Source organism: Ostrea edulis, chromosome 7 (genome assembly GCF_947568905.1).
Source record: "Ostrea edulis chromosome 7, xbOstEdul1.1, whole genome shotgun sequence".
NCBI classification, from domain to species: Eukaryota; Metazoa; Mollusca; class Bivalvia; order Ostreida; family Ostreidae; genus Ostrea; species Ostrea edulis.
Window position 1 is genome coordinate 35250434 of NC_079170.1, and position 66677 is coordinate 35317110.

The following is a 66677-nucleotide window of genomic DNA, read 5'->3' on the forward strand; positions in this document are numbered from 1 at the left end:
TTTCGTAAGTTGTAAGAACTTGTGTTCAAACCTTTTGTATATTATATATGCAATAAAATATGTTCAAACCAACCTTTTTGCTTGACAAACATCAAACTTAGTACACTGGTACATTTCAGGAGAAGATGACCCATATTGATTTTGAGGTCAAAAGTCAATTGTTGAACTGGACATAGTAATATATTGTCTCCTATATTTTAAGAATTATTTGCTTGATTGACACCAAACTTGGTACACTGGTACAGCATAAGGATGATTTTCCTTTCTTTGTCGAAGTGGCCCGAGTAACTACATTTTCGCGCTGATTATCAATGTTTAGGTTTTTCATTAGATCCACCTATGAGATCTCGCGATAACAAGCATGGCGGAGCAGACGAAGAGTTTTACATGCTGTACATTATATTTAACGAAAAACACCTTTATTAGACATGCCCGAGCACAAAGTTGGTACTCCTTTTGGTGTAAACAACATTTGGGACTAATACACAGAGTTTATTATCGGTTATTCATAAAATTATTTTGCACCATTACGGAGATCCTATGGAATTGTAGCCCTATCCCAAAAACGTCAGAATAAAAAAAAATTGGATAGGGCTACATTATTACAGCTACATGGGGGGGCATATGTGTTTTACAAACATCTCTTGTTTCAATTTTTATTCAATTAAGCTTTAGGTATCTGGGACATCTGATTATAATCAAATGTCAATATTTCATAGCAATATATGGTAAATTCAGCTCTCTGTGTGTCATCGTCTTGATAAGGAGTAACCACCTCACTGATTTCTATTGTAGATGGTTTAGAGGGAGATTTAACTGGTACAATTGATGAAGGAAACACAGATCTCTATGTAACAAAGCCAGATAATATAGCCATTACAACTGAAAAAGGTTTGTATTTAAGGAGGGTGGATGGCATTTATTTGGTGCTTCCTTCCTAGTGATGCCAATCTCTGTATCACATGACGAATTGACAAAATTGATAATTAGAATTCTTTATCTTATAATCATAAGTTACTCATAATTTGATATTGGTTGTAACACACAGTTTGATTGGTTACTCATGATTTGATATTGGTTGTAACCCAGAGTTTGATTGGTTACTCATGATTTGATATTGGTTGTAACACACAGTTTGACTAGTTATACTCATAATTATGTCTCTCCTTCCCAGAAGGGGAACATTTGTTTTAGTATGAATTCTTCTTCTCATACAAAGTTTGTCAGGGTCATAACTTTTTTCTCTTTTGACCTAGGCCTTTGATATTTGGTATGTGTGTATACCATGATAAAACAGTGTGTTGTATGCCATTTTGATAACCTTTGACCCTTTTATGTAAAGACCAAGTAATAGAATTTTTGGGGCATTTTCTTTGTCCGAACCATAATTTTTTGTCTTGGCATCTAGGCCTTTAATATTTGGTATGTTGATATACCATGATAATTAAGACAGTATGTCGCATGTCATTTTGATGGCCTTTGACTTTGACCTTTTATGTAAAGGTCAAATAATAGATTGTTTAGGACATGTTTTTGTTGCTCAGACCATAACTATTTTGTCTTCTGACATAGGCGTGTATATAATATGGATTTATAGTGTATTGCCTTATGTAAATACTTTATCATTTTAATAATATTATTTAATTATTAGAGGATGCTTACTTTTTCTAGGCACCTGATCGCACCTCTGATGTATCTATGGGTTCGTGTTTGCTCAACTCTCTATTTTGTATTCCTTATAGGAGTTCTTCACCTTTCATGAGAGAGAGAGAGAGAGAGAGAGAGAGAGAGAGAGAGGTGGGGGGGGAGGGGGGCTTTAAAGACTGCATAAGGAAGTGCACTTTTTGGCCTCTAGATATTTTTCTTAGTCGTAATTTGAAATGAATCTTTCTGACAACAGAATTTTGGGATTATTAATTGCCATATTTTCCACCTTTATTAAGCTTAAGACAGCATGTAACCTTCTCCAGTGTTTTAATTTGGCTTTCTACAGTAAAGGATAACTCCTCCATCTTTGCTTTCTAAACAGCCAATGCATTTAAAATCCGTCTATCTAGTAAGGGAACAACACCTACAATGAATAGACAATGTTAATAAATGTAAAATTATTCAAACCTGACTTTATTTTATAAGGTTGATAAATGAACTCTGTGTCTCCTATTTAAATATGTGTAAAATGTAGAAAACCTGGCAGGATTGTGTGTAATATTTTCACCGTGAAATTATGATGAATCCATCATCATAAGACTTTGAACTCTTTCATTAACAGACAAAATGAAGTTTGTCATATGACAAGTAAGCAATATTTGATGATGTTGACTGATGGGGCTGGGAACTGTACTAGGGAGGACCAGATTAACACCCCATCACTCTTATTTTTCTTACTCATCAATATCTGGTATTATTTTGCTGTGTAATAAAACAGGTCAGCTGAGAAAACACACGTCTCTATTTTCATGCTTTTTCTTTTCTTAAGATACACTGTGTAATATGATATGGAAAACATTTTGGTAAAATGATATACCTCATAACTCCTGATCATATATCTTTTTTTTTTCTCTCCGTAAACATCAGATAATAATACATTACCCTAAAAATAATGCCATTGTCCATAGTGCTTGATAGATGCGTGATTTGTAAATAAAACACGCGAAGGTGATATGAGATAGCTCTCAGTGCTATCTAAATTATTATGTGTATTACAGGTGACATAAAATTAAAGGTTCAGGCTGATGTCGATGCTTCATTTGACCTCAGAGGGTCAGAAGTACGATTTGACAGTTCACTCTCATTTAATGATCTCAAGTTTTCTGACGATGACCCCAGATTTTTGAAAGGTATGTTTTTGTCAATTTATAAATCTGAACTTTTATATGGTTTGAATATTGTGATATTACTTTAATTTGTTGATGTATAGCAGGAATTAACAGGCTATTTCATAGTGCTATGACTGATGTGATTGGAGAAGAGAATTGATATCTAAACAGACTGTGATAAGTTCTTCGAATTTGTTTTATTTTTCTGAATTTAGGTAATCTTGGTGAGTCAACTGGTAGCGTCGCTGCAGTTACTGAAGATGGCAGCATTTCTGTAGAGGCACACGACTGGTTAAAATCACTTAACCTTGATAATAAATTGTAGGAGGTTTTACAATATGTGTTTGAGTTGTTCATACGTTTCCATAGTGATTCTAATTATCAAATCAGCCCCCAGAGTGCAAAATTAAATTAGACCTTCTTTGTAAATCTGCCAGTGGAAATGACGGTCAATACAAATTACTTTCCAGTAATCTTTTATAAGTCCACCTTTCCAAACTTTGATTATCTCACTCTGAAGACGATTTAAAAAAAAAAAAAAAAAGAAGACACTGACATTGTGAACCAGGTTTCTTTTCTATCTGTGATGTATATATGTCGAATTTACCTAGCTTCGCTTTATATTTGCCGAAAGAAAAGAATACCCATTGAAATTGAATATGTGAATTTTCCCCCATAATGTTAAAAATACCAACAGGCATGTCTATATGTCTTCGATGCTAAAGGTCATGTGATTTGCTTTTTTTTCTTTTCTTTTTTTTTCGTATTGACTAGATGAAGATCCGGGCATTAGTTAGCGCGGAAAATTGGAGCTGGTGAATTTTAGGGATGTATATACATGGAAGTTTAAACTGATCATCTGAACAACATCTGAAGTTGAGACTGGAACACCCATACGTTGTAAAAGTTTAAATTCTTTCTGAAAATTGTATTCTGTAAGTGTTGGATTGTTTTAGAATTTCTTTGAATTCATCGGAAGAATTTGAGTATTTTTTATAAGGTAATAGCATGGAACATTCTAATTGCTTGTTTAAAAAATATATCATTGTAGATTATTTTTATGATCCGCGCCCGTGCTTTTTTCTTACGAGTTCACAACCGAAGTAAGTCTGAAAAGTGTAATTTCACAGGATTTGTAATATATTCATGTATAGACCACTCGGGAAATTGCTCTTTATACGGGAATCGTAGAATTTATTCCTTTAGTAGTTCGTAGATAAGATTTTCTTTTGTGTGAATTGTCTGTGAGATCGGATTGGACATGTAACTGACGCTAATATCATTGGGCACTCTAGTGATGAAATAAGTGCAGATAATGCATTGCCAATCAGAATCGTTCTTATCAAACATTACTAAAAGACGGTATATCATCATGCCAAAAATGCCTCACGATCAAAGATGAGTTACAACCAATAGTAATGATATTCCATAGCGAGATTCTTTATTGCAATACATGTCAACGCCCTTCACCATGTTCAATAAACGCTTTTCACATTTACAATTCTTAAATTGCAATAAATCGTGTTTGGATTTCACGGAATAGAGTTGTGAAACTTCTCTGCACCACATTGCAGTTAATATATGTACATGTAACACAATTGGATGTAAATTAAATAAAAGTAACTGAGATAGATACATCGAAAATATATCTCGTAGACGTTAATAGGTTCTGTGCCCATGTAAATTAAATTGCCATATTGCTTTGGCATATTTTAATGTCAGCATGCTTGTTGTTAAGGCATGGCATTTGCATACTTGATTCAGATAAAATCCGGCCGTATCGAACTAAGCCGGGTATACCCGGCGACACGCTAAGTGACCCGGCTACAGTGCAACCTTTCTGTCGATAAACATTGGGCATAGAAAAGGTCAACACTTTTACAAATCATGCTTATTTCACCAGTGTACCTGAATTAAAAACATTTTGTAGAATAAGTCACTCTCGATACCAATGACGCAGTCTTGAAGCCGCCTGCGCCTTTCAAATTTTTACGACTCGCCCGGCGGAATGCGTGAGTATTTCCGGCTCACAATCAAGTGTGTTGCCGGTCATCGCAACTTTACCCGAGCCACGATGTGCCATATCATTATAATCAAGTTTGCTAATGGTATTTCACTGTTCAATTTGAAAATTGATCTCTGCTTTTGTACATAACCTTAGCTAACAATTTTCGACTGGATTCGTTCACTTCCGGCAAACCCAAACACGTTCGAATCAGGTGAACTATGGTTTTACTGTTGTCACGTGAACTCAGCCATGAGAAACTCCTTTCTTAAAAAAATATGTTATGAATTTAAAAGTCTAAAAATATGGGTTTGTTCATTTTAGTGGCAGTGGGGATACAATAGGAGATCAAAGTTTTATATGGGAATATACAGGAAATTAATTTAAATAATTCTTTCAAGAGTAGCAGGACCGCACTATATCAGATCCAATTCAAATGTTCCCAAGTCGTGTGGATTCAATATTTTTTTACATAGTTGGGGGCTTATTGTTTTGTCTGTCTGTCTGTCCGAAACTAACCTTGCTCATAACTCTTGAATGGTGAGTGATGGGACTTTCATATCAAATTTAAGCATTCCTTGGGACAAGACATATTCTTAGGTACCAAATTTTTTAGCCTTGTTTACCTTGTCGTTGTAGTTTGACCATCTTTTAAAATATTACCTATTCAATATCTCCTGAAGAGCTTTCATATTTTGTATATAAATTTCTTGTGGAAGACCTTTCATTTCATGATTTGTGACCCTGACCTTCTCCATAACAGCAAGGTCATGTTAGTACTTATGATATTTGGGCATCCTCATGTGTGAATTCATGTTCACTTATATCGCAACCCTTTGGAGCAATGTTGGGGCCACAATCTGGAACCAAGATTTTTCATGGGAATCTTTTTAAAATCACAGCAGTTGAACAACGGCAGGGGGCCAAGGTGACTCGGGTGAGCGATGTGGCTCATATAGGTCTCATTGTTTTTCATATGTGAGTTTTCATTACGAATCTTTGATTAAGATGAAGTAAACTGACAACGTGCGTGGGAAAAACACTGACTGCATGTCATTCAACAGTTAATACATCATTAATGATTCGAAAGTCCCCACAAAAATTATTTCGAAATAAATAAAAGACAAGAGGAAGTGAGTGCAGACATTGGTCATTACGACAAGAAAAACATTGGTATACTTTATTTTAGTGATGTAAAATGAATCTCCGATGAAAATATTAACACGTGCACTATTTATCAATTTATTTACTGTTTGGTAGCGCTGTAATAACGCACGATTACATAACAACTGCAACGTAGAAGTTTTGGTACGAAATCTGCTGACTACTTATTATTATAATTATTAAGCATTATACGTAAATTACAAAATGACAGGTTGAGGTTTACAAGTGAATGAAAGGCAGATTGATGATTAATAGGTATCAGGACTAATTGAATAGTTCTAATCTTAGGCGGAAGTAAACAGAAGACCAGGAAGTCGCGGTAACATATTCCTCACCGGTGTAAATGATGCTTATTTAAGATGAAAGTATTTTATAGTTTCATTTTAATGGTTTTATAATGAGATTCATAATTATGCATACATAATGATAGTGGTATTCATTATTGTTTTCGATGATAAATTTCAAAACGTCACTGAGAATTTCACAAACAATTTTTTATATTTTTTTTTTATAACTTTTAAGTTGAACAATAAAGAAACAGATTCTATATTTTCGGAAATAATTCGATAATAATCAAATAATTTTTATAACTACAATATATTCCTTATACATGTATACATACGGTTGATTAAATGTCGAACTATATATACAGTGTAAGCACTACCCCTTCACAACTCCACACCCCCTATCGCATATCCATTAAATCATATCAAATTATATCAATTTCTGTAAACCACTTTATTTTGTTTAATTTATTAAATGCTTTGAAAAAAGAAAAATAATGCAAATATGGAAAGAAAAAAATTCTAACTCTTACACACTGTGAAATACTTCCTGAATTTTATATCCACGTAGTCCTTGAAAAATCGACGTTCAAACATCACGTTTTGTATAAATTAATTACCGTATAGCATAAAGTTAAAGTTCATTTTATGTTACCATTTTATTATAATAAAGACATATTTCGAGGAAATTTTACGGCGTGGTTTATTTATCATACCGACAAAACTTTGGTCTGGTTTCCAACTACCTAATACGGCATGTATAGATTTAAGTCAGCGCCTCCAAACTGCACGTGGGTTTACTGTGTTCTCCCGTGTTTTTTATGTGTTAGGGACAAGATCAAAAGTTCAATGTCTGACAAAAAAATAAATTCACGTAGTTTTTACCAAGACCCCCACCCACCCACCGATCCACCCCCTTTAAAGGGACTGGTTCACGATTTTTGAAGAAAATATTTTGCATTTTTGATGTTAAACATAAAGAATATTACTCATTTAATGTTGACAACCAAACTTTTGACCTTCTGAATGCAAGAATAAAAGCAATATTTTAGCCTTAAATCTGTGTTATGTAAACAAAGACTCAAGTCTTTTATGTATACACACAAACCAGTGAAATATAAAGCATTTCAATTTTGCATATTCACAAATTTTAACTTATAGATAACACTTTCTACCCAAAGAATGCTTGAAATGTGAAAGATATTATAAACTTCGATCTATATTCATTTCTGTTTAAAATTTCGTAAACAAAATCATACCGCAATCTTTGTTTACGAAACAAATAACAAACTCTCTAAAAAAAACTCTCTGAAATGAGATTCTGTGATAATGTAAAACCTTAATTTTTATGTGAAATCTTTTTAACACATTAGACTGTAGGTTTTGATCATTAAAAGTGAAAAACAAAATTTTGGGGGAAATCGTGAATCAGTCCCTTTTAAACTAAATATGATGAATGTTGAAAATAATCGATTAACAATTAAAAACATGCGAGTATAAATAACACTCTGTATACCTTTTCTACTGTTTATTCACAAATGAACGTGTGCATTCAATCTAGTTAAAATCAGATGTCTCTAATCGTTACACCTTCGGAAGAGAAGATCTGATTTTAATTAGATTGAGTGTACATTAAAACTATTAAAGTAATCGATGTCAGATGACAATTTGAAACTTTCAGGAGTTTTTACCCCCCCCCCCACCCCTTACTATTAGAATTTAGATTTTTATTCGATATCGATCTTTTGATATCGTCCCTTATTCCCATCCACTAAAGTGTTTGATATGGTGATACGGTATTTGACATGGATCACGTACATTTCACTACGTTTTATATATAAATAACTTCAGTTCATTTGCATATTTGTTGTATGTGGAAAGAATAAAATTTTATGGTGGATTTTGGCCGTATTAAAAACACCCATTATATCTGTATTTAATGATGATTTTGAGTTCCCTAATATTTTTTCACATTAAACCACACAATATTTAGAAATGGGCAAATGACATTTCCAATTTTTGGTGTTAATTTGCGTATTGGTTTAATGTTAATTAAAGAGCAACCCAACTTCGTTCATTAATCATTCTGTCATTGCGAGCACGTGCCCGAAATCAAAGGAAATAGATGAGGTCTTAACCAAGCATCTCGGATGAAGCTTTTCCCTGATTCGCCTTAACACAAGAAAATATAATAATTTCAGAGGATGTTGTTTTTATTGTGAGAAGTGACATAAATACTTTTTAAACTAATTAATTTATTCAAATTATTTACAGATTCCTGAACATTGTAAACAATTTTTTTCGACGTAAACAAATGTACAGGTATAGTGCTATATATACAGGCGGATCCAGCGGGAGGGATGACTGCGGCGAGATGACAATGGGTAAAGTAAGCACGTGACATTTCATATACCACCAGTGCTTTAATTTTATGGCCGTGAAACATGCAAGAGCTGGGGGGTAATAATGTTGTGGCGGATCAATAATTAGGTGGTGGTGGGGTTAAATCCCCATTACGTACGGAAAAAGTATAAATTTGGGTTGCACCCCCTCTTTGAAAATTTTCTGGATCAGCGACTGTACAAAGCGATTTATTTATTTTAAAAAATTATCTCAGTTTTTAACCAACGCATTAGGTATCGTGAGAAAGGCATTATTTCATCTAGCAAATTGCAAATACTGTATACGTGATGATGTAATGAGCGTGTGATATTACTAGGAAAATAACATGTGGTTATATTTTTCATCGCTACATGCATGTACTCAATTTTGCTTTAGAAAGAAAAGAGTGCACAATCTTGTCATGTAATTTGAAAGTTAAAAATATTTCATAAAAGCGAAAATCAGATATACGAAAGCCCTGACTGAGCTGAATTTTATTTTTCGCGGTATAATGGAATTTTTTTGCGAATACAACTTTCGCGGTATATAACACGTAACTTTTGCAAATAATCGCGTAATCTTCGCGTTATATAACGCAAAATATATACGTTTTTTAAAAAGCGTAGATTTTGCTTATAAACACGAAAAGTTGGCATATACCCCATTTTATGGATTAAATGCCCTTAATATTAAAAAAAATAGCATGAAATAATTTGTTCATTACAATGAAGTAAAATAATGATAAACTTGTCCAGCTGTACTTTGTAATTTTGATATGGATATCGTTTCATATAACAAGAGCATCTTATTGACCATTGATTCCGTTTTACTTTATTTTGGAACATATTTTGTGTAATTGATTGTCATAAAGGAGAGGTCTCTCTAGACAATAAAATATGTTCAAATGAAACCAAAAGCATTTCAAATGACAAAGTTTAAAGACAGTAAAGTTACAAAGGTTTCTGTGAGATCCAAAAGAATGACAACAAAGGGACACAATCCTTAAAAGTGTTCATTCATCTTATTATCGGAAGAAAATGACTTATGTCAATAAGTGCTTTCTAGAGGCATTCTAATGCTGTTTTTTTTTTTTTTCTCAATGTTGTCAAATGAATAAAAAAAACAACATGTAGATTAAATATTACTTACTCAATAACACGGGCAATTGCATCGCTTGGGGTCGAATTTACTATATAAGGAGTACTCTTTATATAGTAAATTCGACCCCAAGCGATGCAATTGCCTGTGCTCAATAACATAATATACATGTAAATTCAGAGATTTAGTGGTTGATAATCCAATAGTTCTTTAAAATTCTGTGACATTTTATCAAAGGCTTGATTTCAATGGACGACATTTATTCCCCGTATTAAAAGCTGCTGTTAACTTAGCAACACTGGTATTAATCAATTAGAAATATAAATTCTCCTTGGCATTCAATAAAACTTTAACAGCATATTTGCCAAACATTTTGAAATATGCGTGTGTAAAATGTAGGCGTGTTAGCTTGTGTATGTAGTTCACTTACAAATACATAAACGTCAGTCTTCGTTCATTTCACTAATCACGGGTTCCTATTTTACTGTACATAAATATAGCTACCTATGATAATTCTTGTTATAATGCAAAAAATTCGCGATATTCGCGAAAGTTATGCATTATAACGCGAAAGTTACAGTGTTTATTCGCGAAAGTTTAACGCTAATTCGCAAACTTTTCGCGTTATAACGCGAAAGTTACGCTTTAATTCGCGAAAATTTGCACAAGAACTTGACCATAAGAAACTCCTTTCTTCTGAAAATTATACATGTGTTTCAAATTTCGAAAGATTTCAAATATGAATTTTGATATTTCAAGGGATCCGCTCCTGGCTGGAATTCAAATTTTCATGAGCCACAATTGTAATATTTTGACGACACTTCTATGACAGCAATGCTTAGGGACTGCTTTGTGAGTCCTCTGTTTACAAATCAGCTACCTATGCATCATGTATACGCATAAACAATCTTAGTATTATTGCTCTGTAAACACAAAATATGCATTGACGCACAGGCACTCGACGTTTTGAATATCTATATAAAAAAATTGTTTTCATATAACCAAAAACAATTGTTTATAGGAGGGCATTTTTTAAATTACAGATATTTAAAACGTCGAGTGTCAGTGCATTGACACTACTATGAAGACAAGTTTTCGTCTGGGGTTAGAAAGTGACATTAACCTTAGTGAATGGTTTTGTAATCGTATGTTATTACAGCGCTTAAATTGATGAACAATGCACGTGTTAATATTTTCATCACATATTCATTTTACACACCGTTCTGCGTACGGCTAAAAACACATGTACGTGTACACGTATAGCAGTGTTTTTTCTTGTCGCAATGACCAACATCTACACCCACTTCTTGTCATTTGTTAATTTCGAAATATTTTTGTGGGGACTTTCGAATCATTAATGATGTATAAACTGTTGAATGACATGCGGTCAGTGTTTTTCCCACGCACGTTGTCAATTTACCTTGTCACAATCAAAGATTCGTAATGAAAACTCACTTCACGAATATGTCCTACTGCAGACCGATCAATGTAGAAATCGGGCAATCAAGAGGGAAAAAACATTGAAAGAATTTATTAGAATTCTTTTATGCATTTGTGAACTAATTTAACATACAACTTGTAAATAAGAGCATATGAAAGGTCGCAATGCGTGTCATGGTATTAATTTGTTCTGACTGTCAGTTAGCAGATTTATACGAAAGATCCACGCTAAAGGGGCATTATCTGTTATTTTGTGAGCAAACGAACTTTGGCGGAAGTTTGGCCATATACCCCGCCAAGAATAGAATGGCTTCGATAGAGCTATATAGAATTGTAAAAGAAACATTATTTTTTAAAAATGTATATTTTAAATTCATCTTTTAGTTTTAGCATTTTCGGAAATACAAGTGTGAGTTCTTTTTCATCCATTGAAACGCCAGTTATCATGCTACTATCAACTCAAACTCTATCTAGATGAGGCCTCGACGGTGAGTTTCGGTATATGACCTCATATTTCCGGCTTGTCCTAGATTTTTCTCTGAAGTTGGACATAATTTGATTCACTTAGAGAATAAGGGCAAAATCTATACTAAAAGAAAAACATCAAGACTTAAAAAAAAAAAAAAAAAAGTGTACCACAGGTATTACATGTATAATCGAAGTCTTGATTTCATCAAATGATCACGTACGTGACAAGAAATTCCTAAGATAATCATAGTACACTAATAATGCAGACTACAGACGGTCGGAGCTCCAGAAGCTGATCTAGATCCCCCCCCCCCCCCCCCCATTTGTTGAAGTTTAATTTTACCAAAAATAATTAATTTTTACGTAGTGTGGCGAAAAATAATTGTCCTAGAACGAAATGTGATATCAAACGATATTACGGATATATCTTGTTACAAAGTTCAGTTGTTATTTGGGCTACAGCCAATGAGGTTTCAGAATAAAGTAAACGTGTTCGATTATAGAAGGGTTGTGATTGAGTGGTCACCTTCTAGCAAATCGATTTTTTTTTTATTTTTTTTTTTTTTTTTACAAAATCTATGAAAATGTTTGACAAATTTTAGAAAGGTGCCGCCACTCAATTTTTGCTTACTCCGCAACATTTCCGCGCGCAGATACACAGGTATCCATAGGGTTTTCAAAATGTTGCTTTTTATCTTCCGTGGCGGCGGTTGAGGTTTATATTGTTTTAATTGTACAATTTGTTATGAATATGCAATGTGGTATCAATGCTGCTTTGTTTGCATACTTATTTTGGAGAAATTAACCTAGCATCAACCAGCACGGTGCGCCATAATGCATTTTATATTTTTATTATAATTGTTACATAGAGGCATAAAGTGTAGTGTAGTGTGGGCAGGTAATTATATGTCATCTTAGGGTCTTCACACCTCCTCCCTTCTTGGGGGGGGGGGGGGGGGGGGGGGGGGGGGGGGAGGCGGAGAAGGTACAAACTTTGATCACAACCCCTCCTTTGACGGTCCTTTATGTACATGATGAGCTGCAAGATCATTATTGACGGCCCTTTAACTATGTCCGCATTGCGCTGCAAGATCATTGAAGGTCCTTTGTGTACATGATGTGGAACAATAGAAGATAATTATTATTTCTTTTCTGATATCAATTAAGTACAGAGATGCTAGACAACAATATATTTAGAATTGACAAACTTCACATTGTGAACAATATTGTGGGGCGATACTTCTCTCAGTAAAAGTAAGGCAGGAAAATAAGTATTCACATACATGTCAAACAGAGTGGTCAATTTGATCTTTGATCTGAACATTTACATCAATCTACGTGTGCCTTAAGTAGATGTAGAATTATAGCTAGACGCCATCGTCTGATATTGACTATATCCATATATACTCGCAGTGACGAAACCAGAAAAAGGAGGGGGAGGGGGGGGGGGGTGCGATCCAAGTTTATACCTTTTCCGTCCAAAGGGAGTTGTTTAAGACCCCAAAATGGCAAAAATAAACATTTTTGTTAAAAATATAAAACCATTGGGGGAGGTAGGTACTTCCGTCCCTCTTTCCAAGATCCGCCACTGTCTCATATTCAAATATGACCACAAATGCTGCAAATATGTAATGATTTGCCAGTGATGTATAAATCACAAATATATATATATATACACACACACACACACAGCCTAGCTTCACTCTTCTCCAGTGATACGGGAAGTGTCCACAGACTCTACTTGAATGCACTGGGTCTGTAAGAATAGAATAAATTATTCAGTTTTGAATTATCTTTTTTATCTTTGAAACTAATGCAAAGTGATGATATATTTCTATTGTGTCTAACATTATTAATATTCATTCATTAATATCTGTGGCTTTTAATGACAGTTAATGACTTGTAAGTTGCATTGGGTCTATGATGAGTAATAATTACTGCAGGTTTTGGTGTTTTGTGACATGTCAAATGCACAGAAAGCGCACATGCGTCAGGAAAAAATATTTGTTACATCCAAGAGAAAAGCGTTTTGAATAGCCTTAATTGTAAGACTAGCTTGTCAGATAGGGTGAAGATACACGAATTCTTTGTCGATTATTTGTAAACAGCTTATTCTAGCAAAGGACAATATATGATAAACAACTTCTCTGTTCCCAGAAAGGATTCTGACGATTCAGGGCAAAATTCACTTTATTTCAATGATGAGTGTGTAAATAGACTACTAAAATGTTTTTCAATTGAATATTATTATTGAATTATGACACTTTTTAGTTTATGAACACGGTCATAGATTTACATGTTAATGTATATTGCTGATTCGTTTTTGTTTTTTAATATCTGATATTATTATTATACTTTGTCCTCCACAGTAATAAGTATTTTTTGTACTTTCAAATATTGCATAATAAATTGAATTTATATCATTTTAAAAGGTATACTGAAAATTTGTTCCTGATAAATCCTCAGTTTTAGGTAACCCGAGTCACTTAGGCGACCTATGGCTGTTGGTCCGTGCCCGCCATGCGTTAACAATAGAACATTTTTAACTTGATAATCATACCTTTCTGATTTTCTTCAAATTCGCTATGAAGCAACTTTGGGACAAAGGGGACATAAATTGTAAATTTCAAGATTCTTGATCTCCGGGAGCCTTACGGCCAGGGCTGTCAAAATTGTCCAACTTAAAAAAAAGAATTCTTTACAACCTCTCAGAAAAAGTAAAATCAATCATGTAGATCAGATAGGCCTCATTTCCCGGGGTAGACGTTCTGACTCTTTAGTCGAGGCTAGATTTTGGCATATAGTATTTATGTGTAAAAAAGATTGAATAACATCTTCTTTAATGCTATGATAAATGATACTAAATTGAAATAAATGGATACATATGTATTTGGAAGAAGCAAATAGGCCTTTACATAAATCGTCAATTTCATGATTCTATGGGTAAAGGTTCTGGTACCAGGCCGGGGCCAAAATGGTAATAGTAATCAAAGGTGTATGTTAACAATTGAACATTTGTAGCTTCTTCTTGATAACTACCCTACTAATCCCTTTCATTAGTATGAAGCATCTTTGGGACAAGGGGAACATCAATTGTAATATTCAAGACTCCTACACCCCCGAGACCTTGGGAGTGGGGCAAAATCTGCCATAATTTGTCTAGTATATTTGTAATAAAAACCTAAAGGCATAGTCATGTAGATCAGGAAGGCCTCTACCAAAATTGTAATTTTCCTGATTCCCGGGGGAGAGGTCCTGAGTCCAGGGGATCTACGTTTTTCCTGTGTATAATGTATATACACGCGTAATGTGTGTATGAAACGGTATTCTATATCATAAATTAAAATATAAATGAAGTCCCACGGTAATTTGATTTAAAAGAACTGAAATAAATCTTATTTAACCCAGATAGAACGCATCGCATTTTTGCCCCAAGTACAATATAACATGTAGAAAATAAATTCTATACGCTTTAGGGTGAAACTAGGTGAACGTATCTCATCGTGGTTCCTTTTGTAGCCATCGGAGCCTTGACAATGCATCGTTGATGTCCTAAAAAGATTATAATCTGACCTATAAGGTGTCAGTGACTTTCATTATGCATTTACTCGTGTGTCTGGAACATCCAACATGTTGCAGAATAGATGCTTGAGATGGAATTTGAGATTAGACTGTGCTTTAGAAAATTTTAAAGTAGGACAGCCATAGTTCTGTTACATGTAGGTTTACCCCCCCCCCCCCCCCCCCCCAAGAAAATAAAAATGCTGTATGAAAATCTTTCACACAACTATAAAACATGTACTTTTTGGGGTTTTGTTGTTGTTTTTTGTTCTTTTCGTCCGGTATCTTGCTTGACATGTTTGCATCTTTGTACACCCGGTGTTGTTGGTTTACACCTTATAATCAAGTGCAATTTGGTGTAATGCAGTATATTCAATATGGACGTTGAACAGTAACAACAGCTAAGGAGGTCTTTTGTGGAGAGAGTCTCTTGTTTTTGTTGTTTGTTCACGATTGTTGAAATTGTTATCGTCTGATATACATTATACAACCATGATATAGATTTTGTTGAATTGTTTTTTGTTTTGTTTTTAATTTTTTTTTTACTATTTACCTTTCCAAATGCATAGAAAAGAGTGAAGATCATGCTTCTTATTTAGTATTTGTCAAAGATGAATCAATGCTAAAAGCAACCAGGATTTGGAGCTCGGTATAAATGATTTGATGATGTCTTAAATTAAATTAAAGATACCTTGAATTCTGTATTAGGAATTAATGCACATATCATTTCTTTTAAAAAGATCGAGAATTCAGTTAAAGGGATCATAAATTCAATTGTGGATATGTTGAATTGAGAATATCTCTAATTAGGTATAGTGCTTTCTCTCTCAAAGAATTGTCGCGCAAGAGAGAAATAATTCAACTATTGCGCGCAAGTTCTCCAGACTCCATTTTAAACGTTCCATGACAAAAATGAAGAAAATATGTGGAGACATAGCGTCTATCATCTAATTTGTATGACATAATCCACCTTTAAAAATAGATTAACATTGAGGACAGACGGCTGGCTTTATCAAAGCTACTTTCACGTGCCTTGGTGTAAAAAGTTAGGATAGAGCACACGACAGAAATTAAAACTAAAAAACAATACCCACTCCCCACCCCACCCCCAAATAAGGGTGGGGGTGGGGGTGGGAGAAGAAGAAAAAACCTCAACAAAATTTAAAACCCCGGTGTGAAGGTCTAATGACTTTGAGAGAGATCAATGTTGGGTAAATGTATTCTATGCTTCATATACACATCATTTGATTACAAAAAATCATTACTTTGGTGAAAAGACATTTGAAGATTTATTTCATACGGGTACATAAACACACGTGTCTAATCTGACTGTAGAACTGGACTGATTGTGCTGTTAAAGTGAAATAACACCACATATGTTTGTAAGAAATAAGAATATCAAAATGGAAACCTGTGTACAATGGATAAATAAAGCCTATAATTATGGAACCACACAAGCAGAACCGTATAATTCCAGATCTGCACGGGGCTTTAACATTTATTCGAACAATCTCCAACGCACTACATGTATATATTTAAAAGAATTTCGAAAATGCGCAAATTTTTTAAATCGCGGTTTATATTAAATGTAAAAATAAGCGTTGAAATTCCACTAAAGAGCAACAGCTGTTGGTCACGCTAATGTGTTGCTACAGAAATTGCTGCGTTGAATTTAATATTCCACAGTTCTTACTTGTACTCTTAAAGCAACCGCATCTTCATCGCGCTCGACATTAGACAAAAACACATTATAAAAGGCGGTGTCTGCTCGGCGTTCCCCGTCACTGAACACAGGAGATAATACATGTATAAAGATCCACACATTTGTGACTTGTTTTACTGTCGATTTTGAATTCGATACTGAATAGGAATCTTTAAAATTTTATGCATGAAAACAAAATGTATTTGCAAACACTTTCAATGAATAAAAAAGATTTACAATCCTGTGGTTTTAAAAAAGAAACCCACAATGTATGTACTTTTAGATGATTATTTTGATTTCACCAACCTTACAATGCACATCTGTATACTAATTGCAGACTAATAAGTAACCCCCCCCCCCCCAACCCCCCCGAATTACAAACATGATGATATACTGTGCAGATGGCCCATTTCTAGGAACATTGAAATCTTCAAAAATACCATTTATTCATTCATTCTTTCAACATAACATACATGTAGACCTAGCCAGTGTTGGGGATTCGCGTACATAACATACGTGTAGAACTAGCCAGTGTCGGGGATTCGCGTACATAACATACGTGTAGAACTAGCCAGTGTCGGGGATTCGCGTACATAACATACGTGTAGAACTAGCCAGTGTCGGGGATGCGTGTACATAACATACGTGTAGAACTAGCCAGTGTTGAGGATGCACGTACATAACATACGTGTAGAACTAGCCAGTGTTGAGGATGCACGTACATAACATACGTGTAGAACTAGCCAGTGTCGGGGATGCACGTACATAACATACGTGTAGAACTAGCCAGTGTTGGGGATGCACGTACATAACATACGTGTAGAACTAGCCAGTGTCGGGGATGCGCGTACATAACATACGTGTAGAACTAGCCAGTGTCGGGGATGCGTGTACATAACATACGTGTAGAACTAGCCAGTGTTGAGGATGCACGTACATAACATACAAGTAGACCTAGCCAGTGTTGGGGTGTAATGGTGCTTGTCCTGTTGAATTCTCTACTTTTGTGTCAGATTAATCACATTTTCAGTCAGCCATTTCAAGTCAAATATATAGTAATTTTCACACACTATCCTAGATACATCCAGGTGCTCGTTTTGCAGGTGCCCGTTTTATATAACTTGTACGAATTTTTGGCGAATTAATACCAAGTGTTACGGGAATTATATGATAGTGTTTAATAAAAGAAATTAAAGTGAAAATCTCACTTGTAGTACTATAGTTTTGACAATATTGGAGAGGAGTTTGAATCTCAATAAATATAAGCGGTTTTTTTAATCATGGATAAATGGGATAAAACCTTGTATATCTACCGTTACCGTCCACTGTATTCATGAGCAAAAGGGAATCATGGTATAAATAGCACGTAATTCATGTACTTTACTAGTGAGTAACTCTCTCTCTCTCTCTCTCTCTCTCTCTCTCCGGTCCGTAGGGCGCGGTTTTGTTCTGACTCAGTGTAAGAATTTGGTATACATGTACCAGATTTAAGCTAACTTTTTCCATTGTACTCTGGAAATGCAATCTGCATACGAGTGAAGATAGATGATTTCCTAAAATTAACGTGAATACAAAGGAATACAGCGATGATTGATAAATATTAGTTCTGAGGTAACTGAGAACTTGTTGCCCCCTGTCTCTCAACACGATGGTATGTATTATCTATAGAAATTATTCATCACATATAAAAGGGGTCTCTGTTTTAAAGATCTGACTGATTGTTTATGATGTCAGACATGATAGAAATATCAGTACACGAAAAGATATATTTAATTATTTTATCAGTTACACACAAATTTTAGCCAAACTTACGAGTAAGTCCTTATTTAGGACAACAATATAAATTTTGATCAACTAATATGGAAGAAATGGCCACTTCTTTGAACATGTTCAAAACAAGAAGAGTGGTATTGTGGCGAACAAGAAGAGGCATAAAGTAAGACGCCATATACATGTTAGTACAAGCAGTGTGGTGCGATCTTTGATAAATACTTCACGGTCGTAGCACAGGGTCTCGTAACGAATTTTGTTTGTCTAATCAAAAGTTGATATCATATATTCTATATTTACACAAGGGGGAATCCGGAATCCCAAAAATCGCTATCTTAAATATCCATTCGTCTCCGTTTCATATTTTACGGGTTACATTTTACAATCGATTGAGGAAGGATCGTGCACTGTATTTTGTAAAAAATATCTAATATCTCTTTGCACCCGCAATATATATGAAGAAGCGATGTAATTTCTATCGTTTTTTAACAACAGGAACTTCACCTCAATCATCCGAATTGGAAGGTGTGTCCTCTGATTGGTCAATTCAATTTACTCTTGAATTTGTACAGCGTGTGCAAGAGTAGTGTTAACAGATTGAATTTGACAATTTCATGATGTTCGTGCCGTTGGTGATTTTTAGTGTATATATCATAATTGCACGTACACTTAATTACAATTATCAAAGTATAACCGAGATATTAGTAGAAATACATGATTGCATACATAATTTAGCGATATGACAATCTCTGATCTACATGCAATGATATAAGTTTAGATCTGATTACATACTGATGTGTAGAAAATACAAGGGAAAAAAATCCATTCATGAATAGTAATAATATTTCTAATAAAGTGGTGTCGGTAGATCTTTCTTATATACATGTACTGTACAATCATATTGGATATAATTGAATATTCTTGCTCTAAGAAAGCATAAAATTGGCGATAGTAATAAATCCATTTCTTGCAGAGGTGTTAAATTTTTTTGTGTGGGCTACCATTTTCTGGGAAAAAATATACAGGTAAGCAAAGAGATATTTATGTGGGTGTTTTATGAATCATATTACAGTTTAATTAAAATATAAAAATATATAATCTTACAAGCACATAAACCTGTCAGCTTATTTTCATGTGATATAATATGTGTTGGAGGTGGCACTTAATGCTTCAAATAATACAAGTACATACATAATGTTACTACAAATGGAAGGGCTAATTATTACTTCGACATGGAAACCACGCACGCTAAAAATATCGGTTATAAAGGATAACGGTGCAAGATATCCCCTCCCCCTAAGAATGGACGATTAGAATACATTATATAATGATTTCATTAAAGTGTATCTGCATCAGTTAATAATGTTGTATATAGCAAATGTCAACAAGTGCATACTTTACATAATACTTGCATGTTCTTGTTGGCACACTGTAAAACATTACATTTACCGGTATATTCTTTTTAGCGCTTTTGGCGAGTGCATCACAAAATGTCTATTGTTATGGGTTAACTAATGTATAGTTCCAAAAACATTAATTGAAGTCCAAGCTAAGCAAAACGTAATTTCCTTAAAATATTGAACACGTCAAAATTTAATTTGGGGCCTAATATACGATGTAACCTGTTTTTGGTCAGTTTACGCTTTATGAACCGCGATGTTGGTTGTCAGGGTGTGTGTCCCCACACCAAACTATATCATACAAAAATAAATTGCATAGTCTAGTTTGTATTTGACCAATCAGAGACGAGAATACAATAAGAATTGAATTATAGTGTGCAGTGTGTCCGGCGTGGTTATGTTTAATGTTAATTTCTATATATAGTATTTCCACTAAATACAAGTACATTGAAATTCAAAGATTGGGCGAAAACTAGCATGTCAAGATATATATATATATATATATAAAGATAAGCATTTAATATCCAGATACTACTTACATATGATTTATCATAAAAAAGTAAGTACATATACTGATGATACAGGTGATGTCGTAATCCGCACACTGATACTGAGATCTTGTCAATAGGTGATGACGTAATCCGCACGCTGATACTGAGATCTTGTCAATAGGTGATGACGTAATCCGCACGCTGATACTGAGATCTTGTCAATAGGTGATGACGTAATCCGCACGCTGATACTGAGATCTTGTCAATAGGTGATGACGTAATCCGCACGCTGATACTGAGATCTTGTCAATAGGTGATGACGTAATCCGCACACTGATACTGAGATCTTGTCAATAGGTGATGACGTAATCCGCACGCTGATACTGAGATCTTGTCAATAGGTGATGACGTAATCCGCACGCTGATACTGAGATCTTGTCAATAGGTGATGACGTAATCCGCACGCTGATACTGAGATCTTGTCAATAGGTGATGACGTAATCCGCACGCTGATACTGAGATCTTGTCAATAGGTGATGACGTAATCCGCACGCTGATACTGAGATCTTGTCAATAGGTGATGACGTAATCCGCACGCTGATACTGAGATCTTGTCAATAGGTGATGACGTAATCCGCACGCTGATACTGAGATCTTGTCAATAGGTGATGACGTAATCCGCACGCTGATACTGAGATCTTGTCAATAGGTGATGACGTAATCCGCACGCTGATACTGAGATCTTGTCAATAGGTGATGACGTAATCCGCACGCTGATACTGAGATCTTGTCAATAGGTGATGACGTAATCCGCACGCTGATACTGAGATCTTGTCAATAGGTGATGACGTAATCCGCACGCTGATACCGAGATCTTGTCAATAGGTGATGACGTAATCCGCACGCTGATACTGAGATCTTGTCAATAGGTGATGACGTAATCCGCACGCTGATACTGAGATCTTGTCAATAGGTGATGACGTAATCCGCACACTGATACTGAGATCTTGTCAATAGGTGATGACGTAATCCGCACGCTGATACTGAGATCTTGTCAATAGGTGATGACGTAATCCGCACGCTGATACTGAGATCTTGTCAATAGGTGATGACGTAATCCGCACGCTGATACTGAGATCTTGTCAATAGGTGATGACGTAATCCGCACGCTGATACTGAGATCTTGTCAATGAGTATAATTTAGTAGTGTGACGGTGCATCGAAATTGCACGCATGTATATGGTAACAATGGAGCGCAGAATGCGCAGAATTGATTCTGAAACTAAGAATCTATACAATACACATGGAATATACATAATATACACGTGCATGTGTATGACGGACAATTGAGAAAATTTGAAAATACATGTGCAACAGCCAATTCAAGTGTACGAACTGAAACAAACAACAGTACAATGCCTGAATATATGTAACTGTAGAAAAGAAGACGTCATGTTACAATTGACCATGAATTCATTTTCAAACAGCAGAAAGAAAACATTAGATTTAAAAGAAAAAGACCCCGAGGAAGAATGTTTTATCTGCATGACTGTTGCATCGCCACCAGCTAAGGAAAGTTTTATTTGACTATTCTATGGATATGGGGATCTAGTTTACCCATGTCACCCAATCTCCTATTTCTTTGTTTCGGGGCTTCATTTTCATGAAAGTATCCCGTCCAATCACTCATAAGCGAGGAAAATCAAAGTATCCCAAGGATGATGAAACAGAGTAGATTCGCCTTGTCTGCTAGAAGAAGCATATTCAAAACGCTCTGCCGACCCAGATCAGTAGACAATGACAGGGGTGAGGAAACTCACAGCACCAGACGTCTTTAAAGCAGTTTGTCTCGGGGTAAGTGGGGGTCATTCAGTAAGGACAAAGCATTACACTGGATACGTTTTTCCGGAGGATTTTTGTTTGCAAAAAACACTTTTTGAATGTTTCATTATCATGGCAAAGGGCACCCGTAAAGCTGATTTATTGCTATAATGCGTGGATATAATTGATACCGGTAGAGATTAAATACTGCGGAACTTGATTGCATGTATCTAAACATTTTCCTCTCACGCTAAGAACCAACTCTCCAATGTCAAAGACGATGAGAGAAATTAATAAAAGCTGTAGAACTAGTGTGTTAATCGTTGTAAAGTAAAGGTGTAAAGGTGTAAACACTGAAAGGATGGGAAGCCATCAAAAGGTATTGAGAGCTAACGTCATATTCAATGCTTTGGACGTAGATTGAAATGCTATTACAATTTATGAAACCGAAATAATCGAATATTGTAAGTGATAAATACTTGTAGCGTCTAAGGTATTGTAAAACGTTTCCAGAGCGTGTTGTGAAGTAAAAATTGAAGATAACGAACAGTGATCAATATCAGAAACCCTATAAAGAATACAAAATTGAGATTAGGACAAACACGGACCACAGGGCACACCAGAGGTGAGATCAAGTGTCTAGGAGGAGTAAGCATCCCCTGTCTACCCGCCGTGAAAGGATCTTGATCATGAGAATTTACAATTTTGAAACTATCTTATAAAACTTCTTTTCCTGAGACTTGCATTTACTAATAACGAAACACACGCCGTCAACAGAAGCAATATTCAACACCAACAGGGTTTGGATGTGGATTTATACCCCATGTCAATCTTATATGCAAGATAAATAAGATTTATGGTATACCAATTTCTTTTATATGCATAGTAAGATTTATATACAGTTTTTCTTATATGCATAGTAAGATTTATGTATTCCAATTTTTTAAAATGTGAAAAAGAGATTTATATATTCCAATTTTTGTCGTTTCCTATACCCAACATGACATAAGAGCAAATACTAAATCGTGATTTAACTATCTTATTGAAGATTTCATATATCTTACATGCCTTCGACGAACGATATCTGTATGAACTATGTATTAAAAATGTCAGTCGCCCCGCTCTGTGATACAATACATGTATTTTTGTCACAATTCGCATTCTTTTCTACAATAATCAAATCGGAGAAAAATAAATTTAAAGATGCATGGGTACACAGAGGGAAAATGTGGTTTCTTGTGTTGCGTATGAAATGGCACTATCCACGAAAACAAAATTGGTTTCTTTCGAAAATTTCATCTGAGAACGGAAGAAGTCATTTAATTGGCAGAATACAAAGTTTTCTCCGCCCTCCGTAAGGATCTGCGATTCGGTGTCATTACGGAAGTGACCTTAGATTTCAAACAGTCATGATGTATATATATAACGCGCTTATAAATATTGATTCAGTATACTCAATGTTGTATCGTTTCATGCATTAGCTTAACAATTTGAATTTAAGAAATTTAGGTCAAAATAATTTACAGGTGTGTTGTGATTTTGTTTTGCATTACACGGCGATGTTTATTGTACATAGCATTAAGAATTCACGCTGTGTTTTTATTTAAGTTTATCCAAGTTCAACATTTTTTTTAAATATTTGGATTTCAAAACAAAGACGGATTAGAGTTCACTTTAAAAGAACACTTTCACCGAGAATTATACCTCCTTATTATCAACGACCAGATCTGCCGTCTTATCTCCTGTAGACTACGTGAGATTCCGCCCACAGTCACGCACTCCGATTTCAACGTCCATCCGTTTATGCAACGGACATAGTGATACATGTAGCCCTTCTCGTCCGTCCTGCACGCGTTCCTCTTACGAATGACTAGCCTTTAAGGGAAAAAACTGAACTCTTAAAAATGGAATTGTGGTCTCATGTGTGGACATTGTGTATGCTTGGATGTGTTTCGTGTTTTCTGCAGTCAAAGAGAATTCAGTTAGCTGGGAATGGATACACCGGAGTGACAGTAGCGATATCTGATAAACTGAACCCGACAGAAATTCACATCCATAAACTAAAGGTCAGTAAACCAACAGTAGCGATATCTTTAAACTGAATCCGACAGAAATTCACATCCATAAACTAAAGGTTAATTAACCAACAATAGCGATATCTGATAAACTGAACCCGACAGAAATTCACATCCATAAACTAAAGGTCAGTAAAACAAAAATATATATAATGCATGCTCTTTAGTTGTTTTTATCATTTTGCATACTGTATAAGACTAATTAATAGAATTGTGCATTTAATTAAAATACATTTGCTTTCTAGTTGCATTTTTAATAGCTCTCCGTTTGTTATTTTAAAATGCGCACATTCAGATTGCAAATGAAAAACAAAACCATAATTAAACGTCATTAGGAGTATATACAGGGTTTGTATGAGCGTCAATGAACTCTTCATAAAGTTAGAATATTCATGAAAAACAACCCAAGACGAATAAGAATCGAGCAATTCCATCTATGTCGTGGACCAAGTTATGAATAAAAATTGCATGATTTCTACCTTTTTAAAGCCCTTATCTATTTTTGATCATTTCTTTTCCCATTCCTCCTAAAGTTTGTTATTAAGATTTTCATGTTCCGAAGAACGGGAGAAAATATGAGAAAAAGAATCTTACAGGAAAAAAAAAAAAGAATATTGTAGCAGACAATAAATTGAGTGTCCACACAATTCCCGGCAGATAGTATAAGTTTACAGAATGAAACAAACTGCAGACAGTTTGCTGATGTAATCAGAATTTTGATGGTCAGTAAATGCTTATCTAATAAAGAAAATCAAAAGTATCAAAATGCTTTTACATGATATTCCTAATCGTAAATTATCATTATATACTGATTTTAACTACGAATTGCCCTGTTTACCTGATCAAGATATCGGACTAATGGCTGATATGTCCGGTCAGCAGGGAGTGCTTACTCCTCCTAGGCACTCGTCGTGCAGACGTCCGTGTTCGCCCTACTCTCTATTTTGTATTTCTTACAGGATTTATGAGATTGATCACTGCTTATTATCCTCACGTTCTTATTACAACAATGCTATTTTGTTCGGTAAAACCATTTTCACTAATGGTACATTATTTCATTGCGCGGTTTGAATTTCATTTCAAGCTGTATTGGAATAAAACAGAACTTATGTATAATGGCAAGGGGAAATAATCTAGACTATAAGGGGCAATGATTTGTATTGTGAGGGGCGATAATCTGGCAAGTGGTTTTTGAGAAAGTTTACCGTCGGGTACATCGCTGGCGTAAGAGATTTCCGTACGATGTACAGGAATTAGGCATAACGTAATGGGACAGCTAAAAGTACAGTAGATTAATTAATAAACAAACCCAGATAAGATACATATCTTTCATCCTGGACAAATTAGATATGCAAACAAGCGTTTTTTTGGTGACATCTGAAGTTTTTGTCATCCTATTAGTAATACCCAGTTCTACGCAGATGGATCTAAATATAAAGAACAACATTATTTTACACAGAAAGAAACAGCAGTAAAGCAGATCATTCAAATGTGACGTGTTTTTGTTTTGTAAAGAGCAGTACGGACATTAATTATTCAACCCCCATATCATCCTCATTAGGAAATATGTCCATGTCTTCATTTAAGAGATTACGAATTTCCACCTACGCCGGTTTTTACTGTTGACAAAAGATTTCACACTTAAGCGGCTACTACTGTACAATTTTGTGTAAACCTGTCACGTGATATGTGGAAAAATTTAAAAAGGAAAGGGATATATTAATCTGGGTCAGTTCCTGAGGTAAAATGCAAAAAAAAAAAAAAAAAAAAAAGGAAGATAGGTATGTTTGCTTGAGTTTAAAAGTATTAGGAATTAAGTTTTGGTTTCAGTGCAAGCATGAGAGAATAACATAGGCAATATCTACCAGTGAATTAACGAAGCGATTAGCACAGAAACCATACCCACAAGTCACGAATGGTTAAACGTTATTACATGCGTATATTATTTAAAAAAAAATCCTTTTTGAAATCGACGTCAAATACACTGAATTTTGTAATATTGGTCATAATAGATAATCTTAACGTATTATGGCAGTAGGTGCAGTTAGATGTACCTATCCCCTTTTTAACGAATTTGGTAGTGTTTCTTACTAGATCAAAACCAGATTAAAGAATGTAATTCAAATTTTGACGTACGCATGTAGATGAGTTTCGCATCACTTCGGTTAGTTAACCCCACATGTTTTATGTGACCCTAGATCGCTTGCATGATACCTAAGATTATATCATCAGAAATATACTTTTCATTTCTGAACAGGAACTACTCACCACAGCTTCCGCCCAGCTGTACAGGTCTACAAAATACCACCTCTACTTTAAAGACATAACAATTGTGTTACCAAGATCATGGCCAAATAATTTTACCAAAGAATTTGTAAGCGGGCCACAACTCGATACTGCCCATATAATTGTTGAAAAGCCCAACCCACTGGTGGACAACAAGCCCTATGTGTCCGGCATGACCGGATGTGGACAGCCCGGAAGATACATACATTTAGAACCAATCACAGTACAGGTGCTTCCGGCAGAAGGACTTGCAGGTAAATATAAGTGATTCCTTTTTTCAAAGAAAACTACCAAGTACTCCAGTCTTGCTAACATTATGATTTTTACCTAAATAATTAATCGTCATATTAACTGGATATAATGGAATGTATATGAAATACGTATTGCATGTCGGAGAAATTTTCGCTACGTCATTGGTTTTGCTCAGTTACATTAAAATAGCTTCATTCTGTTTTGAATTCCACCAACACCATATACTGCAACTCACGGTCTAGATCATCCAGTTTTGAATTCGTCCTTTTCGAGTGAAGGTGAAATAGTCGAAACTAAACTGGAGGCGGACATTTATCCAGTTGCGTATTACCAGAATTCATTATGACAGCAAATTAGTGTAGTTCTGTAAAAATATTGTTTTAATGATATTTTCAACAGACAAGATACTAGTGCATCACTGGGGCCATTTCCGGTGGGGTTTGTTTGACGAACACGGCGACAAGGAGGCACCAGTTCTAACGTTAAATAGAAACCCCTGGTTTTATTCTTCCGAGGGAACATTTAAGCCTAATATGTAAGTACAAAACGTACATTGTAGGTAAGCTTTGTATTCAACGTAATATTGGATCAAAATGGAGTGTTTTAAAACAAGGTTTCAAATTGCAAAGACTTTGGAGATTTTTTATTTTATTGCAATTCATAACAAGTGTGAACGACGGTATTGTATTACGAAACACCACCAGTCACTCGTATTCTCAACAGATCTACTGTTTTGAATTATTGCATAACTATACTTATTTTACTAACAGCTTCAGTGTCATATTTTAGCTGTGCTGAAGATATCAAAGGTGCGAATTATCAGGGGTATTGTCAGAGCGCTAGACAATGTCTGTTGGACGAGAGCGGACTACCAGAAGAGGGCTGTAAATTCTGTGTGGATGAAAGGGCAAACATTGCAAAAGGATCCATCATGGGAAAACCAGAGATATCAAGTGTTAGTATATTCAAAGTGACGTCCTGTAATTCGTTCTTATCATACACCGGGATCAGCTCTGATTGGGCAGTTAATGGATTGGGCCCGTCTCAATGTTTCAGTAAAACAAGTGAATTGCTATAAAATATTAGAATTAGCGCTCGTGATTTGACGTACTTTGGCATCAGTGAATATTGCTTTTATTTGATTTGAAGGTGGTTGAATTTTGTGACGATGAGAATAGTGAAGTTCCGCACAACCAGGAGGCAAACACTCCCCATAACAGACTGTGTCGGGGGAAGAGTGCCTGGCAAATAATGAGACTTCATTCTGATTTTAAAGGTTGGTTCTGCTTTTCGTTTGTATTTTTAGATTTATCTTTCTGTAGAGTTGGGACGTAATATGTCAATTATCTATTCTTAAAATCAATGTTATCGTTTTCCAAAAATGTACGAACACAACATATCTATATATGTGTTTATATTGAATACATCGAGTTTAGAATTTTTATATTTATGAAAGGTTTAGACAGTTTTTGAAGAGCCCTTTTTAAGGTAGAACAACATTTGGGGTACATTTTTTTGATCCGGCAAGATCTGTATTACTTCCCCACCTTGTTGTCCGTTGCTGGCGAGAGGTTTTACTAAAATATATTAACGTTGCATAAATTGCCGGTGACGTTGCCGTTAATGGGAAACGTCATTGGAATCATCGAACAGTCACGTGATAATTTTCTCAAACAGACACAACACCTGGTTCCCCGACACAGAACACAGTCCCGACATTCAGAGTGGTACAGCAGCGAAAGAGCCAGAACGTCGTGTTAGTGCTGGACAAATCCGGAAGTATGAACAGTTATGATGTAAGTTTCAAAATGTATCCGCTTTATTTGGTCCACTTTGAATAATTTGTTCGGTACACTTTTTGAAACATTGAAATGGTATGAAGAAAGCATTTCATATTTCATGAAATAATCTATTGAATCTCTGATATGTATTAGTTAATTTCTCTTCGTCAAAACTTGCATTGTTGTTTGATTTAGGACAAAAACAAAGCAAATCCTCTGCGGAAGGTATACATCTACATATATATTTAATGGTATCCATAGTCTTAGATTAACAATGCACACCCCTATCACCACTTTCTCTCTGTTTACTCGTATAAATCTCTCTCTCTCTAGTCTTTTACTTTAGCGTTCAATCAATGTATTACTGTTCATTATTGATTAGAAAAGACATTTTGCAATTACATATGTAGTAGTATAATGATTAGATTTTTTCGCACAAATCATTTACCATTGAGTTTCTAATTTCCAAACTTAAAGACCATTAGTGTTACACAACTAACACCATGTCGTAAGCCTTATATAGATAGATAGATTGTATACCAATACGACTTTGATGAATAATTAGTTTTTTGATATATTGATTGTTGTCATTATTTGCTCTCTTTACCTCCACCTTCATTATTATTGTATTTGACTGATTAAACATTAATGTTATTACCGTATGAAGATTTGTATCCACATCCCCCCCTCTCTCTCTCCACATCTCTCTCTCCCCCCCCCCCTCTCTCTCTCTCTCTCTCTCTCTCTCTCTCTCTCTCTCTCTCTCTCTCTCTCTCTCTCCACATTTATCTGTATGTGTTATTGGACATCGTTATGTTTTGTTTTCTTTAGAGGAGGATAAACAAGTTGAAGGAGATATCGGCTAACTATATAAAAAACTGGTCCCCCAACGCTACGTCAATCGCAGTGGTTACATTTAATGAGACCGCCAGCGTCACGGCACCACTTACTACTGTGATATCAGAACAGGACCGACAAGGATTGGTGACTTTGATAAACGAAATCAACGCTAGCGGCGCCACGTCTATTGGCGCTGGTCTCCGGAAAGCTATAGAGGTATACCTACAGTGGATATCAATACCCCCTCTCCTATGCTATAGAATTGCATAACAAGTTGATGTTACAGGGGTTTAAACAATCTCGTTTAAAGTCAGCATTTCGGAAATTCTATGGTCGTTATAATGATTTAATTTGCCAATACAATGTATCTTTGGGTTAAATGCTATCTCACGTGTTTTATACCGATTGTTAGGCCGTTCTTTGAACACCAATTTTGACTACGGATGACTCCGTTTACCTGATAAAAATAGCTAGGGCTCGCGGCAAGTGTGACCGGTCGACAGGGGATGCTTACTCCTTCTAGGCACCTCATCCCACCTCTGGTACATCCAAGGGTCCGTGTTTGCCCAACTCTCTAATGTGTATTCATTATGAGAGTTATGCGATTGATCACTGTTCGTTATCTTCATCTTTCATGATAAAAAAGCTATATTTATTTTATGTTATACCAAATATGGATAGATGTTAAAGAAAGATGAAAAATATTAAGTTATATTACTTTAGAATTGCTCATTTTCGTGGATTTAAACTTGCCATTTTGGGATTTGAATTTGTTGTTAAATAGTTGTTATTCGTTTCGTTTTAATTTTCTCGTTGAAGGATATGAATGTCAATAGCAAGAAAACACTGAACACTTATCTCAAAGACAATATTGGTTTTTTTCAGTAAATCATATAATAACGACATTTTCTTATTTATAGCTATTAAAAGATGGTGGGGATAACATCAAGGGAAACGAAATCATATTGGTTTCTGACGGTGCCAATACAATACTCCCCGGGATAGACGATGTGAGAGAGGAAGTCCTGAGAGAAGGCGTGATCATCCAGGCGGTGGCTATAGGGAGAGAGGCTGAAGAAAGAATTGACAAATTAGCAAAAGACAGCGGGGGGTTCAATTTCTTTTACTCCGGAAATGACCAGTCTACTGCTCTCGCCGATATTTTTCTCGGAATTGCTACTTCCTCTTCCGATGAAGGAGAGAAAATGTATCAGGTGAATAGTACAGATTTTTCCCAATAACATAATTTGGAGCTTTGTAATTAATAATGCTTTCAAAATTCTATTTTCTATACATTCAAATAATTGAAATCACGAGTGTGCGATAAACACTTATACAAGACGCTTTTCTCGAATATTAAATCATATATTATTTATGACATAGATAGAGAGTAAGGCCGTGAATGTGACTAAGGGAAAGAATTACACGACAATGATAACTATTGACGAAACGGTAGGCCGGGATACGACCATTCTGCTGATGGGGTCAGGGGTTGATTTCTCCGCTGCGACTGTTTCAGGACCCGGAAACAGTTTACTTACTACCGGGCCATGTTCAGATTCATGTAGTTTGAAAATCAATGGATTAGCGGAGGTGACTAATAATCTTGTTATCTATATACTATTAATGAAAAAGAATCTACCTATCTGTGTATCTATCTATCTATATATCTATCTTTTTCTATCTATCCATCCATCTGTCTATATATAGTGTATATAATTTGTGTGTGTAATAAATCTTGCTGTATTATATCTAGTCTAAAACACTTTTTAAAGGTTGGTGAATATGTCATTGATATTTCCTCATCCCTCGACACGGAGAGCATTTTAACATTGACAGCGCACTCCTACTCACGAAATCCTTCCGAGGGAGTTTTTACTGCCTCTGCATGGACATCTTCAGACTCATTTAATTTTTCGCCATCTACCCCAATTGTTCTCTATGCATCGGTTCAAAAAGGAATATCCCCTATCCTCGATGCTGACGTCAAAATGTTCATCGAAGATTCTGAAGGTCACGTGATGACTGTAGACCTGTTTGATGATGGACTGGGTATGTAATCAGCTACTTATAATTACTATATTACATATGTACTTTTATGTCAGTTTACGATTACAAACATTTAGCAAATTTATAATTGTGTAAGAAATATCTCTCTGTTTTGCAGTGTATATAAATACGCCAATTTGTGTAATGTGTCGGCATGAGTCTAGTTAGACATATTTTGTATTTGAACGTTTGGAGGGGATGACCGTTTTGCATTTTATTCGTGTAATGTGTCTGTACGAGTCTCATTGGAATATTTTGTACTTGAAGGTTTGGATATAACTGAGGGGGATGGCCTCTACACGGGTGTGATTCTGCCTTCTCAAATAAAATCGGGCGGGAGACACAGCTTAAAACTTGTAGTTACAGGGAAAAATGGCGAGACGAAAATACTAATTCCAAAGTCGAAAAGAAAGAGACGAGAAATACAGACCAGTGATGGTACATGATTTTATCATTTCAGTTTCGAATGTTTCTTTATCAAGTCCAAAGTAATGAATTGTAATGGAAAGCATTTCTGCTCAGATTCAGCGGAGTTCAAACTATTATGTTCAATAACATGTTAAAAAACACAAGGCATGCAGTTTCATTTTAGATGTACTGTAATATATAAACAAAGGAATACGAAGTTGATCAAAATAATCCAGATGCTGATTTTCATTTCAAGCATCAGCAGATATAGAAACTGAGACAGTGAGTGCATTTAAACGAGTAGCGGCGGGAGGAGCGTTTACTATAATGAATTACAAACCAGTAACGGAAGACAGGATGCCTCCCGCGAGGATCACAACGCTGCGATTGGTTAGCTCAGAGATCAGCTCTTTTAGGATAAGCTGGGATGCTGTCGGTGATGACGTCAATGTCGGAAATGGTACGTCAAGTGTCATTTAACCGACATTTTTTTTTTTTATTAATTCAGCGCATCTGTATTCTACTGATATCGGTATATATGCCAATGCACTATGCATAGATATTTATTCTTTTGATGTCATCATGAATCACAGTACTTGAGTTTGCGTCACGAGCACAAAATGATTACTCTCTCTCTCTTTCTCTCTCTCAATATGTGCATACACATGTATAGGTGTTAGTTTGTTCTCCATATGTTTGTAGAAACTATAACCTCATAAATTTCCTCATATTATTGATTTACGTATTTTGTAGCTTCACTCTACAAGATTTTAATGTCAACAAACTACTCAACTTTACTGAACTCGCCTGAAACAGTACCACCCCTCACACAGAACATACCATTGCCCTCCAAACCCGGAAATACCGAAGTCTATTCTTTGAGCTTACCTACAGCTGGTGTAAATTATTATATAGCAGTTCATGCTGTTGACGATGCAGGGAATCAAGGAGAAGTGTCCAATATTGTATCTATGTCTGTGGTAAATGACCAGAGTTGGAAGCGAGGTGAATATAAAAGGATGACGTCATCGCAGTCGATTTCTTTACAGGGTCTCATTTTATCCGCATGCGCAGCAGCAGTATTTGTGTTCATTGTGATTTCTTGTGGATGTTATGTCTGCAGTAAAACATTTAAATCTGGAAGCAGAAAAAATGACTTCAATTACCACAGGGATGAACTTTCAAACAAAATTTTACATGGACGTGATTTCCAACGTGGATCCAAACTCAACATGTACCAATTGCCCTATTTATATTTTGTTAAGGGAAATCGTGTTCGAGACCCACGAATATATGGCTATAAAAGCGATTCATACCTGTATTACATATCATAACAAAAAGTGCACTTTCTCATCCGATTCGTCATCTTATGCATTTGGTAGTATACATTAACTCATTCCTTTCATTCAATTTCAATTTGATACATCTCTTTCAAGTGATCAATTTCAAACAATGACAAAGCTAATCGCTGTGGATTTAAAATTGATGAAAATAGCTGTCAACAAAAACATGCATTGGGGTTCTTATTTCCGGTCGCTATCAAAAGCAATAATGGAGAAGGACAAACAGAAAGGAAAGACAGAAAGTGTTCAGTCTAGAACATCCATCTCTAAAATACAAAACGTGTACAGCCAAGAACATCCATCTCTGAAAGGAAAAGTGTAAAAGCCTCTAAATTTCCGGAATCGAAGCAGGTGCAATCGGGACATTAATGCATATCGGAGTTCAAAGTGTTGTTTTACTAAGTCGATCAATGAAATCCTAAGATTTTTATTTCATTACCTAAATTGTTATTTTAATAGAGACATATTGAAATAAATATGTTCAGATATTATTTATGATTATGTTTACAGTATTTCCAATATTGATCTCTGTTACGTCACGTCACATTGTTGTCTACATATTACTTGTTGTAGAGGATTCGGTCAGTAGTGTGTATGTGAAAAATATGCTTGTAATTGAGAAAGAATATATAAATATTGTATTTAGAATTATGTATGAAAAGAATTATTTTCTAATTGCGAAAGAATATGCCGGGTATAAATGTTGTATTTAGAACTACACATGAGAAGAATGTTTTTCTAACTGATAAAGAATATATAAATATTGTATTTAGTAACCAAGTATGAAAAGAATATTTTTGTAACTGATAAAGAATGTATAAATATTGTATTTAGTAACTATGTATGAGAAGAATATTTTTCTAATTGACAAAGAATATGTAAATATTGCATTTAGTACTACATAATTATGTATGCGTGACAAAAATATCTTTCTAATTGATAAATGGTATTTAAATATTGTATTTAGAACTTAGTGGAACACTGAATTAGTATAGTAATATTGAACTGAATCTATTGTCAGGTACCAACACTCATGCTATGATGAATTCCCTTAAAGCTACCTTTGTTTAAAGGTAGATTCGATGAAACTGAACATATATTCATGTATTACAGTCTTTTTATGATATGTTTAGTTGTTTTTGAATATTGTTACGCAATTGGTGTGTATTTCAGATCAGAGCACAATGCACTTAGTCCATTTAAAAATGAAGAATACATTTTCTTGTTTTATCTCGAATTGAATTGTCTTTATTTTTACAACATGTAACACAATAAACAGAATGTCCAATTGAGGGATTGAAATCACACAACTGAACAAAATTTCAACCATCAAAATCTAACCCTAAAACAGTAAAGTGCACACCTGAAATTAAGGATTTCGATTAAATGTCATTACTTTTCTTCATTTTAATTTCCAGTCTAATAAAATCATTGGTAAAAAAAACTGTTGATAGGTTTGTTGAAATGTTATACCAATAGTGTCTTAAAATTTCAGAAATGCCATTAAATTGGTAATCTGATAAACGAATTATTGTGCTACTCTTTTATTTCTCAACAGTTAACGAAGATTCTAACATATCACAGGACTCGTACTCACTTTGTCTACCGGATAATTTGTTTAGCCAAGTTTTCTTTGAATAGTATTTTGAAATCTTGACACTTTATTTCTAGTGGGATTTCATTGAACAAATGCATGATACAGATCGATGGAAATGTTAATGATATTATGTTTGACAAGTTCCTTCATCCACCATCCCCCACCACCCCCACCACCCCAAAAAAACCACCAACATTATATGATATGTAATATGTTGTTTATATTGTTTTGAAGTAGATCCTGAAGATAAAAAATGCAAACATTCAATAAAGCATACCTCTTGTTTGCCCAACTCTCTATTTTGTATTCCTTGTAGGAATTATGAGATTTATCACTGTTCGTTATGTTCACCATTGGATGCTGTTATTAGCTTTATTACCCGACCTGTTTTATATTCTTAGGAGGCACAGTTGATCCAAAAGCTTCTACGTGAAAAGAAAACACCCCTAGCTGTGGCTTTCTAGTCGACATTTAGATATATTTCGACGTTTTTTCTATTATCAATACTCATTTTCATTCAGATGTTCAATGTATTCCTTATAGGAGTTATGAGATTGATCACAGTTCGTTATCTTCGCCTTTTATTCCCGGTGAACTCGAAATTTTTCACATCTGATTAATACTGGTATATTACCTTGAACATACCTGTTAACAGCAAACTAACAACTCAACTGTATGACGATGGTGTATACACATATGTCTATCATTTCTGCGTATGATCATTTTTATATCGAGGGAGAATATGACAAATAAGATGTTACAAGGGTTTCAACGCTTTTGTTTAAAGTCAGCATTTCGCAAATTATATGGTCGTTATAACGATCTAATTACCAGTTCCAAGCATCCCCTATTGACCGGTCACACCCGCCTTGGGCCCGATATCTATACAGCAGGTGAATGTAGTCGTTCGAAGTCAAAATCAGTGCGTAAAGAACGGCCTAACAATTGAGGTGAAACACGTCAGACAGCATTTAACCCAATGATAGGTTATATTCACACAATTTTTGAATGTTGAAAGACCTCGGAGATACCCAACGTTTGACTTAAACTAATTAGAGTTTTGAAACCGAGTGAGCTATGCAAGGGCATTTTGAATGAAACTCATGGGTAGCACACAATTGCAAACTGCAGCATGAAATTAGTACTACAAAACTTACGGTTGGATGTACTATGATGACGACGGGGCTGTAACCCATAGCTTATGCATACGGACACTGTCATGGGTGTAAATTTGTTATCACTCAGGCGTGCAAAGTCACACCTAACTGATTTTGTCTATAAATACCCGGTTTTTTAAATGCAGGAATACTACTGCTTCTCTTGCGTCTCTCAATAGTTACACAGGGGAAGGGAGTGAACAATTTCAGTTCTGCATCTGCACCACAATGAGACTCTTGGTTTTCTTGTTGTTATATGTTGCGTTATCGGAATATGTGGATGCTGCCTGTCAGTCAAAAAGAATTCAGTTAGAAGGAAACGGTTATACCGGGGTCACTGTAGCCATATCTAACAAGCTGGGGCCTCATGAAATCGACATACAAAAAATCAAGGTGAGATTGTTGGATTTCAATTCTGAACTGTAAGTTCACGTACATGTGTAACCAAACCTGGGAAATCTAATGGCTTATCAAGACTGGGGTCTGATTCTAAGATACCGATTTATTCTTCCTTTGTTTTGTTTTAAAAACGTTTATAGGAGTAAAAATACTGGTATATTGTATATACTGCACCATTCTCAAATGAGATGTCCATGGCGTCACACACTCAATTTTTAGAAATCAGCAGAAGTCAAAGCCAGATAAAGTGTCAGCCGAGAACAACCTCAGGGCTTACGATGTCACCAAAAATTGTTAGAGAACTTTGTGAAGCGCTTTGTAAATTTAATATTGTTAATGTTTTTATAGTTCTTAAACCCGCGCTTACTACAAAAATTTCCGTGGCCGAGTGGTTAGAGCATCGCGCTCAAAATTACAAGGCCTTTCACCTCCGTCGACACAAGTTCGAATCCCACTCGCGCCGTTAAGTGAGGAAGTTTCCCGGTTTACTTTCGGAAGGTCGGTGCGCCGTTAAGTGAGGAAGTTTCCCGGTTTACTTTCGGAAGGTCGGTGGTCTCTTCCCAGGTACTTGCATCTGGGGTCTCTCTTCCACCATTAAAAACTGGGCGTCACCCGATAACTGAAAAAATTGTTAAGTGTGGCGGAAAACAACAATCAATCAATCTTTGGAAATCACCTTTATTTTTGCATTTATCACAAATCTTTACCTGAAAATTCAATGGAACATTACTCAAATATTGGAATTAAAAAAACTCCGTCTTTTTATTAGAGTATTTCATGTATTAAAGCGACACATGTAGTATAGCTCATTTTGTTGAATTTTTCTCTCGTCCTAATATAATAAAAAAGGCATATAAATGATATTTTTCAATCTAGAAATGACTGCATATTAGTCAAATGTTCATTAGGAGACAACTTGTACATCAGACACCCAAGAAGCAAAAACTTCAGGAGACATAATTTGAAGATTACAATCGTTTTAAATTTGGAAACAAATGTAGATAAATGCATAAAATTGCTTTTTAATTTTTTTTTTTAAAATATAAAAAATGACTTATATGAGTCATTTTGTCTCAATTTAATTCTCTCCAGAATATTGAACTTTCATGACCAATTTACATGGTTATTTGATGAAATATAACAAAGCATACGTAAACACAGCAAAATGCAATATCAGTTTTGAGTGTTCTATAAGCTTTAAAGTATGGGGGAAATGGTATTTTTATTGATATTTCATTTCTATGTGAACTAGATTTTTTATAAGTTGCTTCCGTCACAACTCTGTAAAAGATGCAGTTGTACTTGTCATTCATGTACACCTAACTTTAGTTTTACAAGTTTTGTGCAGTTTCCTGTCATCTTAATTCTAAGGCTGAGAAATGTTGAAAATTCAAAATCAAATCGTTCTATTCATGACGAATAAAAGAATTGGACCGTAAAACTGGAACTTAAGGATAAACTGACCCTATTAAATATTGGTAGTGATTTGAATTACAATATGTATGTAAATCATAAACATGCGTCCTCAATATATTTGATAAAGGTAGTATACAGAAAGGCACGGGGAAACTAATTTCAATCATATTATAATCTATTCGCCTATAATAGCATGGCATGCTTTTCCGTGCTTTCAAATGTAACTAAAAACCACACACAGCAACGGCGAGATTGTGCGAGAAAAAAAGTTTAAAAATTTGCTGACATCATTGTTTGGAAGTACTTCGAGTGTATGGTTTAAGATTGCATCAATTGTTTGACATTGTTCGTTGCGTTTACAAATATCAAATGAAATTTCGTTCTTGCATTGAAAAAATTCTTATTCTAAAATGGAATAATTTATTAGATGGAATATATCCATGGATGATAAAATTGGCCATTTTAAGGTATTGATGATTATTTTTGTCAAACTCAATGGAACAGCAGTAAATGATTCTATTCCTCCTTGTAGAACACGATGAAATGAATCTTACAGTTGTGATTTGATGTTTGAAAGGTGTGACCGATCAACAGGGGATGATTACTTCTCCTAGGCACCTGATACCACCTCGGGTGTTTCCTGGGTTCTCGGTTTCCCTACACTTATACGGTCTATGATATTAATCACAGCTAGTTGAGTTCATTCTCTAATGAATGGAAATATTTTGATGCTTTTTTTCAGCCCAATTTTTCGGAATGGTTTAATTGATTTTATTCAACTTGAACACATATTTGAAGAACGTGATCAAATTCATATGAGTACATATCAAAATACCATTTGTGATTTATTTTTGAAAGGATCTATTCACGGCCGCTTCCGCCCAACTGTACCGATCATCCAAACAACATCTCTTCTTTAAAGACATCACCATTGTGATTCCAAAATCATGGCCACGTAATTACACCAATGATACTGTCAGCGGACCACAACTACATTCTGCCCACGTCATTGTGGATCAACCCAACCCCCTCGCGGATAACAGGCCTTATGTGTCTGGTATGACCGGATGTGGGCAGCCTGGAAAACAGATACATTTAGAACCACATACGGTACAAAATCTTCCGGCTTTAGGACATGCAGGTATACTATGTATATGAAATATTACAATTGATATCGGAACACAATACGCAATACGTAGCACTTTAGTTTTAAAGCAGAATAAGATGCTTGTCGTAAACCAGATAAATTCTAAAGCAAAAGAAAGTATATCAAAGTAACTTCGAAAAAAATTCAATTCTACAGACAAACTGTTGGTACATCACTGGGACCATTTTCGATGGGGACTATTTGACGAACATGGCGATAAAGAGTACCCAGTCCCGACATCCAACGCCAACACGTGGTTTTATTCGTCAGAGGGAACTTTTAAACCAAATATTTTTTTAAAAAGCATCAATATATTATTATAAACGTCATAAAACCTAAAGAATTTAGAGACAGACTTCTAGAATCCACAACGGAGAACAGATGCCTATATGTAACAATCCGAAATGTTATGAAGTTGGTTCTGCTCTCAATTTATGATTCTGTATATAATTTATGAGATTAATCATAACTGTATATGACAGTGACTTTATAAAATCCAATTTACAGATGCACTAAAGGAGTCAAAGGTAAATCTAGGTTGAGGTATTGTACGAGTAGTGTACCGTGTACTCTGAATGATAAAGGACTACCTAGAAAGGACTGCAAATTCTGTGTGGACGAAACAGGGAATACACAGACGGGTCCATAATGGGTAAACCAGAGATCTCAAGCGTAAGTATTCCTATGGTGTAAATACAGAGACGGGGTCAATAATAGTGACATTAGAGATCTAAAGCGTAAGTATTCCTACAGTGTAAATACAGAGACAGGGTCAATAAAAGTGACATTAGAGATCTCAAGCGTAAGTATTCCTACGGCGTAAATACAGAGACGTGGGTCAATAATAGTGACATTAGAGATCTCAAGCGTAAGTATTCCTACGGCGTAAATACAGAGACGTGGGTCAATAATAATGACATTCATAGGTGTAGCTTGGGTTCGAATATTACCGAAGGGGGGGGGGGGCAGCCCCCCAGAAGCTATCGACATTTTAACAACGTAAAAGGTGGTGTTTTTTTTGTTTTGTTTTTTTACCGAGGCAGCTGCCTCGGTTGCCTCCATGGAAGCTACGCCACTGACATTAGAGATCTCAAGCGTAAGTATTCCTACTGGCGTAAATACAGAGACGGGGTCAATAATAATGACATTAGAGATATCAAGCGTAAGTATTCCTACGGTGTAAATACAGAGACGGGGTCAATAATAATGACATTAGAGATCTCAAGCGTAAGTATTCCTACGGTGTAAATACAGAGACAGGGTCAATAATAATGACATTAGACATCTCAAGCGTAAGTATTCCTACAGTGTAAATACAGAGACGTGGGTCAATAATAGTGACATTAGAGATCTCAAGCGTAAGTATTCCTACGGTGTAAATACAGAGACAGGGTCAATAATAATGACATCAGAGATCTCAAGCGTAAGTATTCCTACGGTGTAAATACAGAGACGTGGGTCAATAATAGTGACATTAGAGATCTCAAGCGTAAGTATTCCTACAGTGTAAATACAGAGACAGGGTCAATAAAAGTGATATTAGAGATCTCAAGCGTAAGTAAAGAATTACATTGCAGAGAAGAGAACTTTTTTTGTATGTATTGAAATAAAATTCAAACTTTTAGGGACTTGTAAAATAATAAACACTTTGGGTTTTATTCAACATTGCTAAGGTGACAGAGTTTTACGATGACGACAACAGTGACGTTCCACATAACAAGGAGGCTGACACGCCCCATATCAGAATCTGTAAAGGAAAGAGTGCCTGGGAGATAATGAGACTGCATTCCGATTTCAAAGGTAAAAGAACTACTAATTATTTGCCTTTGTTTATATATATATATATATATATATATATATATATATATATATATATATATATATATATGCTATGATAAAGTGAAGATCGGTGTTCAATCTCATGAAAGGTGAAAATAACGAACAGTGATAAATCTCATAAGTCCTATAAGCAACACAAAATAGATAGTTGGGCAAACACGGACCCCTGGGTATACATGTACGAGAGGTGGGATCAGGTGCTTAGGATGAGTAAGTATCCCCTGTCGACCGGTCACACCCGCTGTGAGCCCTATCTCTTGATCAGGTAAACGGAGTTATCCGTATTCAGTGTGGCAAATAAATGAATCCTATAAAGAATAAAAAATTAAGAAAAGACGGAGGCTTTGACACAGCAGAGATAGGATTATATACCTAGGAGGAGTAAGCATCCCCTGTTGACCAGTCAATTCTACCGTCTTGTCAATTTCCTTGTTTGCCCAGTTTTCATACATGTATTTTGATATGGGTACCGAAGCCTATCAAAATTGTTGACTTAATATTCATGTATTCTTGATTATGCATCCACGTTTACTCCCCCCCCCCCCCACACTTTGTAGACACAACCCCAGACTCGCCGCCCCTATACACGTGCACGATACCCACATTCAGAGTGGTACAACAGCACACAGGTCAAACAGTTGTCATCGTATTAGACAAGTCCGGAAGTATGAACATTGATGTAAGTTTCAAATCAGATTTATTTCGTTGCTTCTAATATCAATGTTCTCTATCATGCTCTATTATGTTTTGATATTTGATGAATTGTTTATCAGTACATACATGTATTATGTCATTCTCTCACCAGAGGGCGCGTTACGCAAGCTTCACATACACTCCTGTCAACGCTTGGAACCACGTGATAATATAATCACATGATATAAACAGTCATTCTCGGTTTCCTTTCCCTTTAAAAGTTCAGACAACAGGTGATACACCAGGCTCTTTTCATAGCCAACTGACACTTTAATAAGTGCATATTTACCATTTAGCTGTTTGTCTCTTATTTTACAAGTTTTATCGTATTTTTACAGCCTTTCTTACTTTTGATTCCATGTTTACATTTAAATCTCCACCACGTGTATATTCTACATTCATACGCATATTACGAAGTAGTTCCAAATTTATGATCAGAAAACGGCGGTTTTAAACAATTTACAGTAAGCATCAATTTGATTGCACCAAAAACATATCATAATATGACTAAACATTTAGTCCAAAACATAAATGTTGGATCAAAGAAACTTTTACAAGATTTCTGTAAAAAGCCGTTGACAGAGGTGTAGTGCGAGGAGCGCACGGAACTCTGGGTAGAGAATGGTATTATGTATGTCTCTGTAAGCGATCTGATGATGAATCGTATATTAGTAAGTGCTATGTTTGTGTCTGTAAGCGATCTTATGATGAATTGTATATCAGTAAGTGCTATGTTTGTGTCTGTAAGCGATCTGATGATGAATTGTATATCAGTAAGTGCTATGTTTGTGTCTGTAAGCGATCTGATGATGAATTGTATATCAGTAAGTGCTATGTTTGTGTCTATAAGCGATCTGATGATGAATTGTATATCAGTAAGTGCTATGTTTGTGTCTGTAAGCGATCTGATGATGAATTGTATATCAGTAAGTGCTATGTTTGTGTCTGTAAGCGAACTGATGATGAATTGTATATCAGTAAGTGCCATGTTTGTGTCTGTAAGCGATCTGATGATGAATTGTATATCAGTAAGTGTTATGTATGTGTCTGTAAGCGATCTGATGATGAATTGTATATCAGTAAGTGTTATGTATGTGTCTGTAAGCAATATGATGATGAATTGTATATCAGTAAGTGTTATGTATGTGTCTGTAAGCGATCTGATGATGAATTGTATATCAGTAAGTGTTATGTATGTGTCTGTAAGCAATATGATGATGAATTGTATATCAGTAAGTGTTATGTATGTGTCTGTAAGCGATCTGATGATGAATTGTATATCAGTAAGTGCTATGTATGTGTCTGTAAGCGATCTGATGATGAATTGTATATCAGTGTTATGTGTCTGTAAGCGATCTGATGATGAATTGTATATCAGTAAGTGCTATGTTTGTGTCTGTAAGCGATCTGATGATGAATTGTATATCAGTAAGTGCTATGTTTGTGTCTGTAAGCGATCTGATGATGAATTGTATATCAGTAAGTGCTATGTTTGTGTCTGTAAGCGATCTGATGATGAATTGTATATCAGTAAGTGCTATGTTTGTGTCTGTAAGCGATCTTATGATGAATTGTATATCAGTGTTATGTGTTTGTAAACGATCTGATGATGAATTGTATATCAGTAAATGCTATGTTTGTGTCTGTAAGCGATCTTATGATGAATTGTATATCAGTGCTATGTATGTGTCTGTAAGCGATCTGATGATGAATTGTATATCAGTAAGTGTTATGTTTGTGTCTGTAAGCGATCTGATGATGAATTGTATATCAGTAAGTGCTATGTTTGTGTCTGTAAGCGATCTGATGATGAATTGAATATCAGAAAGTGTTATGTATGTGTCTGTACGCAATATGATGATGAATTGTATATCAGTAAGTGTTATGTATGTGTCTGTAAGCGATCTGATGAATTGTATATCAGTAAGTGTTATGTATGTGTCTGTAAGCGATCTGATGATGAATTGTATATCAGTAAGTGTTATGTATGTCTGTAAGCAATATGATGATGAATTGTTTATCAGTAAGTGTTATGTATGTGTCTGTAAACGATCTGATGATGAATTGTATATCAGTAAATGCTATGTTTGTGTCTGTAAGCGATCTGATGATGAATTGTATATCATTAAGTGTTATGTATGTCTGTAAGCAATGTGATGATGAACTGTATATCAATGAGTGTTATGTTTGTGTCTGTAAGCGATCTGATGATGAATTGTATATCAGTAAGTATTCTGTATGTGTCTGTAAGCGATCTGATGATGAATTGTATATCAGTAAGTGTTATGTATGTGTCTGTAAGCAATATGATGATGAATTGTATATCAGTAAGTGCTATGTTTGTGTCTGTAAGCGATCTGATGATGAACTGTATATCAGTAAGTGTTATGTATGTATCTGTAAGCGATCTGATGATGAATTGTATATCAGTGTTATGTATGTCTGTAAGCGATCTGATGATGAATTGTATATCAGTGTTATGTATGTGTCTATAAGCGATCTGATGATGAATTGTATATCAGTAAGTGTTATGTATGTGTCTGTAAGCGATCTGATGATGAATTGTATATCAGTGTTATGTATGTGTCTGTAAGCGATCTGGTGATGAATTGTATATCAGTGTTATGTATGTGTCTGTAAGCGATCTGGTGATGAATTGTATATCAGTAAGTGTTATGTTTGTGTCTGTAAGCGATCTGATGATGAATTGTATATCAGTAAGTGTTATGTATGTGTCTGTAAGCAATATGATGATGAATTGTATATCAGTAAGTGTTATGTATGTGTCTGTAAGCAATATGATGATGAATTGTATATCAGTAAGTGTTATGTATGTGTCTGTAAGCGATCTGGTGATGAATTGTATATCAGTAAATGCTATGTTTGTGTCTGTAAGCGATCTGATGATGAATTGTATATCAGTAAGTGTTATGTATGTGTCTGTAAGCAATATGATGATGAATTGTATATCAGTGTTATGTATGTGTCTGTAAGCGATCTGATGATGAATTGTATATCAGTGTTATGTATGTCTGTAAGCGATCTGATGATGAATTGTATATCAGTAAGTGTTATGTATGTGTCTGTAAACGATCTGATGATGAATTGTATATCAGTAAATGCTATGTTTGTGTCTGTAAGCGATCTGATGATGAATTGTATATCAGTAAGTATTCTGTATGTGTCTGTAAGCGATCTGATGATGAATTGTATATCAGTAAGTGTTATGTATGTGTCTGTAAGCAATATGATGATGAATTGTATATCAGTAAGTGCTATGTTTGTGTCTGTAAGCGATCTGATGATGAACTGTATATCAGTAAGTGTTATGTATGTATCTGTAAGCGATCTGATGATGAATTGTATATCAGTGTTATGTATGTCTGTAAGCGATCTGATGATGAATTGTATATCAGTGTTATGTATGTGTCTATAAGCGATCTGATGATGAATTGTATATCAGTAAGTGTTATGTATGTGTCTGTAAGCGATCTGATGATGAATTGTATATCAGTGTTATGTATGTGTCTGTAAGCGATCTGGTGATGAATTGTATATCAGTGTTATGTATGTGTCTGTAAGCGATCTGGTGATGAATTGTATATCAGTAAGTGTTATGTTTGTGTCTGTAAGCGATCTGATGATGAATTGTATATCAGTAAGTGTTATGTATGTGTCTGTAAGCAATATGATGATGAATTGTATATCAGTAAGTGTTATGTATGTGTCTGTAAGCAATATGATGATGAATTGTATATCAGTAAGTGTTATGTATGTGTCTGTAAGCGATCTGGTGATGAATTGTATATCAGTAAATGCTATGTTTGTGTCTGTAAGCGATCTGATGATGAATTGTATATCAGTAAGTGTTATGTATGTGTCTGTAAGCAATATGATGATGAATTGTATATCAGTGTTATGTATGTGTCTGTAAGCGATCTGATGATGAATTGTATATCAGTGTTATGTATGTCTGTAAGCGATCTGATGATGAATTGTATATCAGTGTTATGTGTTTGTAAGCGATCTTATGATGAATTGTATATCAGTAAGTGTTATGTATGTGTCTGTAAGCGATCTGATGATGAATTGTATATCAGTAAGTGCTATGTTTGTGTCTGTAAGTGATCTGATGATGAATTGTATATCAGTAAGTGTTATGTATGTGTCTGTAAGCGATCTGATGATGAATTGTATATCAGTAAGTGTTATGTATGTGTCTGTAAGCGATCTGATGATGAATTGTATATCAGTAAGTGTTATGTATGTGTCTGTAAGCGATCTTATGATGAATTATATATCAGTAAGTGTTATGTATGTGTCTGTAAGCGATCTGATGATGAATTGTATATCAGTACAGGTACATGTATACATGTATGTCTGTAAGCGATCTGATGAATAATTGTATATCAGTACGTGTACATAATTATCTAAAATTAACACATTCTACCCCTGTGGTTGAGCTTTCCTAATCTCTTTGAACCCCTATTGTAACCCCGGGATAATGATTTGAGCAAACTTCAATCTTGATAATAAGAAATATTTCATACAAGTTTCAACTTACCTGGTTCAGTAGTTCTTGCAATTGTCGAATTGAGAATATTTTTTTAAACACACCATCCCATTTTCACTTTTCCATTGGAAAGGAACATGATTGACCCTTCGCCTGACCAAACTTTGATCTCTTAGTGGTAAGTTGGTTGAATTTTTCCCAGTTGTGGTAGAGATGTTGATAATGTGAAAAGTTTACAGACAGATGACGAACAAATTTTGATTTGGAGAGCTCACTTGAGCTTTCAGTTAAGGTGAGCTAAAAGCAATTGTTGACTTTTGACATATTCACAAACCCTAGGAGAGCAATATTTGTATACTTCCTATACTGTTGACCGAGCTGTGAATATTTCAGTACTTCCCTAAGGTTGATAACTGTTAGTGGCAACCTCATTACAAGTCCATATAATTACATAATAAAACAATAATGTTATACATCATTTTAATCATACATATAAATTATTAGCAATAACTGGATTATAATAAGTCTCAGTAAAAAAATTTCAAACACCTAAATATTGGTAATATGATGTTCATTTACAGATAATAATTTAAATATTGTCATACTCTAACTCTGTATCAAACACATGATTCAGTCTTATTTGTGAAGTGTATATAACTAGATGAATCATTTTCTTTTTTTTCTGTGTTAGACATATTTATCTCTGTGTCAAACTTCACATAAGAAAATAAACAATCATATCCAAAAGATATTATATTGTCATATACGCCACGATATTTTGTGGGCAGGTAAAAGAAACTAAAATATTGTGCTGGAGGCCAAACAGGCAGTTCTGCAATGAATAAAGCTATGCCCTTGGGTAATATTTCTGTATTAATCTCACTCAAGCTTTTCTTCTCAATCAATGATGTTGTATATATAGATACAATGCAATCACTATTGGTGAGCAAATAATCTGATCAATCACTACTTTTTTTAAACATCGTCCAGGGAAGAATCGATCAAGATACATATACCGGTAGTGTAAAAACGGGCCAATCACAAAGCCTGCTGCTGCCACCTTTCCCGAGCGAACACCATCCAAACATTTCATTTTCTTCTTTCTCACTTGTATGTCCTGTGCAAGTAGATCTTCAACCCCATACAACCCAACGGAACATGACGTAGTGGTCCACATCAAGTATCTATCACTGAAGAAGACCTGACTTCTGCTCGCTATTCTTCTGAAGGAACCAAACAACTTTATCGGCATAGTACTGCTTGTTTCATGTGACCTGCTGAAATGATAAGAGACATTGATCAGATACTCTCTTGTCAAATGATATGAGCATTTAATACTACAGCACTGTAATAAATTAAAAGTATCTAGGAACACCCAAAAATTATGACTTTTTTAATGTGTGCTTTGCTCAGGAAAAGGGCAATAACTCATTGTATGAATAAAATCTTGAACTGAATTCTTACAGTTATTTCTTCAATAAGATATGATGTCAATGTTCTGTCAACAATTTCCCTATTTATTGAGAGTATTAAAACAATAATAAAACTTATTCTAGACTTATCAGTACTTGTTTTTATCTACAAATTACCCATGTAAGATTGACCTTAAAAATAGGCGTTTTCCTTTCATAATTGGGAATACGTGTAGGAAATGTGATGGTCCTAGCCTTGTAAGTACTGTTTTTATTTGATCCACAAAGTGCTAATTATAGACAGAAAGATGGATAGATGCACTGTGCTGCACCATAACCATGACAAGGATATAAAACTATGTCAGACACAGAAAAATTATTAGGAATGTAGCGGTCAGCTGATCAATCAGCAACAAATCCTTAAGTTTTCAAAATAACAATGCTCCCATGCAGTGTGCCAAGTTTACGAAAAATTAAAGAAAAAAAATAATAATATTGCAGTAATTGTTGGGTCAATACAGTCCCCAGCTAAAACATAATTGACAGTTATTTTAAAAATGTATATTTATAACTAGAATTAGTTCTATATATATATATATATATATATATATATATATATATATAAGTATATAGAACATTAAACTTGTTTACACATACATTTATATTTATATAAAAGAGAACAGAAAGGGTAATAGATCTCTGTGCATCAACCGTTAGATTGATAAACAGCATCTCTTTTGGAAAACTCGTTTTATGGCACATATTCAACTATGATGACAAGAAACGAGTGTCTATGATGACCAAAAACTAGTGTCTTCCAATTCAAAGGAATTTATGCACTTAGCTTACAAAATTAAGAATAAGTACACATCAATTGTATATATAGAAGCAGGTAGATATTGTAATCCTGTCATTCCTAGAGAGAAAATAATTTTGTTAGGTGAGACAACATTCATTCAGGTTTTCTCGGACAGAATTTTTAAACAACCTGACCTGACCAAGGGGTACAGGGTTATATAATTCCCCCTCTCTCCATCACATTCACATGGACAGCCATTCATTCTGAACAAAGGCTAGAAGTAGAGCAGGCAGAAAATTGGACAAAATACACTGGTTGGGTTCATAGATATAACTATTAATTCCAACTCAGATGCATATTGTAATACCACGGTTATCATTAAAAGGTACATCATACATTTAACGAATTATTGATTTTGTTGATACCATTGTTGGAAATGAAAAACATTTTATACAAACATGTAAGAAAAAAGTATTCAAAAATATTATATATATCAACCCTTATGATATCTTGTTTACTGAAACCTCTCACTCCTATTTCTACAAAAGAAATTTCTCTATCTAGCAGACTCTTTAATCCAAAATCTTGTTAGAAGTACAATACCATGTAATAAAATTTACATGTATTTTATATTGCATGGCTAACAACACTTCGATCACTTATATGAGCTTTGGTGCCAATATTATCAGCTGATTATAAATAGAACTGAATATTCTCTGCAGAAATTACACAATGAACAATATAAAATATATATGGACAAAAGACTAAATATATCAATCCTATTTTTGCAAATGTCTGCCCTGCTATTCAAAATTTCTCTCATCTTTTATTTTTTCTAATCGGTTGTAATCGTTACAAAACTATGCAGTTCGAATTATCTCAACTCTAAAAGGCAAAACGCTAAGTAGAAGGCAAATAATAAGGTATGTTGTTTATGTTCTGTCTAAATATATATAGTTAGTTACCTAGACGCCTTAAGTTGTATTATAGAGCTTGGATCACCATATATGAACACTCGGCTGTTTCCGCATATCTCCGACGAGCTCGTCGGAGATTTACGGATATAGCCGAGCGTCTGGTTGCTTACTCTTCATCAAACGTTCGATATGACAATCGCCGAGGTGTAGCCTGGCCCCCTTTCCACAATATTAGTAGAAAGTGCGCGAACGGCGTTGTGGGAAGGGGACCAGGCCTGGAGGGTATAAAACTTTTTTGAGCAAGTTTTCATACTCGAACTCAACCCCTGTGCTCTAAATCGCCCCCTCACTCAAAAGTGAAGATTATAAAATCTTTATAAAATTATTCTCATACTCACTGAATGGAGTACATGCTCAAGATTTTTCGAGTATGCTGGAAGCTTGCTCAGAGTTGTACTCAAAACTAACCGGCATGGCTGAGTTTGAGTGTGAGTACGGTAAAAAATTTAACCTCCAGGCCACACTGCATTCTTAGGTTCAGGACCCGCTCCTCTACACGAGTTGATTTAAAGTAGTGTCACCCTCCTGTGACGTCATAAGGTTTTGCAAAATCATTTATTTATTTAGATTTATATGCATGATATTATCATAAATTTTGTTGGAGTCTTTTCCAATGGTTATTGTAAAAATTCTGTTAAACATAAAATATACATGTGTATTTATATATAATCAATAATGTGTTTCAAAATACTTAATCCAAAGGCAATGACTTGTTTTCATCGAACCCTTTATCAAGTTTATTATGCTATAGATTTCTTTATCTTTTACAGACGTTTTCAATAGTTTTGTAAAGAAACCGTTTCATGAAATTATTATGAATAAGTTATTATATCGTTTTAACCAGTTTTTGTGAAATTTTAATAATTGCTGTTGAAGGAAAATTGCAATTTTGTTACGTCAATATATAAGAAATGTATGTCTCGCATCTTAAATAGTGGGGTGACCTACCGTATATATTTTATTTGATAATCTATCACATTTAACTCTAATGAATTGAAATAAATACACATTTCAAACTTTCGTCAGATAATAATGCGAGTATGGAGTTACCTTAAATATTTTTTGTTTAAAATTTCTGTAATTCATATTAACGATGCCTTGACTACCCCAAAAGTCCAAAATGATAAATATCCATTGGTACAAACACAATTACTGTAAACAGTACTCAGTATATTTTATGGAGGCACAAATATCAATGTGCGAGGTGTACACAGTGGGGCTCTGAAATAGCAAAGAGTAGTAGAATAATGCTGATTCTGAAACACATTAGGCCACTCCCCCATTTGCTATATATCTCTACCAATTATGTAAATGTGGTAAAAGGCTCCGAACATGACCACTGATATAATCTCTACCAATTATGTAAATGGGGTAAAAGGCTCAGAGCACTTGCTATACAATTCAAACTTTTATGTAAAAGAGGGAAAAGGTGCAAAATCATATCCTACACCAAATATTTAAATGAGATGGAAGCACAGGCACTTGTTTCTGTAAATGACTTATGACCTCTGTATACTAATAATAACACGTGTTATTATTAGTATACAGAGGTCATAAATCATTTACAGAAACAAGTGCCTGTGGATGGAAGGCTCAAAAGGCTTATATATCTACCTTTACCAATTGTGTAATGAGGGCAATGCCTCAGAACATGGCTACTCCCCACTTGCTATACAATTCAACCTTTTATGTCAAAGAGGAAAAATCATATTGTATACCAAATATTTAAATGAGATGAAAAGCCCGAAAGTTTAAGGCACATTATGTAAATGAAATGCATATTGCATGCGCAATTTAGCGCCCTGCGCATGTAAACAAGCTAAAGGTTCGATGGTTTTCAGTATAAAATCGGCACAACGCACACACACACACACCCCTCCAGTATACTATTACGTGTGTCAAATAAACAACGAAGACAAAATGTTTAGAGAAGACTCCACCCATCCATTTTCTAAGCAAAGAGAGATAACTCCAAGCAAATGACAAGATAAGATAACTCCACGACTCTTGATAATTTAGCAGTTAAGGCATTAATGTACAATACATATTAAAGTTTCTGCTTTTATGTTCAACTGATGGTTTCAAACGTAATTACGCCTTAAAAGTTCTAGGAGAAGGCTGAATTATTGGTAATCCACAGGCAAATACTACACCAGAAAAAAAAAACTATAGCAGACATTGAAATCAAATGCGAATTCATGTTTTATTTAAAAAATAATTAAAAAAAATATCGGGCTATATCTTGAGACTACACATTTGACACCAACATTTTGTCTAGCTATCAGAATTACTATAGAAGTGAAACTGCTACATGTATATCTGACAACACCGGGAAACTATATTAGACGCTAAAATTTAATAAGCACTCAAAATTCAACACATATTAACATATTTTATAACAAAAGGAAAATAACATACTTTATACATAGATCGACATTACAATTAATTTGAAATAGTGTCACGTACCTTCATGCATCGGATTTCCTCGTCCCAGTCCTCCCCCTCAATCACCAGCTCACTGTAAGGGGGGAGAGACGTATCATTGCCTATGGATCGATGCGTTTCTACCTCCCCCCCAATCACCAGCTCACTCTTATGAGGGGGAGATAAGCCATGGCTCTCCATGCACCTGATTTCCTCGTCCCAGTCCTCCTCCTCAATCACCAGCTCACTGTAAGGGGGGAGAGACGTATCACCACCTATGGCTCGCTGCGTTACTTTCTTGAAGGATTTAAGCCATGGCTCTCTGATTTCTTCATCCCAGTCCTCTCCCTCAATCAACGGATCGCTGTATTGGGGGAGAGAAGTGTTACCTTTTTTAATAACCTCTCTCCCCTTCTGCTGCCACATTTCCTCTATCTCTCGATCTACACAGCATCCGTAATGATTCGAACCATGATCCCGTCGAAATCTATGACTATGATTGTAGTCACAGGCGATGAAATTTCTAGCCACGGGACTCGATTTGGTGCATTTGACTAAATGAATAGCCATTCTTCTTCTTCTTACAACATGTGATTTGTTGTATGGACAAACAGCATATTCACTGCTTAGATATGCCTGTGTCGACTCGTTACTTTGGTATTGCGCCATTTTGTACATTTAGAGAATAAGAGATCGTTTTGGAAGGCGCATCTTATATAGTTCTTTATCACGCCTCAGACAAAATTGTTGAAATCTAATTGGTCAGATCTTGGTCACATGACGCCGTGAAAAAAAACCTGTATCATGCGAGTAACATCCATATTGGGCGAGTAATTTTATTTATCGTCGGGTTCGACTTCCATCCGTGTCAACAGGAAAGACATTTGACTAAGTTGTATGATATAGACCCACATGTACAGTTAGAGGTCTTCGACGTGATAAATTCGTTACACAGTTAGTTAGTGACCTGAGGGAAGGTGTAAACGCCGGAATGGGGCCGGAATGAGAGTAGTGACATGAATTAAAATCACAATATCTCCGCTAATACTTGGTATATTTTCATTCGGCAAAATTTCCGCACGTCTGTGAAACCAGGGCTATTAGAATATATAAAAATATTTGAAATAAATTAATGAGGTATATTGAAAAACCTTGCCGGAATGGACCGAGCTCGAAAAAGTATTTTCATTCGGCAAAGTTTCCGCACATCTGTGAAACCAGGACTACTTGAATATATGAAAATATTTGAAATAAATTAATGAGGTATATTGAAAAACCTTGCCGGAATGGACCGAACTCGAAAAAAATCCTAATCTAAACTGATCGAATAGACTCGTTTAACTGGCAATATCTCCTAAAATACTTTGAGTATTTTCATTCGGTAAAGTTTCCATCCATCTACAGATCCATACCGTTTAGAGGATATAAAACCGTTGGGGATATATTATAGATAAATATAGGAAAATCCTGCCGGAATGAGGAAAGGTGTGCAAATTTTAACAAGAAATCTGAGCAGTCCTTGTGTAAACTACAATATCTCTTTTGTATTTGAAATTTTTTTCATTCGGGAAATTTTCCATTCATCTATGATACTACAGCTATCAGAATATATATAGTTTGATAAGATTGTTCATTAATTTATGGATGAAAATCCTGCCGGAATGGTGAAATTTGGGCCAATTTTTCGATGAAATTATAGGCCAGGGGCCCGTTTTACAAAACAACTTACGACAAAGTCGCAAGTCTTAAAGTGTATTTCACAGTTGTTACTTTAAATGGATGAAGAAATTTTTTCTGAGGCTTAATTTTCCACATTTTAAAAACATATTTTGCATTTAGAGCGAATTATCTTACAATAAACTGGAAAATTCCAGTATGTAAAGTTGGTCGTAAGTCGTAAGTTCCTTTGTAAAACGCACCCCAGGATAACACGGCTAGTCTTAACGTTCCCCAAAACTCAAAGGTGTGAAAAACAAGGTGTAGAGGGACTGACACTTGGAGATAATTACCATATGATAACAACACAAAATCAACAGAAACATTCTTTATTCACGATCATGCTCCGAACAAATCCAGTCTTTACAATCATCAGGCACCCTTGCACATTTACAATGTTTCCATATATTGCATTGCTTTTTACGTACTTTAAAATCACAGCCTATCATTTCATCAATCCAGTCTGGAAAGTTACAAGAACAATTACAACCAATTTTCATTGTTTTGTATTTTAAAGTTGAAGTATTCTTTATGGTCTCTTGTGGAAATTTAGTAAATTGACCATGTTCTAAACAACTGATTAAATGTTCCCGCATTTTATTTACAACAAACTCCATATAATTTTAGGGCCATTTATTTTGAAAACTTGCTCACCATTCCCAATTTTCTATATTTATCCACACAGCTTCTGACCAATTTTCGCAGAATTCACTTTGATATTCTGATTAATCGGCTTGATGGGTCTTTTAATTAGTCGACTAAATAGTGATCACCGATCAACACCAAGCGAACCCCCCCCCCCCCCCCAAAAAAAAATTAAACATAACAAGCAAAACATAACCAAACAAAATAATTTTAAAAAAAATAAAAAAGGAAAGGAATTTTTTTTTATCTATTTGATTTAAACAATATTTTATTATATACATAAAAGAATTGGACAACAGGCGTTGCCTATATAAGCCCTCTCCATACAAATACATGGTCAAGGTCATACAGATATAGTTATTATATAATGATAATGAAGCAATATAATATTTTAAAATACATTGCTATGTTTAACAGATTCCATATCTATGATAATTTACAGCTTGATGTATGACTGACAAATATAATTTAGGTATGGATGTAGCGGTGTGAAAATTTTGTAAATAACTTTTAAGTTTTATGATTAAAAAGAATTGAATTATATTATAATAATATTATTATTTGTAAACCAGGGGTCGTGAGTTCGATCCTCACTGGGGGCTCCAAATGTAACTCACGATGCGTTGATAGAAATACAACTTCTATGACTTCTGCTTTATAGAAATTTACTACACAGGAAAAAGATATAAATAAGTTGGTTCTGTGGTTTGAAAATGAAAAATTTTAAGAAATTAAACAAATCTATTTGTAGACAAGATAAATTCATGCACCATTTTGAAAATTGAAACATTTTAGTTATAACTGAGATTATTGTCACCATACAAAATAAGTTCTAAGGATAAAGGTAATTATAATTGTAGATCATTAAAACTTTGTATCAGTATTTGTCTTTGTGTACAATATTTTGGACACTTCAGAAAAAAGTGAAGTGTGGTTTCAGGACTATTTTGACACAAGTCACAATTAGTATTTTCCCTAAGAAAGTGCTTAAATAAATCATCATTAAGATTACTAGCTTTATTTCTCAATTGACAATGCAGTACATTTGCTTTTCGATTAGCATAGTTAAAATAATTTTTAGGTTTGATGAATTATATACTTTTGATGGCACGCTCGAAAGATATTAGTGTTGGAAGACTTCGAATACTCAAGGGTAGGTCATTTATTTATATATATTATTATGTTATGTATACTTATGCTTGGGATAATTATCTAAATAAGACCCATTTAATAATGCAAGAACAAAAACAACATCTTATCCTTAACTCTGTGTTATGTAAACAAAATCTCGAGTCCTTTTGTTTACAAACAAAGCATGAAATGTTAATTTTGTGATATAAAGTATACCTTATTTTTGCTCAGTCACAAAATTAACTTTTAAATGACACATTTTACCCAAAGAATACGCGAATAGTGATAACAAACTTAGATCGATATTCATTTCTTTTGGAAAGTCCGTAAACAGGAACAGAACGCAGTCTTTGTTTACAAAACAAATAATAAGGCCTCTAAAGTGAGCTGCTGTGATAATAGCCTTATTTTTTGTGAAACCCTTTAAACACATTAAACAACAGATTTTGGTCATAAAAAGTGAAAAACAATTTCATTTTAGGCAATTCAAGTAGAGAAAATTATACTGCAGAAATAGACAAAATCAAGAACGTTAACGTTATGGAGTTTCGGGGGAGGGGGGTCCTCTCAATCTTCATATTAAAGATGTCAACCTTGAAAAATTTTGTGCACATATTATGCATGAACGAGTTCAAATTATAAGACACAATGTTGTTTTGTTTTAATCCAAACTTGTACAACTTTTTAGTATATATAACATTAAAACTATTAAGTTGCTTTGTCAGTTTATTGATTATTGAAGGCAACGAAACAAAGAGAAGCGCGGCATATGTTAACTGCCATTAATGATGTTTCAGTTTTAGTTACTTTAATTTATTACAACTTTTTATCTGATAATTACATGTTTACATATTGATTGTATTTCTTAATCCTCTGCCATTTGCTGGTATTATACAGTTTACCTATGAGCCACAGCGCTCCTTTGGTCAATAAACAAAGAAAAGTTTACATTGTGGTACAGCTTGTTTTGCCGCGACACGTTAATTGACACGTTAAATAAATAAGCAAATCCTGAGTTCTTTAAAACATACAATACAAAACATGGTTTAAGGCGATGTTCATTTCTGAGTATTGTTGACACGTACAAACAAATCCCGTAAAATGTCGCAGAGGATAATTAGATCTTGATGGTTGAGTTATAATTTAAAAAATGGACAAAGCTGTTTAATTAATCCTTAGAAAGAATTCTAATTCTAATTCCCCAAAGAAACATTGGCCCAAACAAACGTTGGCTAAAGTTTATCACCGATTTAGAAATCAGAAAGACGTGGAAATACAACAACATACACGGCGAACATCAATATCTTAGACTGCTTTTAATATCGCGCTGTTGTACTAGAATCTCGACATGATATTTATTTGTATGGATATAGATGTGTAGTAACTATGTTCCCCAAACAAAGTTTGGGAACATATTGGTTTTTCTCTGTTTCTTCTTCTTCTTCATTATTATTAAGGTCTTACGTTCCAGACGGAAGACCTTATGGTGATTCTACAGTTTATTAAGGTAGAGATTGATAGGTTGATGCTAAAAAAATTAACCATTGATTTTTTTTTATTTTGATATATGTTTATGATGAAGCTTCGATATAAAACATAATAAAAAATCAATGTAGGTAATCGACCTTGTTTTTGAGAAATATGACGATTTTAACAACACCTTCTTTAGTCCTTGTAAAGCGTAAAAAGTGAAGAAAAATAAGTAGAGAGCAATATACAAATAGAGCTATAACATTTTTATTGTAAAAAGGATCATAACTTGTCATATATGGTTCCACACAACCTTTCACATAATTGTATATTACACATCAATTTCAAGTTCAGCAATCATTATTAACATGCAACAACATTACTTCAACAGAGCTACATTGGCCAATTACCTTAAAACAGTGCACAATATTTGCACACAGGGTCATACCTTTGCTTAAGCTGCAAAAAAATTACCCATCAAATTTCTTATTTTATTTCATTAAGTGGTCAGTCTATTAGTAAGTAAAAAATATGTAAAAAAATTATACACCATAATGGGGTTCAATATGGAACTAGCAAAAAATTCCTAACCCCACCCCCTTTTAACAAACTACACATTTTCGTAAGAAAAGGGGTTATTAAAAGATGTTGTAAACAATCCATCAAAAACAGCTTGCTGAAATTCGAAGATTCTTTGTAATACCTTTTTTAAATTAATAAATATAATACAGAAAGTATGTATTTCAAATTTTAGCTTATATTTTGTTGTAGTTCTCGTTGGAGTTTTCCCAAATAAAAATCCCCACAAAAAATTGAAATACAATTTATATTTGTTAAAACAAATGTCTCCATTACATCCCAACCCCTTTAATATACTGCATGGTATGGAGGAGAAAAAATGAACAGGAACATAGACGTCATGAATTGCACTCGGTGCATTGAGAAGAAAGATTCAGCCAGCAGAGATAAACTACTGACTTTTTTATAACTTAGAATGTTTAAGCATTCCCAAATTACCTCTTTGAAAATTGAACATGACAATAAGAAGGTTTCTATAAGCTATTTCAGGGGCGGATCAGGAATTGAAGCTGGGAGGGGGGGGGGGGGGGGCTCGTGCAACTGTATGAGGCAGGGGTCTGGGGCCGCCTTGAAGGGGGGGGGGGGGGGGCGATTCCCCAGAAACTCTTGGATTTTACAGATTTTTTAGGGCTTAAAATATGTCTCCTATGTAGTCATTTTTATTATTTTCTGTCATTTTTAATAAGGTGAAATTAATAAAATAACGCAAATTTTAAGGGTTTTTGGAAAAAGTAGCAGTTCTCCCACTAAAAGTAATTCAATAACTCAAAAGATTTTGTCAGACATTTATTTCTCTGAGAGTGGAGGAAATTATGGCTTCTTTTATCGTATATATTTCTCTAAACAAGAGACCACGATTTACTTTAAACTTGAAAATTTTAGGGGGGCTCGCGCCGGTTAAATTTAGGCCTTTGCTCGGCGCTTACGGCCATTGAGCAGTGAGGGTTCTTTAGCGTGCCACATCTACTGTGACACTGGGCATCCGTTTTGAAGGTCATCTCCGAGGACCAGTGACATTCACACCTGATGCTGAGCGTTTGGCAATGGAACTGTCACTACCTGTTTCAACAACTCAGGCCTGTCGCGGCCGGGATTCGAACCCTGGCCTTCCGCATGCGGGGCGAACGCTCTAACCTCTAGACCACCACCGCGGCTCGACCCATTGATCTCAACGCTCATATCAGCTATCTTGCTCTCACAAATATATATGTCTCTTCATAAGTTTATGAGTCCTACTTGTAATCTCACACTGAAACAAAAACTCGCTTGGATAACTTAGAATGCATGCATATTGCATTCACAGTATATATGCACTGAGTGTGTGTAACGGGGGTGGGGGTGGGGTGGGAGGGGGGTTAGAAAATGAGAAATTCAAACACATTGATTAAAGTTATAAAATTGGTATTTTATTTTCATTTACAAATGTTTACTGATTTTGATATATCAAAAACTTAGAATAATCAACAATGGCACTTCCTCTATATTTATACAATATTATTGTCTTTAAAAAAGACATGTAATGCATGAGTACATGTATTTGTTTTCCATTAAATTCACACTTTAGTATGTTGCACAATATATCCATTGCTCTGGGCTCACAAATACATTATTGATTCTATCCAAGTCCCACATTTTGCAGAAGTTCTTGAATTTCCTCTGTAACCTGTAAAGTTGTGGGGTCCAGGGGATATGACATCATCAATGTAAATGAAGTACCTGTTATAAAAATATATATTCTGTATATTCAATATTGAAAAAAAGATGAATATCTAATATACTAAGAATTGTCTTTATAAATGTCTGGTGTTAAAATGATAAATTATATCTTACTAAGATAAAAAATATTGTACCTTTCTTGCTGATTTTCATGGCAAATTGCTGTTGAAGTTGTTGGCTGGAAGCCCATTTCAACTTGCACTGGTCCTTAGGATGATGCTTAGAAAAAAATCATCATAATTAATATTTGCACAGTCAGTATTAATCATTAATTATACTGTGTCAGACAATGTCAATTTTAAAATTGTGTGTCTCAATGCATGTTTAGTGAACTTTAAAATGCTGATATATTGAAAATTACACACATAACATGTATTTTATTATGTTAATTTTTAAAATCTTGTCTGAAATCAGTATTACATATGTAACACTACATGTATGGTAAATGTGTGCAGTGCAGCAATGTGAACTCTTGCAGTAGTAGTACATCTGCATGATTGTTATTTATTTCATATTGTTATAGTTACCTTCTATTTAAACTGTACATACTCTCCCACCCCCGGGTCCTTAATGAGGTGAATAAACATCATAATTATCATATTACAATATGAGATGACAGATATGTTTTCATAAACTGCCAGTTCATTCTAATAATATCAAAACAAGTCAACTCTAGATTTATCAGACCTGTTTCCTTTACGGAGTGTGGGTCAAGAGAAGGACATACATATCTTATTTTCATACAATACATTTATTTGCCTATGAGGGGGGCTTGTGATTTTACAAATATTTTAAATAAAGTTTTGTAGACCTACATGCTTGCATGAAACATGAAACCCCAGATTTGAAATATCTCTTAGGTCAATGAAATTTCAAGATACTATAAGTACTATCATTTATACCAAATAGAATTTTAGTGCAACACTTAGTTTCAACTACTCTATGGCGATGTACGGAATTCCGAAAAATAATTTCACGTGAAAATACACGATTTTTACTGATCACGTGGTTGCTATCGGTCTCTAGGAGGGTGCAATCAACTTTTCAAATTTTAAAAATGGCCGCCGTTTCAAGATGGCGGCCAAAAAACGTCAAAAACTCAAGGTTGTCGGATTTCAACCAAATTCTATTTCTGTTTTTGTTTTGAACATATTTTATTGTATATACTATATACAAAAGGATTAGAAACAAGTTCTTGCAACTTACGAGTTCTTCTCCTTATAAAAAATAGAATAGCACACAATTGTCATTAATATACAGTAAATAGTTAATACAATATTGGTACATATAGGTACATGTATATTCTATAAGTAGTATTACAATATAGCATTAATTGAATCTTTTGGTTTCTTGAATGTACGTCTGAACATTTGAAAAAATAAATTTATTTAGTTCAATAGATAAAACATTATCACCCCAAAGTAGTACATGTGTATCAATTATTACCAAATCATTTAACCTTAGCAATCTATCCATTAATTTATGTCTAGCACTTGAATACTTATTACAAGTAAAGAAAAAGTGGTATGCATCTTCACGCATGCCACATGAACACAACGGGGAATCAACAATATTGCGTCTATACAGATCATAATTCAGAACACATGCATGTCTTAGTTTGGTATGAATTATATTCAGGAAACGAGAACCATATGAAAAGTATATAGGTGGTTTAGAATTATTGATATTATTAGAGCTAATACTTTTACGGAATTGTTTAATTGAAGAAGCCTGTCTTGATTCAATACTAAGAGAATTCCACATTGATACAGCATCTGGAACGAATGATTTTTTATAAAGTTCAAGTCTACATTTTGGTACAGTGTATAGTTGTCTCCATTACGGAGATTGTACGTGGACTTTTTGTTTGTTTTATTAGGTATTGTTTCTTTTAGATACTGCGGAACCTCATTATTATGAATTTTGTACATAGTAACTAGTTTAGCGGTTGCTCTTCTAAAAGACAGAGGTTCTAAACCAGTTTCTAAATACAAAGAATCTCTAGACGCTAGTATAGGAAGGCCAGTAATAATTCGCGCTGCACATAATTGGACTTTTTCTAGCATATCACTATCGGATGAAGTACATCCATCCCAGACGCATATTCTAAAGCTGGTCTTATGAAAGTAGTATACATTTTTAAAAGAATGTCTCTTCCTAATGTAAATTTTAGTTTTTTAAGAAGTCCTAGTTTTTTGTAAGCCGTACTTGTTATTGTATTTATATAATGAGACCAACCCATATTGCTTGAAACAAACAATCCAAGATGTCTGTGCACTGGCACATACTCCAACTGACTATGTTGAAAGAACAATTTAGGAGGATCAATGTTCTTATTCAATGGAAAAAATACAGCTTTAGTTTTAGAGGGATTAAATTGTAACAACCATTATTTTGACCATTCATCTAGAACACGAAGGTCATGATTTATCGTAAATTCTATTTCTCTTAAATTCTTAGATGAATGTTGAATTGAGTTATCATCAGCAAATAATCTGCAGAAAGACATCATATTTTCCGCAACATCATTAACATAGATTAAAAATAATAGAGGTCCAAGAACAGAGCCTTGGGGTACCCCTGCATTTAAACTTGCACTTGAAGACAACTGGTCTTTGTACATAACTTTTTGGCTACGACAAGACAGATAATTAGTAAACCATTGGAAAATATTACCTCTGATCCCGTATGTCTGTAGTTTAAATAAGAGACCTTTATGCCAAACTCTATCAAATGCTTTAGATAGATCACAGAAGACCATACAACAAAAATTTCCATCGTCAATACTTTTTACAATAGTATGATAAGTCTCCAATCATTGGAAAACTGTAGAATGACCGGGTAAAAAACCTGCTTGATATTTGTAAAATAGGTTGTTCTTGTGAAAAAAAATTGTATACATGTTTAAAAATTATTCTTTCCATAACTTTGCTTACACAGCTTAAAAGAGCTACAGGTCTATAATTACTAGACAAAGAAGGGTCGTCTTTTTTGAAAAGAGGAAGAATATGTGCCTCCTTCCAGCAATTTGGAAAGGATTTTTCGCGCAAAGATTTGTTGAAAAGCATACAGAGTGGTTTAGAAATGGTATGTGATGTTGATTTTAGCATCCTATGACTTATAGAGTCTGGCCCAATAGCTTTGTTTACAGGGAAGGTGGAAATTATATCTATGATTTCTTGCTCTTCAATAAGGATATCATTTAGACTGTTATTGCTTAAAGAGTGTGCATTTGGCAGATTGTGGCTTGAGTCATCGATATTTGAAATTGAAGAAAAATATTTGTTTAAAACTTCTGCTTTTTCTTTATCCGAAAATGCTACCATATTGAAACCATTATCAGAAGTAAATTATATGGGTGGAATTTCATTATCTGCTTTAACTTGGAAGACCTCTTTAACTAGTTTCCAATATAATTTGTTATTATTTTTTGAGTAGTCGTTTAAATACGTTTCAATGTTATTGTAGTAGTTTAGAATAGCGTGCTTTTTCATGTTGTTTACCATATTTCGAACTTTCTTATAATCTGTCCAATGCTCTTCCTTTTTTTATTTTAAAGCTTTTTAACGTAATCAGTTTCTAGTCCGAATTGTTTTCCTTATAACAGAGTCAAACCACGGTTTATCGTTAGGACGAATTGTAACTGTTTTTTCAGGAATACATTCTCGCACAAAGAATAAAAATTGATCAGAAAATTTTTTCGTCGCAAGTTCTATTGAGTTAGAATAATTAATAATTAGTTTCCAATCATGTTCTTTTACTAATGTATTTAGCTTATCTATATCAGCATTTTTGTATACCCAAACTTTGCGTTTATAAGCGCGTTTTAGATTATATTTTAACGAGACTGAGATATGTGTGGCTTTGTGATCACTGAGTGAAGACTCTACCCCGAGAGTGCCCGATTCCACGACGTTTAAGGAGGTATGCTACACCAGAGAAATTTGATGTAGATGAAAAGTGTAGGATAAGTACAAAAATATTTTGAATTTTCAAATTTTCAAATTTACTTTATTTTGTCAAAAAATACAGTTTTAGTAGAAGGTAATCTGAAAAAAATTTAAAACCTCTGCTGGACTCGAACCTGCGATCTACAGTTCAGCAGTCGGTATTCTTTTTTTTCTCTTTTATTGATTAACATTTAAACAGATATCACAGACTAATTATCAGTTACAATCACATTTAAAACACTTTGTATCTAAAATATGAACAATAATATTCCCTCTGTTTCTTTCAATAGAGGATTTCTATGTAAGAAAAACTTTTTAAACAGGTTCATTTTCTTTTCTAAAACAGTCAATTGATAATGGTTATATGAAATGTAATGTCTCAATGTATATCTACAAAGCCTTTCAATATCTATTTTTTTTTCACTTTGCAAAAAAATCTGTCTTCTTCTATAAATACAAAATCTGCATACTGATATAAAATAATTTACAAAAAATACATTCACGTTGTTGATACCCTTATGTAATGCTGTCATGAATATTTCTTCAAAGTTTAATCTGTTAAAAACATCACTTTCACAATCTTTCAATAACGATTCAAGATGATAAATAACAAAATTGTTCTTAAATTCAGCCAACTCTTTACATCTAATAAATAAATGCATTATATCCTCGCATTCTAGCATACAAATTGGACATATTTTAGAATCAGACTTCCCTATCTTAAAAAGTTTCTCATATGTAAATATAATATTGTGAAATTTTTTGAAATCCAGTTCAGTAATATCTGGTGTTTTGTATAACACCCATACCGTTTCCCATCGCTTTTTAATGGATGATTTATCATTCATATCAAGTTTATCTCGCCAATAAATATTTGACACCGGTTCTTGAAACATTTTTTGAACTAACAAATTATAAAATATTTGTACTGTACCGGATTGGAACACTATCCTTTGATCTCTATATGAAATATCAAAATTTGGCTGAAAGCATGTTCTTTTGTACTCATTTTCATGAACATAATTTTTCCATTCTTCTGGAATAGATAATAACAAATCCTTATAATTTTTTGTAATCAGTGAGACATTTACCTCTGAATTTTGTTCTTGAAAAATCTCCACAATACATGATATTGGTAAAAATCCCGGAATTACTTCATATGAAATATCCTTGACATGTGTAATACTAGCACTAATAAAATCTTTCCAATTCAACATTTTGTTTCTTCTTTGTACTTTCGGATTAAAAAACAGACAATAATTAAAAACATCATTTTCTTTTTCTGTAACAATGATATAATCTTTTATGGCATACCATGCACAAAATAATTCATTGTAAAACTGTGGTAGACCCTCTAAATCTGTTTTCTTAAACTGTAGTAAAAATATCTCCATTCCTGTTCCTAAATTTTGAATCTTTGATAGGAAATATCTAAAAATATGTTTCCACAGAAAATCTTTATTACAACAAAAGTGCTTTGCAAGAAACTTTAGTCTAAATGATAACATTTTTAGATAGATATCAGCTATTTTCAAACCACCATTGTGTTTTTCACCAATTATTGTTTTATAAGATACCAAGTGTGAGCCAAAATTCCATAAAAAATTGGTACACTCCTTTTGAATACTGTCTCTAGCCCATTGTGGAATCGATATAACTGACAATGAGTACCATAATTTAGACATGAACAAGGTATTAATTAAAGTGGCTCTACCTTGAACTGCTAAGTATCTCTGTCTCCATAAATTAAGAGTTTGCTTAATGTTTCTAACTTTGTCTCTCCAATTTAAATTTTCACACTCTACTCCATTTTTGCCAAAATAAATACCAAGAATTTTCATGACACTTGTCTCAGAAACACTCAATGATATCTTTTCCTGTTCAAAACTTCTACCAGTTCCTATACACATTATTTCAGACTTGTGAATGTTTATTTTGGCACCAGATGCTTTTTCATACATGTCAAATACTTTGAAAACTTCAAAAACAGAATTTTTGTCACACACTGTCATTGTAGTATCATCAGCATGCTGAAACATCAACCCATTCTTTTCTGACATTGGTATTGGAATGCCTCTTATTACTGTATTTTGTTTCATGACATAATTCAGAGGTTCTGCTGATAAAACATATAATAATGCAGATATTGGGCAACCTTGTCTAACAGAATTTTTAATAGGAAAATATTTTGTTAAATGTCCATTACACTTTACACTACTGTATATATCCGTATAAAATATCTGTACCCATTTTCTAAATTGGGTTCCAAAACCAAATACTTCTAATACATCAAGTAAATACTCATGACTCACTCTATCAAAAGCTTTTTCCTGATCAATTTTAACCACATAACCCTCTAAATTATCCATCTCTACCATATCAATCACATCTCTAATGCTAACTAGAGTATCTGCAATATCTCTTCCTATTATACAACAAGTCTGTGTTTCAGACACAATATTTGGTAATACCTGTTTCAGTCTATTTGCCATAACTCTTGCTATTATCTTATAATCTACATTTAACAGGCTTATAGGCCTCCAGTTTTTCAACAATTTCTTATCTCCTTTCTTCTTGTATAACAACGTAATAACACCCATTTTCATAGAGTTAGACATCGTTTGTTTTCTGTTAATTTCTTTAAATAAATTGAGTAGAATATCTCTTAATTGTGGTAAAAACATTTTATAAAATTCAACAGTCAACCCATCAGATCCTGGGCTTTTATTATTAGCCATTTCCTTGATTGCAGTTTCAATTTCTTCTTTGTTAATATCCCTTTCACACATTTCCTTATCATTTTCTTCAATTTTTCTATTCACATATGACAAAAACTGTACCTTACTTTCAGAGTCAATTCGCACTGATGAATATAAGTTAGAATAGAAATTGTACTCTATTTCTAAAATTGAATCAATATCCTTCTTTATTTCTTCTGTGTCACTCAACAATTCTTTTACTGAATTTGATTCTTGTCTTCGTTTTTCTAAATTCAAAAAATATTTCGTGCATTTATCTGATTCATTTGCCCACTGTGCTTTTGATCTAAGTATTGCACCCTGACACTTTTCATTTTCAAAATCTGACAATTCTTGTTTGATTGCTTCATATTTTTCAATATCAACTTGTACTCCATTTGCTAAATTTTGTGAAATTCTTTGCATTTTGTTTTGTAAACCATAATATTCTTTATTTCGTTCCCTGGCTCTAGTTTTGCTAAAACTTTGAGAAAACTTTTTGAGCTTGTATTTCAAATTATCCCACCACACCAACATTGAATTTTCATATAATATACAATTTTTTTCTCTTTCAATAATTTCTATGATTTTTGTTTTATATGTATCATCATTCAATAGCAAATTATTATGTATCCACAACCCTGGTCCTCTTTCACAAACAGTATTATTCAAGTACATCACGACCATCGAATGATCGCTTAGTGTAGTTTCAACATAAAATATATTTCTAACATATGTTCTTATAACGTGTGAAACTAGAATGTAATCTATTCTACTTTGAACTAACATGTTTCCTACTAACATTTTTCTTGAAAAAACTTTTTCTCCTCTATTTCTACTTCTCCATAAATCTGCTACACCATGTTGATTCATCATATTGAACAGGGCTTTGTAACCCTGGTCATATACATGACGTGCCTTAC

The 66677-nt window shown here is 34.3% G+C and overlaps 3 protein-coding genes and 1 pseudogene across 3 annotated transcripts in view; 3 read left to right on the forward strand and 1 right to left on the reverse strand.

The window, feature by feature from the left end:
• The window catches only part of LOC125655798 (protein FAM185A-like), a 10601-nt gene extending 7448 nt beyond the window's left edge, over positions 1 to 3153 (forward strand). Inside the window, exons 5-7 of the mRNA XM_048886309.2 lie at positions 796 to 891; positions 2706 to 2837; positions 3032 to 3153. Of these exons, the coding sequence (XP_048742266.2) occupies positions 796 to 891; positions 2706 to 2837; positions 3032 to 3141 (338 nt within the window). The 3' untranslated portion in view covers positions 3142 to 3153. The remainder of the gene's footprint in view (positions 1 to 795; positions 892 to 2705; positions 2838 to 3031) is intronic.
• A 20696-nt stretch (positions 3154 to 23849) lies between these two features.
• Positions 23850 to 35203, forward strand: LOC125654088 (calcium-activated chloride channel regulator 1-like). Its single transcript, XM_048883857.2, has 13 exons — positions 23850 to 24468; positions 26735 to 27017; positions 27415 to 27550; positions 27805 to 27970; positions 28165 to 28291; positions 28693 to 28811; positions 29628 to 29852; positions 30557 to 30850; positions 31020 to 31229; positions 31412 to 31688; positions 31953 to 32123; positions 32350 to 32553; positions 32847 to 35203. Exons 1-13 carry the CDS (start codon positions 24307 to 24309, stop codon positions 33425 to 33427), a joined length of 2955 nt encoding a protein of 984 aa, XP_048739814.2. The 5' UTR covers positions 23850 to 24306; the 3' UTR covers positions 33428 to 35203.
• Positions 35204 to 39711: 4508 nt separating this feature from the next.
• Positions 39712 to 46790, forward strand: LOC130048652 (calcium-activated chloride channel regulator 1-like). Its single transcript, XM_056145659.1, has 4 exons — positions 39712 to 39824; positions 40826 to 40952; positions 41549 to 41670; positions 46779 to 46790. The coding sequence occupies exons 1-4, from the start codon at positions 39801 to 39803 to the stop codon at positions 46788 to 46790; spliced, it is 285 nt and encodes a 94-aa protein (XP_056001634.1). The 5' UTR covers positions 39712 to 39800.
• Positions 46791 to 46814: 24 nt separating this feature from the next.
• On the reverse strand, positions 46815 to 52070 carry LOC125654087 (mpv17-like protein 2; annotated as a pseudogene).
• Between the last annotated feature and the right edge of the window lie 14607 nt (positions 52071 to 66677).

Excerpts from the sequence above, each read along its gene's own strand:
- LOC125654088 (XM_048883857.2), top strand. The coding sequence starts at position 24,307 with ATGGAATTGTGGTCTCATGTGTGGACATTGTGTATGCTTGGATGTGTT. Across the intron at positions 27,971-28,164 it reads GAAAACCAGAGATATCAAGT|GTGGTTGAATTTTGTGACGA; the intron begins GTTAGTATATTC and ends TTTGATTTGAAG. Across the intron at positions 31,230-31,411 it reads AAATCAATGGATTAGCGGAG|GTTGGTGAATATGTCATTGA; the intron begins GTGACTAATAAT and ends CACTTTTTAAAG.
- LOC130048652 (XM_056145659.1), top strand. The coding sequence starts at position 39,801 with ATGGGTAAACCAGAGATCTCAAGC. Across the intron at positions 39,825-40,825 it reads GTAAACCAGAGATCTCAAGC|GTGACAGAGTTTTACGATGA; the intron begins GTAAGTATTCCT and ends AACATTGCTAAG. Across the intron at positions 40,953-41,548 it reads ACTGCATTCCGATTTCAAAG|ACACAACCCCAGACTCGCCG; the intron begins GTAAAAGAACTA and ends CACACTTTGTAG.